At 52.2% G+C, this 68,603-nt stretch overlaps 3 protein-coding genes across 10 annotated transcripts; all 3 read left to right on the top strand.

The window, feature by feature from the left end:
- Nucleotides 1–10,372: 10,372 nt before the first annotated feature.
- On the top strand, nucleotides 10,373–18,173 carry MYADM (myeloid associated differentiation marker). 3 transcript variants are annotated; one of them, XM_060652613.3, is made up of 4 exons: nucleotides 10,373–10,491; nucleotides 11,000–11,118; nucleotides 14,743–14,808; nucleotides 16,204–18,173. In XM_060652613.3, exon 4 carries the CDS (start codon nucleotides 16,206–16,208, stop codon nucleotides 17,172–17,174), a length of 969 nt encoding a protein of 322 aa, XP_060508596.1. In that variant the 5' UTR covers nucleotides 10,373–10,491; nucleotides 11,000–11,118; nucleotides 14,743–14,808; nucleotides 16,204–16,205; the 3' UTR covers nucleotides 17,175–18,173. The 3 variants fall into 3 exon arrangements, with proteins under 3 accessions (XP_060508596.1, XP_060508595.1, XP_078295489.1); XM_060652612.3 differs by lacking the exons at nucleotides 10,373–10,491; nucleotides 11,000–11,118 and adding an exon at nucleotides 12,219–12,446; XM_078439363.2 differs by lacking the exons at nucleotides 10,373–10,491; nucleotides 11,000–11,118 and adding an exon at nucleotides 14,037–14,432.
- A 118-nt stretch (nucleotides 18,174–18,291) lies between these two features.
- PRKCG (protein kinase C gamma) lies at nucleotides 18,292–40,598 on the top strand. Of its 5 annotated transcripts, XM_060652392.3 has the most exons (20): nucleotides 18,292–19,126; nucleotides 19,281–19,701; nucleotides 21,673–21,780; nucleotides 22,359–22,390; nucleotides 23,348–23,430; nucleotides 28,303–28,414; nucleotides 28,583–28,714; nucleotides 29,696–29,852; nucleotides 30,531–30,665; nucleotides 30,960–31,047; nucleotides 31,348–31,377; nucleotides 32,791–32,943; nucleotides 33,265–33,453; nucleotides 34,456–34,547; nucleotides 34,628–34,690; nucleotides 35,147–35,285; nucleotides 36,512–36,592; nucleotides 38,157–38,264; nucleotides 39,226–39,366; nucleotides 39,597–40,598. In XM_060652392.3, the coding sequence occupies exons 2-20, from the start codon at nucleotides 19,607–19,609 to the stop codon at nucleotides 39,783–39,785; spliced, it is 2,127 nt and encodes a 708-aa protein (XP_060508375.1). In that variant the 5' UTR covers nucleotides 18,292–19,126; nucleotides 19,281–19,606; the 3' UTR covers nucleotides 39,786–40,598. The 5 variants fall into 5 exon arrangements, with proteins under 5 accessions (XP_060508375.1, XP_060508374.1, XP_060508378.1 ...); XM_060652391.3 differs by having other exon boundaries at nucleotides 18,292–19,701; XM_060652395.3 differs by lacking the exon at nucleotides 32,791–32,943 and having other exon boundaries at nucleotides 18,292–19,701.
- A 1,037-nt stretch (nucleotides 40,599–41,635) lies between these two features.
- CACNG7 (calcium voltage-gated channel auxiliary subunit gamma 7) lies at nucleotides 41,636–61,796 on the top strand. Of its 2 annotated transcripts, none has more exons than XM_060652657.3 (6): nucleotides 41,636–42,560; nucleotides 45,210–45,434; nucleotides 45,767–45,853; nucleotides 46,244–46,363; nucleotides 60,975–61,120; nucleotides 61,433–61,796. In XM_060652657.3, the coding sequence occupies exons 2-6, from the start codon at nucleotides 45,239–45,241 to the stop codon at nucleotides 61,688–61,690; spliced, it is 807 nt and encodes a 268-aa protein (XP_060508640.1). In that variant the 5' UTR covers nucleotides 41,636–42,560; nucleotides 45,210–45,238; the 3' UTR covers nucleotides 61,691–61,796. The 2 variants fall into 2 exon arrangements, with proteins under 2 accessions (XP_060508640.1, XP_060508639.1); XM_060652656.3 differs by having other exon boundaries at nucleotides 46,244–46,384.
- The last annotated feature ends 6,807 nt before the right edge of the window (nucleotides 61,797–68,603 follow it).

The following is a 68,603-nucleotide window of genomic DNA, read 5'->3' as shown; positions in this document are numbered from 1 at the left end:
GCCTGGGTGGCTCAGTCAGTTGAGCATCCGACTTCAGCTCAGGTCATGATCTCACAGTTTGCAGGTTCAAGCCCCACATCGGGCTTACTGCTGTCAACACAGAGCCCACTCCAGATCCTCTGTCTCCCTCTCTCTCTCTCCTCCAACCCCACTCGTGCTGTCTCTCAAAAAAAGAAAGAACTTCTTTAAAAAAGATGTCCCATGTTCTAGCCACTGAGCCCGACAGGTACCCCTGTATTCCCATCGTCCTACAACATCACCAGATTTCCAGACACATCTCCAGAACCTTTCAGCAGCCCAAACTAAAACTCTGTATCCCTTAAACACTAACTCCCATTTCTCCCTGCCTCTAGCCCCTGGTGTTCTGTCCTTTAAAACACTAAGTTTTGGGGCACCTGGGTGGCTCGGTCAGGTAAGCATCCGACTTCAGCTCAGGTCATGATCTCATAATTCATGGGTTCAAGCCCCATGTCGGGCTCTGTGCTGACAACTCAGAGCCTGGAGCCTGCTTCTGATTCTGATAATGTGTGTGTGTCTTTCTCTCTCTGCCCCTCCCCTGCTCATGCTCTATCTGTCTGTCTGTCTGTCTCTCTCTCTCTCAAAATATGAATAAGCATTAAAAAAAATATTTAGGGGCACCTGAGTGGCTTAGTCAGTTCAGCGTCTGACTTCAGCTCAGGTCACAATCTCACAGTTTGTGAATTCGAGCCCCTCATCAGGCTCACTGTTGTCAGCACAGAACCCCCTTTGGATCCTCTGTCTCCCTCTCTCTCTCTGACCCTCCCCCGCTTGCTCTCAAAATAAATAAAACATAAAAAAAAAACTTATTACAAAATTTTTAATAAATTTTTTTTCTAAATAAGAAAAATCTTTAAACACCAAATTTTGGGGCAATTTATTACCCAGCAGTATGTGACTAATACAGAGATGTATAGAAATAGATGAATTTGGGGCGCCTGGGTGGCTCAGACAGTTAAGTGGCCGAATTCGGCTCAGGTCATGATCTCGCGGTCTGTGAGTTCGAGCCCCGCGTCGGGCTCTGTGCTGACAGCTCAGAGCCTGGAGCCTGCTTCAGATTCTGTGTCTCCTCTCTCTGACCCTCCCCCATTCATGCTCTGTCTCTCTCTGTCTCAAAAATAAATAAACGTTAAAAAAAATAAAAAAAAATAGATGAATTTGAGAGGTAATACAGAAGGCAAAGTGACAGTGATGGGGTTTTGGAGTGTTGCGGGTTCAGAGCCCAGAGCCCAGAAAGAATTCTTGAAGACGTCTTCCGTGCAAAAATGGTGATGTTATTAAAGCACGGAGACAGGACCTGTGGGCAGAAAGAGCCACACCGGGGTTGTGCGGAATGACTGGTTATATACAATGGAGTTGGGGGAGGTAGAGTCAAGAGGAAGTTTCTGGTTTTTTTTTTTTTTTTTTTTTTAGTTTTTTAAGTTTATTTCTTTATTTTGAGACAGACAGCATGAGTGGGGGAGGGGGCAGGGAGAGAAGGAGAGAGAGAATCCCCAGGCTCTACACTGCCAGGGCAGAATCCGATGCTGGGCTTGAACTCAGGAAACCTCGAGATCATCACCTGATCTGAAACCAAGAAGTGGATGCTTAACTGACTGACTGATGCACCCAAGCACCCCACGAGTTTCTTGAAGGGATTTCCATATGCTAAAGAAGATTCACAGATGGTGAGTCTAGCGATTATCAAGGTAAGGTTGTTTTTCCCTCTAGCAAAGCATTAACTTTAAGACAGTAGGTAGTTCCTGGACATGAGGCTATTTGATAAGGTTGCCTTTTTCTTGTAATTCACTAAGGTATTTATAAACTGATGGAGATTCCTGTCCTGAAGGACTGTGATCTCTATCAGTTACCATTTGGTTTTCTTTCCTTTCCTTTGTCCTTGGGCAGTCAGGAGAGCCTGAGGAATATTGTGCAACTCGATGAAGGCTGCTGACATTCACTGCTGGTGTTGCTGGGAAGGACAAAATTTTGGAGGAAAGGTCGTCTGTTCATTTTAGATGTGTTCAGTTTGGAAAAAAAAAAAAAAGGAGGCGCCTGGGTGGCTCAGTTGGTTACGCGTCTGACTTCGGCTCAGGTCATGATCTCATGGTTCGTGAGTTTGAGCCCCGTGTTGGGTTCTGTGCTGGCATCTCAGAGCCTGCTTGGGATTCTCTCTCTCTCTCTCTCTCTCTCTCTCTCTCCCTCCCCCTCCCCCTGCCCCATCTCTCTCTGCCCCTCCCCCATGCTCTCTCCCTGTCTCTCTCTCAAAATAAATAAATACACTGAAAAAATTATTTTAAAAAGATTTATCTGCATATATGTTTCCCCAACTGAAGACTAGGTCCTCCCGGTCTCCCTTACAGCTCTGCATGGCCAGGCACCTAAACTCCGTTCAATGGGATGTGTGCAGTTTCAGAATTATACCTTCAAAGAGAAGGAAGCATGCGAACCTGTCCCCCCTCCCCTCTTCCTGCTAGCTGTAATGCCGATATAATGGTATGGTCTGGATCACGTGTTGGATCCCAGATAGAAGCGCTTGTTGAAGACGACTGACCAACAAGAGAGAATGACTCCTTGAGACCGTGGAGGCATCATGTCAACCTTGGATTGTGAACATCATGTCAGCCTTGGAGAGAAATAAACCATCATCTTGTCTAGGCCTGCGTCGTCTAATATGGTAGCCACGAGCCACATGGGGCTATTGGACAGTGAAAGCGTGGCTGGTGTCACACACTGAAAATTTTGATATATTGGACTGAGTAAAATATGCTGTTAAAAGGAACCCTTCCCTTTGACTTCATTGTAATGTGGCTACTAGAAAATTTAAAATTGCACATGTAGCTCACATTAATTTTTTATTGGTCATCGCTGGTTTAGGCCATTGATATTTTGCCTTTGTGATAGCAGCTGAATATCACTAGTAACGGGTCATGTACTCATTGGTGCCACTTGAAGTCACGTGTAGGGGGTCCCCTAGCAAGAGTAGGTCATGAGAAGAGCAGGGGCTCTGGAAGAGTTTTGAGGGACTCTAGTATTCAAAGGAGTATGAGCTTGCAAAAGAGTCAGAGAAGGAGCCCAGAGAAGCAATAGGAAAACCAGGAGAATGATGTGCCTTACAAGCTTAGAGAGCAGTGTTTCAGGTTGGAAGGAGGTACCAACTGCATCAGTTACTTGAGAGGTCAGAAAGATAAAAACTGGGGGACCTGGGTGGCTCAGTCAGTTGAGTGTCCAACATCAGCTCAGGTCATGATCTCACAGTTTGTGGGTTCGAGCCCCACCTTGGGCTCTGTGCTGACAGCTCAGAGCCTGGAGCCTGCTTTGGATTCTATGTCTCTGTCTCTCTCTGCCCCTCCCCGAGTCACAGTCCCCCCCCCCCTCAAAAATAAATAAACATTAAAAAAAAGTTAAAAACTGAAAAGAACAAAAAGTTGTTCAGAGTGGTAGGGAACTATATTAGTTTGCTAGGCCACCACAAGAAAGTACGGTGGACTGGGTGATCCAGGAATTTATGGAAGTTACAGAAATAAACAGAAATTAATTTTCTCATAGTTGTGCAAGTTAGAAACCCCAGATCAAAGTATCATCAGGGTTGGCTTTTTTCTGAGGTCCCTCCCCTTGGCTTGTAGACTGCCATCTTTTCCCTGTGTCTTCACAGGGTCACGGTGTGAATGCACTTAATTCCACTGAACTGTACAGTTAAAGATGGCTGAAGAGGTAAATGTTATGTTATATGTATTTTTACCACAATTAAAAATAACTATTATTTCTGAAAAAGTCAGTGAAAGAATCTACTCCCGAAACCATTGTTGCACTATAATGCTAACTTGGATGTAAGTTAAAAAATAAATAAATTATTAAAAATTAAAAAAAAATTTTAAGTCAGTGAAAGATTCTTTGAGTGGGAGATGCTGACCACCTAAAAAGAGGAAGAATAGTAATCACAATAGCCAAGGTATGAGAAGGACGTATTTAAAAATCAAAAAGCCGGGGCGCCTGGGTGGCACAGTCGGTTAAGCGTCCGACTTCAGCCAGGTCACGATCTCGCGGTCCGTGAGTTCGAGCCCCGCGTCAGGCTCTGGGCTGATGGCTCGGAGCCTGGAGCCTGTTTCCGATTCTGTGTCTCCCCCTCTCTCTGCCCCTCCCCCATTCATGCTCTGTCTCTCTCTGTCCCAAAAATAAATAAAAAACGTTGAAAAAAAATAATCAAAATCAAAAAGCCATGAAGGCTTGGCATGAGTTGAGAAGAACACCTTTGCAATTGTTAGAGAAAGGTAGTCCCGGAAAGAGAGCCAAGTCTGTGGTTTTAGTAGAGGACATTGAGGGGCTTTCCAGAGGATGGTGAAGAACAACTTTGCAATTGTTAGAGGAAGGTAGTCCTGGAAAGAGAGTCAGGTGTGTGGTTTTAGTGTAGGACATTGAGGGGCTTTCCAGAGGATGGCTTCTATTATCTCTCAAATAAAGGGGGCAGATCATAGGCTGCGAATGCATGGGGCTGGAGACATAAAGGGTGTCAGAGATTGAAGAGGGTAAAAATATTACACTTGTCACCACGGAAATGACAATGAGTTGACCAGGTGATAGCAGTGGGACTGTGGGCAATGCCCAGAGCACGTGGAGTTGGGCCATCACGTATTCATGGTGGAACCACTCTGCCCTGTAACGCGACTTTCTCCAGTAATGCTCACTTGCTTTAGAGACAAGCTCAGGAAAACAAAACAGAACCTGACAGGTGGGCTTTTTCTTCTCCAAGACTGGGGCCTTACAAAGACAGAAGAGTGTGAGACAGCCAACACGGCAAGAGTATTATTGAAATGATGGACCGTGGAGTCGTATCCAAGGGAAAGAGAGGGTGTGCAGATGGGGGTTCCTATCAAGTTGAGAAAAGGTGATGGTGGGGTTGCTGAGAAAGTAAGGTGGCAGGTGGTTGATGTCAGAGGGATGTGGGAAAGTGAGAAGATGGTTGTGGTGGAGGGCACCATCAACGTTGCAGCTCTTACTGTCTCCCAGATGGTTTCTCGTCATGGAGCAAATAGAAACATGACGATATTTTTGCAGCTCACGGAGCTAATTAGATAAGCCTGCCACAAACAGAGGCAGCCAGGCCACTCTGAGAGTCAAGGGAATCAATACCTCTAGCCCATCTATGACCTGTTCGTGGTACATCTGTGACTAGGAGGTCAGTAGATGACAAAAAGGTGATAAGGCCAGAGAACAGCCTGGGGGGTGGGGCGGGGGGGAGGGCGGGTAATTCATTTCAGGGAAGGTGAGAGAAGAAAGAATAGCTAAAGAAGTGACTTTGGGGAGCCTGGCTGGCTCAGTTGGAAGAACATACAACTCTTTTTTTTTTTTTTTTAATGTTTATTTATTTTCGAGAGCGAGAGACAGAGCATGAGCAGGGGAGACGCACAGAAGAAAGGGAGACACATGTCCAAAGTAGGCTCCAGGCTCTAAGCTGTCAGCACAGAGCCCAATGTAGGGCTTGAGCTCACAGACTGTAAGATCATGACCTGAGCTGAAGTCAGGCACTTAACTGACTGAGCCACCCAGGCACCCCTTTTTAACATTTTTTTTTAATGTTTATTTACTTTTGAGAGAGAGAGAGAGACAGAGTGTGAACAGGGGAGAATCAGAGACAGAGAGGAAGACACAGAATCCAAAGCAGGCTCCAGGCTCTGAGCTCTCAGCTCAGAGCCCAACGCGGGACTTGAACGCACAAGCCGTGAGATCATGACCTGAGCCGAAGTCAGATGCTTAACTGATTGAGCCGCCCAGGCACCCCCAAGAGCATGCAACTCTTAATCTCAGGGTTGTGGGTTCAAGCCCCATGTTGGGCATTGTGCCTACTTAAGAGGAAGAGACAAGGAAAGAGAAGGAGAAGGAAACAGAATCCCAAGCAGGTTCAACGCTGTTAGCACAGAGTCAGACGTGGGGCTTGAACTCACGAACCGTGAGCTCAAGACCTGAGCTGAAACCAAGAGTTGGACGCTTAACCAACTGAGCCACCCAGCTGCCCCTAAATCAAGGGTTTCTGAGGACTTGAGCAGGGAGGAGCTGGAGTAGGGTGGTGGTGACTGAGAGAGCCAGTATCTAAGATTCCCTCCTGTAGGGTCCTGGTCATGGGTTTCCATCATCTCAAGAAACCCCACCTCCCTGGGGAAAACTGAGATCTACTGCCTCACGTTTGTCCCCATGTCCACAAGGCTCACTGCTGGAAAGACAGGACACCCAGCAGGGCAACGCCAATTTCAGCTGGTCTCCTTGATGGATGAAATCAACCCAGCCCTTGGCATCTAGAATGACCAATCCATGTATCCAGGTGGGACCTAAAACCAATGGTAAATGTCCTAATATCCTGAGAAGAGAGGGGGGCAGATATTTGAGACAGACCAAAGAGGAGAAGACACACACACACACAGAAGACAAGGGGACATAAAAGCAGGCGGTAGGGGTACCTGGGTGGCTCAGTCAGTTAAGCCGCCAACTCTTGGTTTCTGCTCAGGCTATGACGGTTCATGAGTTCGAGCCCCTCATCGGGCTCTGTGCTGATGGCACAGAGCCTGCTTGGGATTTTTTCTCCCTCCCTCTCTCTCTGCTCCTACCTCTCTGCTCCTTGCTCTCTACATCTCTCTCAAAATAAAGACATAAACATTTAAAAAAAAAACAAACCAGAGGGTAGATATTGGAGTGATGAGGCCACAGGACAAGGAAACCACAGTTCTAACAAGCTGGAAGAGGCAAGGCACTCATTTTCCCTTAGAGCTTTCAGAGTGAGTGAGGCCCGCTGATGACTCAGTTTCAGACCAAGATCATCATTCAATACCCCATGGATTCCACCGTGGCCAACTGCATGTATGACATAATGGTGATAATGTGTAAAAAGTGGGAAGGAGAAGATACATACACTGTACGTCTCATTAAGACACACACATGCCAGAGCATGGGAGATAAACCCCATGAAAACTGGGCAGCCTGTCACCTCAAGGAAGTTGCTGAGAATCCGGTAGTCTGACTGAGGACAGTGGGAATATCCCATTCAGATGAAGTCACTACATCTAGAGAAAAATCCCCATTGGAGGAGGGCATTTGTGCTCACATAGGAGGCACTCATAAATCTTTGTTGATGAATGAGTTTCCAATGGACGCATAGAAATATCTGTGTGATGTTGATATAACAGAGCCCCTTAAAATCTTTGTAATTCCTGAGTGGTAGGAGATGAGAGGAGGATCTTTTTTATTCAATGTAAACCCCTTTCTTTTTAAAAAAAAATTTTTTTTAATGTTTATTTTATTATTTTTGAGACAGAGAGACAGAGCATGAACGGGGGAGGGGCAGAGAGAGAGGGAGACTCAGAATCGGAAGCAGGCTCCAGGCTCTGAGCCATCAGCCCAGAGCCGACGCGGGGCTCGAACTCACGGACCTCGAGATCGCGACCTGAGCCGAAGTCGGACGCTTAACCGACTGAGCCACCCAGGCGCCCCATGTAAACCCCTTTCAACCACACCTGAGTTTATGCTAATGAATGAGTCTTGGTGAGCCCCCAGCTGGGTGGCTCAGGATGGGGGCTGGATGCCTGAGAAACCAATCCTGGGATTGGATGGTTGGAATTTTCAGCGACCATCCTATATTATGGAACTTCCATAAAATTCTTTTTTTTTTTAATTTTTTAATGTTTATTTATTTTTTTGAGAGAGACAGACAGAGTGTGAGTGGGGGAGGGGCAGAGAGAGCCGGAGACACAGAATCCAAAGCAGGCTCCAGGCTCTGAGTTGTCAGCACTTGGGGCTTGAACCCATGAACTATGAGATCATGACGTGAGCTAATGTCAGATGCTTAACTAACTGAGACATCCAGGCACCCCTCCTTTTTTTTTTTAAGAGATGGGATTTTAATTTTTATTTGTTATTTTTTTTAAAATATTTATTTATTTTTGAGACAGAGAGAGACAGAGCATGAACGGGGGAGGGGCAGAGAGAGAGGGAGACACAGAATCCGAAACAGGCTCCAGCCTCTGAGCTGTCAGCACAGAGCCCAACACGGGGCTCGAACTCATGGACTACAAGATCATGACCTGAGCCAAAGTCGGACGCCAACTGACTGAGCCACCCAGGTGCCCCTTTATTTGTTATTTTTTAAGTTTATTTATTTATTTTGAAAGAGAGAGAGAGAGTGAATGTGAGCAGGGGAGGGGCAGAGAGAGAGAGAGAGAGAGAGAGAGAGAGAGAATCCCAAGTAGGCTCTGTGCTGTCAGAGCAGAGCCCAGTGTGGGGCTTTGACTGATGAATGGTGAGATCATGACCTGAGCTGAAATCAAGAGTCAGACACTTAACTGACTAGGCCACCCAGGTGCCCCCCCCCCCCCATAAAATTCCTCAACAACGGGTTTCTTAGCTTCCTGGTTGGTAAACGCAGCAGGGTATGGGAAGTGGCATGCCCGCCATATTTTGCCCTATGTGTCTCCTATTTGGCTGTCCTCGAGTTGTATCCTTTGTTTTTTGTTTTGTTTTGTTTTGTTTTAAAGCTTATTTATTTATTTTAACAAATTAAATTTTTTTTAACGTTTATTTATTTTTGAGACAGAGAGAGACAGAGCATGAACAGGGGAGGGGCAGAGAGAGAGTGAGACACAGAATCTGAAACAGGCTCCAGGCTCTGAGCTGTCAGCACAGAGCCTGACACGGGGCTCGAACTCAGGGACCGTGAGATCATGACCTGAGCCAAAGTCTGACGCTTAACCGACCAAGCCACCCAGGTGCCCCTAAAGCTTATTTATTTATTTTGAGAGAGAGAGGGCCCGTGTGTGCACGCAAGAGCCCATGCACAAGTGGGGGAGGGGCAGAGTGGGGGGTGGAGAGAGAATCCTAAGCAGGCTACTTAATGTCAGCACAGAGCCCGATGCAGGGGCTCGATCCCACCCCAGGAACCTTGAGATTATGACCTGAGTCAAGATCAAGACCCAGACGCTTACCGACTGAGCCACCCAGGCTCCCGAGATCCATCCTTTGTAATAAATCAGTAATACTAAATAAAGAGCTTGCTTGAGTTCTGTGAGCCATTGTAGCAAATTATGGGCCCCCAAAAAGGGGTTGTAGGAACCCTTGATTTATAGTCAGTCGGTCACAAGTATGGCATGCCTGGGACTTGGACTGGAATCGGAAGGGAGGCAGGTATGGGGGGTCTTGTGGGACTGAGCCAGTACCTGTGGGTTCTGCATTACTTCCAGGTCATGAGGTACCTAGAATCAAATGGAATTAATTCCTTGGCCCCACAGGGGCACCTGGCTGGCTCAGTCGGTAAAGGGTACAACTCATGAGTTCGAGTCACGTGCTGGGTGTAGAGATTACTTAAAGATAAAATCTTTAGGGGCGCCTGGGTGGCTCAGTCGGTTAAGCGTCTGACTTTTGCTCAGGTCATGATCTCCTGGTTCGGTTCGAGCCCTGCATGGGGATCTGTGCTGACAGCTCAGAGCCTAAAGCCTGCTTTGCTTGTGTCTCCCTCTCTCTGCACCACCCCCCTCCGCTCACATTCTGTCTCTCTCTCAAAAATAAATCAATATTTTTCTAATTAAAAAAAAAAGATAAAATCTTTAAAACAAATCATTGGACACTTGGTTTCAGAAGGGTTAGAGATTGGCCATCGGTATGAAAAAAAAAACAACATATATTTGGTGTCAGATGCATCAGGAGTGAAAAGCAGCACGTAATCTGTATCCAGGTGAACTCTTCCCAAAAAAACCTCTATTGCAGAGAAGGCTATTAAGCCATCTGGCAGATCAGATGACCTCACAGAGCTCAGCATTAGCCTCCCTGGTCCTGGCACAATGGAGTCATGAACAAAGTGGCCATGGAGGGCTAGGCATGGATTTGCCCCAGCAAAGCTCAGCCAGCTGTGGCACTGGTAACCCTCCCCCACCAACGTTGCACGCTTCCTAGGAAGACCAGCCAAATACCTGGTGGCCTGAGAATTACCTTGGACTCCTTCCATCATGAATGGAGCGATGACTTCCTCCTGCCTGGAATATTTAAATCTGGGTTGCTATTTGGTTGCCTTGCCTTATCCACTCCTGCCAACAGCCGCATCTATGTACCCGCTGAATGGCCCTATTCACCATCATGTTCACTGTCACACAATATTGCTTCTGATCAAGGAGCTCCGTTTATTAGGAAGTCGGTGGGTGGGTCCGTGCACCCCGTCACCCCTACCCAGCTAGCTTCACAGAACAGAGGTACGGCCTGTTTGGGGCTGGAATACAGCGCCAGGTTGGAGACAACATCCTCCAGGTGGAGGGAGGCTGTCCTACAGGATGGGTAAACGCTCTGAACCAGGGGCGCCTCCATGATGCCAGATGACACACACCCAGGAGCCCTAAGGTATCACTTCTCAAGATCACACCCAGTGACTCATTCTTTAAACGTTGGCTTCCTCTTCCTGTCCAGCTGAACTCTGCTGTTTGGGGGAACTCTCTGTTTCCACCAGAGGACAACGTAGTGAATTGTGTGAGTGGAGGCCTCTCCTGAACTATTGGGGGGGACCTCAGGAGCGCCACTGTGGGATCAGGCAAAGATTGGGGCAGGGAGCAGGAAAGAGCTGCCTCTGCACTGGGGGCCAAGGAGATGTGTGAGTGGAGCCTGGGGACCACCCTGGAGGACCTCCAACTGGCACCGTGTCCTGACGCCTTAGGCAGGGCCTGATGCCATGCTCACGGAGACCCCTTCCCCTATGCAGAGCGCAGAAGGACAGAGAGGGTCTGTGCCTACCCCCTCCGCAGGGGCATAAAAGCGGGCATGCAAGCTCCACATCCCTCCCCCACCATCCCATGCGCCCCCCCCCCCCCACTTCTGCCGCGCTCACGGCGTCCAGCGCGCCCCCCCCCCCCCAGTCCCTCCCACCTCCGTAGGGCACGCAGCCTGCTAGAGAGGGCTCCCGGACCCCTCCCGACCACCCCACCCGGTCGCGACTCGCGCGGGCTGGGTCTCAAAGCCTCCTTGGTTGTCCGCCTGGAAGGCACCCAGCGGCAGCAGGGCCCCGTTAGCTCGGAGTCGCGCACCAACCGCAGCCGCCACCCAGGCCCCGCCCAGGAGCAGCCGCGAGCAAGGCCGCGCCAGGGACGACTGCGGAGCGCGGTGAGTGAGCCGGGCCAGTAGGGAGGGTCCCAGGCGTCCCGGGCCCCGCCCCGCCCCTACCCCGGGCGGGCACCCCGACCTTCAGCTCCTGCTTGCTTCTGGACTCTGGGGCTCAGTTTCAGGGCCCCAGAGCCTCCCTGAGAAAGGACCCTGGGCCCCCTCCTTGCGCCGGGCCTCGGGCACACCAGCTCCTCGGACCCCTCCCTTCTTGCGGGAATCATGAATCGGACGCCCCCAGCAGCATCCCTCTCCCTCCCCCCACCCCCCACCCCCCAGCCCCCGGCCCGGTCCTCCTCGAGCTTCCCTGCCCCTCCCTCTCTCCGGGAGCCAGGAATGCAGGCCAAAAATATCTCTCAGCTCCAGACCTGGGAGGCTCGGCTTGCGAGCACATCTGAGCGGATGAAAACCCAGGAGTGTGAGCTTTGATTGCTTTTTGCGTCAGGAATCTGGGCCTCCAGCCTAGGCGTCATTTGGAACCTGGGAGTCCCGTGCTCCGACTCCCACCGCCCGAGATCCAGACATTTTGCTGTCAACATCCCTCCCCCCGCCCCCATCGACTGTGAGCTGGGACCCAGGAGTCCCGTCCACCAATGGGCGAGTCCCAGCTCAAATGAGGATTTGGGGACCCAGGAGTCGGGGACCTCAGCCCAGCTCTTAAAGCCTAGGGATCGGCTCTTTCAGGGACCCTGGCCCACAGACCCCATCAAACTGACAGGCCCGGTGCCCCCACCCACCGCGACCCAGATGTCCAAGATTGCATCCGGCCTGGAAGAGCCAGACTGCGGCAGGCGACGAGGGGAGGGGGCCGGAAGGGAGAGGGAGAATTGAGGGAGGTGATACCGGGGTGGGGACCTGGGCTGGGGGCTCCGTCCAAAACAGACGCCAAACAGACGGGTTGCCATGGCAACGGCCTTCCCGGGCCTCCCCTGGAGACTGCGCTAGGGCCGAGTCGGGGAGGGCAGCCCCCAGGAGCCCCCACACGGCCAGCTGTTGTATCTTCCTGTTTTGTCACCACGGCAACAGTGACCTCAGCCCTCCACCCCGCCCCCCGCGCCCCCCCCCCCCCCCGCACTGGCGGGGCCGGAGAGCCCAGGTCCATTTTTCCCGGGGAGGGGCGTGGTCTTTCCTCGGCTCCGCCTCAGGGGCGGGCCTGGGATACCCCTGGCTCAGGGAGTCCCTTTCTCAGCCCTGGCCCCGCGCTCGCGCCGGGTCCCCGGCCCCGCCCCCGCCCCGGCCCCGCCCCCGCCCACCAACCCCACCCAGTTAGCAAACGCTTCCAGTCTGCAGCTGTCGCCTCTGTCTCAGCAGCAGCCGCCACAGCCCGAGAGGTGAGGCTGCGGGGACCCCCCCGGCGCGGACGCTGCGGTCAAGATTCCTGGGTGCAGAGGGAGGGAAGGGCTGGGGTTCCGAGTGTCTGAGTGTCTAGAAAGACTGGGTCATGGATCAGGACTCGGATTCTGGAGAGGACAGGGCTTCAGACCTGCACTCACATGTCATCTATCTGAGGGAGGAGGGGCTGGGGGCAGGACTCCTGGTCTGAGGGAGGAGGGGGCTGGGCGCCTGGACTCCCGGGTCTGAGGGATGAAGGGCTGGGGGCCTAGACTCCTGGGTCTGAGAGAGGAGGGGGCTGGGGGTCTGGACTTCTGGGTCTGAGGGAGGAGGAGCTGGGGGTCAGGACTCCTGGGTCTGAGAGCGGAGGGGGCTGGGGTTCAGGACTTCAGGGTCTGAGGGAGGAGGGGGCTGGGGGTCTGGACGCCTGGGTCTGAGGGAGGAGGGGCCTGGGGCCTGGACTCCTGGGTCTGAGCGGGGAGGGGCTGGGGTCTGAAATCCTGGGTCTGAGGGAGGAGGGGCCCGGGGTCTGGACTCCTGGGTCTGAGGGAGGAGTGGCCGGGGGTCTGGATTTCTGGGTCTGAGGGAGGAGGGGCCGGGGGTCTGGACTCCTGGGTCTGAGGGAGGCAGGGCTGGGGTTCTGGACTCCTGGGTCTGAGGGAGGAGGGGCTGGGGGCAGGACTCCTGGGTCTGAGGGAAGAGGAGCTGGGTGGGTCTGAGGGAGGAGGGGCTGGGGGTCTGGACTCCTGGGTCTGAGGAGGAGGGATGGGGACTCCTAAGTGCCCTGGTTGAAGGGGGCTAAAATCTAGCAAGAGGAGGTCCTCACGAGAGGAGGCGCTTGCAGCTGGGAGCTTGGGTTTGAGAAAGAGAGGGGTCTTCTCTGCTCCCCACCCCTCCATTCCGAAGACAGAATTCGAACTTCGGGCCAGACAGGCGGTGGGCCGAGGTCCAGCACCGTGCTCGCAAAGGCGAAGAGGAAGCTGGGAAGCTGGTGTCCTAGGCTGGGAGAAGCCAAGGCTGAGGCCAGAGGCCTTGGGTTGCTCAGAGTGGAGGCTGGGGTTCAGGGACGCGATTCTGTGCGGGTGATGGGGTGTGGTGTTTGGCGTGGAGGTGGAGAAAGCGTGGGGCGTGGCCGGGGGAGTCCTAAACTGCGCCCAGAAGGCCAAGGGGTGTTTCCTCTCCCTCCGCCTGTCTTCGGAGATGCATTCCTGAGTTCTGACCTCAGGCGGCGGCTGGAGGCGCGGAGGGTGGAGAAGGACCCCCCCCTCCCCTCCGGGTGGTCCCTGCACCACCCCCCTCCTTCCTTGGGGCACTTCTGGATTTGTGGCCCACCCTGTTTCTCCTTCCCCGCTCTGGACCCGGCAGTACCCGCTTTCCAGGGCGCCCCAGCGCAGGCCAGCCCTGACTTCCTCCTAACGGGTTCCCGGAGGGCGTGGCGGGGAGCTGGAGGCGGCCGCCTCCCGCCCAGCACCTCCCAGGTGGCCCCGGAGGCCCAGCCCCCGCAGGGAGACCTGACTTCCGAGGGCCGGTGGGAGGTGTGGCTAGTAATCTCTGGACTGGATTCCAACAGTGCGGTTTCCAGCTTCGAGGTTGGGGTGGGGTGGGGGGGCGGGGTTCCCCTAGGCAAACCCGGGGGTCTCTTCTTGGGGTCCAGGCTCCCAGTCCATGCTCTAGGGACCCAGGACTCACATTTTGGAGGCCCCAGAAATTCAGGCTTCGGGCCTCCCTTCCTGGGACCCGGAGTCTGGACTCGCGCCCCACCCCCCTCCCCGGAATCCACAAGTGGGGCGGCGATCCCGGAGGCCGGCGCGGGGCGGAGGTCCCAGCACCGCCCCCTGGTCCCCGGCACATTCCAGATGGCTGGGCCGACTTGAAGCCCTTATAAGGCACGGAGACGCTGCGCCCGGCCAGGCCGCCCGCCCCCGCAGCCACCGCCCAGGGCCCTCCCGCCGGCTGGGCCCGCGACTTTCTTGGGCTGGGGCGAGGTTAAGATCACTCACACCCACGCCGGCCCGCGCGCGGGGCGTGCACTTTCACCGGGTTCCTTCCACTTCGCTTCTGCAGTTTGGGGCCTTGGGGACGGGGCAGGGGCGGGGCTTCCCTGGGGTCACCGCCGGGACCTCTCCCGGCCCGAGGCCAAATCCCCGCCCTGGCTGGGAGGGCGCCGGGGCTGCGGAGGCTGGCGGCGCGTTCTGGGCGGGCTGGTCCCCTGGGTCCCGGGAGGGGCGGAGCGGGGGCTGGGTTGGGCGCGGACTCTCCCTCCCTCCCTCCAGTGCTCTGACTGGCCTTTTCCAGGTGTCTGACCTAATCCACCTCCAGAGCCGGATCTTTCTGCGTCTGGGTCCTCCGCAAAGACTGCTGGTGAGTGGGAGCCGGGACCCCCCGTGTCTGAGGGAGGAGGGGCTGGGGGCCCAGCCTCCTTGGGTCTGAGGGCAGAGGGGGCTTCCCGCCCAGACTTTTGTGTCAGAGGGAGGAGCATCTGGGGGCCTGGACTCCTGGGTCCGAGAGAAGGACCTGGGAGCTTGGTTTCCAAGGAACGAGACCCAGACACCTGTGTACCCGAGGGAGAAGTGTGCCCAGGAGCTGGGCTCCTGCGCCCTCGGGGCCTCTCCTAGGGACAGTTAGGTAAGGTTAAAGCCTGTTCTACTGCCTGACCCTGGAAGGAGGAAGTTTTATTTCCCTGTGGCTGAGAGAGGCCTTCTGAACTTTGTAGGGTGGAAGCTGAGAGACTAGAGGTTTTAGGACCTGGGGGAGGATTTGGACACCTGGTCCCCAGTAGGCTGGACCCTCTCTATTCCTGAGGGTCTGTAGGACAAGGAGACAGAAGGTTCTGGAGGGACAGAAGAAAGAAGTGGATTTCCCAAACCACAGGTGTCTGGTGTGCCCAAGGCTGAGGGCCCAGAGTCCTGGGGTCTGAAGCTGTGTAACAGGACGTGAGAGGTTTCCGTGGAAGGGGCTGGGTCGCGGCGAGCCAAGCTTCTTGGGCGCTCTGGGGAATTTGGAGGTTGGACTCCACGTGCGGGAGGGGCAGAGGGAGGCGGGAGGGGCAGAGGCAGGCGGGAGGGGCAGAGGCAGGCGGAAGCTCGGCGTCCCTGGGTGAAGTACTCCACACCCAAATCCCAGGTGGGATTCAGACTGAGGGCCCAGAGTCTTGATCTCCGAGGTGAGAGGGCATGTGTGCTGTGGAGATCTCAGGTCCAGTCCCAGAGACAGGTAGGGAGGGCAGAGGCTCTGATCACCTGTGATCACCTGTGAGTCCCAGAGAACGTTCTCACCCAGGGAGGCTGGAAATGCCTGCAGGGTGATAGAAGGAAGGTGGGCACTTCTTAGAAGATAGAAGGAGCCGGGGGAGTGGAGCCCTGGGTACCCAGAGGGAGGAGGTGGAGCCCAACTGAAGAGGTCAGAACCTCTTGTTCTGACGTGTGGTCGGGGAGGTTTTTGAGTGGCTGGGAGGCTGAGTCCCTGGGGGAAGGAGGGCAGTTTTGAGAGTCTGGGGTGGTTTCACGGTAGTTGGGTTGCAGAGAGAGGGAAGCAGAGACAGCGGCCCAGACTCCTGGGTTCTGCCACAGGATGTGGGAAACCCCAGTCAGGTCAGAGGAGGGGGCTGGCACTTGGGTGACCAACTCAGCCCCTTAGGCCTGCCGCGTCTCCCCCCTCCGCCAGCTTGAGTCCTTTGTCCCCAGGGGAGGAAGGGCTGAGGGCCTGGGTTCCCACATCTGGAACCTTCTTAGGACTCTTCCTTTCCCCTCTTCCCAGCCATGCCGGTGACCGTGACCCGCACGACCGTCACCACCACCATGTCGTCCTCCTCGGGCCTGGGCTCCCCAACCATTGTGGGGTCCCCTAGGGCGCTGACCCAGCCCCTGGGCCTCCTCCGCCTGCTGCAGCTGGTGTCCACCTGCGTGGCCTTCTCACTGGTGGCCAGTGTGGGTGCTTGGACGGGGTCCATGGGTAACTGGTCCATGTTCACGTGGTGCTTCTGCTTCTCCGTGACCCTCATCATCCTCATAGTCGAGTTGGGCGGGCTCCAGGCCCGCTTCCCCCTGTCCTGGCGAAACTTCCCCATCACCTACGCCTGCTACGCCGCCCTCTTCTGCCTGTCGGCCTCCATCATCTACCCCACCACCTACGTCCAGTTCTTGTCTCATGGCCGCTCCCGGGACCACGCCATCGCCGCCACCGCCTTCTCCTGCATCGCCTGCGTGGCTTATGCCACCGAAGTGGCCTGGACCCGGGCCCGGCCCGGGGAGATCACCGGATACATGGCCACCGTGCCAGGCCTGCTCAAGGTGCTGGAGACCTTCGTGGCCTGTGTCATCTTTGCCTTCATCAGCAGCCCGTACCTGTACCAGCACCAGCCGGCGCTGGAGTGGTGCGTGGCCGTGTACTCGATCTGCTTCATCCTGGCGGCCGTGGCCATCCTGCTGAACCTGGGTGACTGCACCAACGTGCTGCCCATCTCCTTCCCCAGCTTCCTGTCCGGGCTGGCCCTGCTGTCCGTCCTCCTGTATGCCACAGCCCTGGTTCTCTGGCCGCTCTACCAGTTCGATGAGAAGTACGGCGGCCAACCGCGGCGCTCAAGGGATGTGAACTGCGGCAACAGGCACACCTCCTACGTGTGCACCTGGGACCGCCGGCTGGCCGTGGCCATCCTGACGGCCATCAACCTGCTGGCTTACGTGGCTGACCTCGTGTACTCGGCCCGCCTGGTTTTTGTTCGGGTGTGAGGCTCCGGCCGGGGGCTCTTGACTCCCCCCTTGTGCCCAGGTTCTCATTTCCTCTTCCGGGCTCCCTCTTTTCCACCTTTCTCCTGTCCTTCCCAATTCCCCTTGCTCTTTTCCGTTTCTTTCGCTTCTGGGCTCCTCTCTCCTTCCCTTCCTGTTTTGTTTGGTTGCCCGTATCTTGTTTGGCCCATTTGCCCTTCTGTTTTCATGGTCTTCTTTTCTGACCTGTTCTGCCTCTCCCGGCTCTTTTCTGGTCCTCTCATTTTCTCATCTGCCTGTGTCTTAGCCACCCCTTCCCGTTTTCTTTCTTCCAATTTCCTTGGGAGCTCCAAGACTCCTTTCTTCTCTACCCCCACCTCCAAAGGTGCTGAGCTCCACCTGTCCCACACCTCTCTCTGCAGCTGTTAATACCCCTGGCCTCCCCGAGGGGCCTCATTGCCAAAGCATGCCTGCCCGCCCTGGCTGTGCCTTGTTGGTGTGTACGTGTGTGTTTGGGGGAGAGGGGGGGAGGGTAGCTAGGGATTGGGCTCCCTTTCTCCCAGGGGAGGGGGGTGTACCGTACAGGTCCCCTTTAAGTTAAAAAAAAAAATCTCTGGAGGCCAAAGATTTTCCAGTGGGTATGACACTTAACCCACAGACAGACCCCGGGTCCCTGGGTCCTGCTCGGCACCCAGCCTCGCCTGAGACTGGCTCCAGAATTTTTGCCAGGCTTACTAAGAATCCACTGCCTAGAGGCCATCTTAAAGGAAATCAAGGGTGAACGTTTTCCAGCCCGACTGCTCTCTGCGTTATCGAAAACCCGTCCGAAGTATTTGTGAGGGGCAGCGATGTGGCCCTCCAGCCTTAGTGTTAAAAATAGCCCGTCCTGCCTTTGCTGGGAGAAAAAAAAATGGCCACTGCCTGCCTTAACGGCAATGCTAGCCTGGGTTTGTTTTTTTTCTTTTCCTCTTCCTGGTTACGAGGGCAAAACTTACATTGAGTGGCCCTATTCTAAAAGGGGAAGTTGCTTTTCAATTTCTTTTTCTTGGGGGGGGGGGGGCGGGGTTGCTGTTGCCTTAGAGGGATTGCATTACTTGGAGTGTGGTGCACACACACATACACACACACACACAGGTGTGTTTCTGTGTGTTAGTCGCTTCCTATAGCTGCTTCCTTGCTTCTCTGGGACTCACATGCATAACGTCATATATATAAATGTATAAATATATATTTTATTTTTTTTTTAATTCCCTGGAGCTTCTGGTCCCCATGGGTCCCTTCTGTCGACCACAGAGGGAAGACTTGTCCGTCGCCCTATTCCCACATCCATAATTTTTTTTTTTACATCAATATAAAGATAAAAGAAAAAAATTGTGCTTGCTTTATTACTGGGGAGGGCTCCAGGAGAGAGGGCAAGGACTAGATTCTTAGGACTGGTGGGAAAAGGGGACAACTTTAATGTTTATTCTTTTTGTTTTGTTTTGTTTTGAGAGGGAGTGAGAGAAGGGGGGAGCAGGAGAAAGGCAGAAAGAGAGGAAGGCACGGAGTCCGAAGCAGGCTCCGGGCTTCGAGCTGTCAGCACAGAGCCTGACACGGGCCTCAAACCCACAAGCCGTGAGACATCATGACCTGAGCTGAAGTCGGACGCTTAACCAACTGAGCCACCCAGGTGCCCCAGAAGGGGACAACTCTATCTTCTGAATCTCCCAATTTACTCTCTCCAACCAGAACTAGTTAGGATCGAAACGGACAAGATTTATCCCTCCTCAGAGTCCAGGAGCACCTCAGAAATAGTGTCTCCATCTGAGTGCAATATTTCTTCCAAAATCAACTCTTCAGGTTTCCAATCTCAGGAACAGGCTCCTACAGCTGAGAACCCAGGCACTGGCTCTTCCCCGACTTCTGTCAGTGGCTCACCAGCCACTGTCTGTCCTTCCTTCAACTGTCCCCTTCTCCAGGCTCCTGACCTAGCTCAGGTATTTTGTTTCTCCTGAACTAGCATCTCAGCCTCCCCCTTGACTAGCCCACCCCTAGCCCACCTTGGCCCCAGAGGGATGCTTGTAGCATCCAGGTCTGATACTGCCCTCCCCTGCTCAAATCCTTCCACATCCTACTACCCACTGCCTACAGGTAATACCAAAGCTCCAGTCTGGGCCTTCAGGATCTGACCCTGCCTGCGTTGCCATCATCAGCTCCTTCTTTCCTTTAGTTCTAAGCTCCCTGACAACCCTTCCACAGAAGACCTTGATAAAGAGCAAACGAATTACTCCGAGGGAGGGAGGGGGTCCCCCCCCCCCCCCCCTCCGGAAAGGCGGGAAAGGCTAATTGGAACAGACGCACCGATTTCCAGCCAGGAGAAGTCTCCTTTTGATCTGTGCAGCGTGCACTCCAGAATTCCGACCTACACCGATGCCTGCCTCCTGCAAGGGCGTCTCGCCCCCTCCCCACCCCATCCCATGCTTGAACCCACTCTGGAAGGCACCAGAGAGAGCAGCTCCAGACCCCGGGGGTGGTGTGCTGGTGATGGAGGAAAGCAGCCAAGCAGACCAAGGTGGGATTCTCAGGTCAGCTTCCAGGACCACTCCCGCCCCTACACTTGCCCTTGGGCAGGGCGCACGCCTGGAGGTGGCTGGCAAGGCCAGAACGCCCCCATATCTGGGGGGGGGGGGGGTTAGGAGGAGAGTCGGATTCCCTCACCTCCTCTTCGGCTTCGGGAAGCCCGACCCGAACCCCCAAAATTCCCAGAGAAGGTGTGGTGGGCTCCCCGGGTCCCCGCCCGTGGCGCCCCGCCCCCTATCGCGGGGCACGCCGGGAAACGAAGTTCTCGGCCGCGTCGCCGCAACAGGCGGTCCGCAGGCTCAGACTACAGGTCCCAGGATGCACTGCACTCCGCAGCCCGAGGAGGGCCGTGGTTGCCCTTGGCAACAGAGTGGGTCTCCGGGAGCCGGGACCCGGACGCGCACGGGAGTTGGGGGTAGGGGTGGGGGTGGCGGGGCCGGAGCGCGACCTGAGAGAGGCAAAGACGCGGGCAGAGCGACGGACGGGAGACAGGAGGAGACCGACAGAGCGGCACAGGGTTTTCCAGAGCCAGAGAGGGGGAGAGACGTGGAGGGAGGGGGAGACCCCCAGAGACGAAGAGAGAGGTTCATAGCCAGGGAGGGTGAGAAAGGTGGGGGGCGTTTGGGGGGGGGGAGGGGGAGAAGGAGAGAGACCAATGAACTCATTCAGAGAGAGACCCCCAGCGACAGAGGGTGGGACTGAGCCCAAGAGTGGGTCAGCGAGGTTTGCAGAGACAGAGACAAAAGTACTTACAGAGACAGGGACACAGTGGGAGAGCGGGAGAGACAGCAAGGACTGAAGGGGTGGGGGAGACAGAGATTGCCTCTCAAAAGAGAAAGACGCAGAGGGAGGGAGACACAGAGGCCCACAGAATCACAGACTGGGTCCCCGATTGAGAGAGAGAAAGAGAGTCACAGGGCCAGAAAGACGTACAGAGTCAGGAAGAGGGAGAGCTTCTGGGAGAGAGAGAGAAGCAGGAATTTAGGAGACCTGCAGGGAGAGGCCGAGGGACACTGATTCACAGTGAGACGGACACCTTTGAGAAAGAGAGAGACCCCGAGACCCAGCGAGGGTCACAGGACGAGCGACAGGCATAAAGGAGACACGCAGCAGAGACAGAGAGACCAAGAACAAGAGATCGTCCCAGAGGGAGACATAGACCCAGGCCGGGAGACAGAAATCAAGGCCTGAGCAGCAGACGAGAGAGTGAGACACCAGGCCTCCCCGTTCAGCACTGGGTCCCCAGCACTGACGGCAAAGTTCGTGTCATGAGGCCGAGTGACACAGTCAGAAACCCCGAGATCCGGGTGGCGTCTCATAGGGCTAACCGGGCCCACCGAGGCCCCCCGGTGGGGAGGAGGACCCGGCCAGGCAACAGGAGGAGGGGGTGGGGGGCGGGGAGGGCGCCTCTCAGAGGATGCCCCCCTCCCTCCAGCCAGCCCCCGGAGCGGGTGTGCGCACGTGTGTTGGGAGCGGGGAGGGCATTTGTCCCGAGCCTCCGGGAGTGGGGTGGGGTGGGGGGGGGGGGGCGGAGGGACGCCTTTAAGCTGAAACCCCGCCCCTCGGTCGTCATGGCAACTCCTCCCCCCAGCCGGGGCTCCCACATTTCAGCAGGTGCTTGAGCTTGGAGCTCCCGCCGCCGCCGCCGCCCTTGCCTCGGGCTCCTCGGCGCCCCTGCCCTCGGCTCTCCGCCCTGCCCGCCCGCTCCCCCTGGCGGAGCGGGCGCGCCCCGGGGTGCCGCTCCCTGCCCTGCGCTCCGCGCCTGGAGGTGCCTCGCCCCTCTCCTTCCCTCCTCGCAGTCTCCCCGTGGCTCAGTGCTCTCCCGAGTCTCCGGCTCCTCGCCCTTCTACCTGTTTGCCCCTGCAAGGCGGGATCCTGGTCCCTGCTACGTTCCTGGGGCCATGGCAGGCCTGGGCCCCGGCGGAGGCGATTCAGAGGGGGGACCCCGGCCCCTGTTTTGCAGAAAGGGGGCTCTGAGGCAGAAGGTGGTCCACGAAGTCAAGAGCCACAAGTTCACCGCCCGCTTCTTCAAGCAGCCAACCTTCTGCAGCCACTGCACAGACTTCATCTGGTGAGGGAAGGGGCTGGGGGCCTGAGGCAGGAGGCAACGAGGGATAGAGACTCCTGTCACCCCAGACCCGGAGTGCTCGGGAAGGAGAGGGCTGCAACCCTGGCTCCTGGTCCTAGGGGAGAAGGGAGCTGGTGACCCGGACCCCTGGGTCTGAGGGAGGAGGGGCTGGGGACCCGGACCCCTGGGTCTGAGGGAGGAGGGGCTGGGGACCCGGACCCCAGGGTCTGAGGGAGGAGGGGCTGGGGACCCCGACCCCTGGGTCTGAGGGAGGAGGGGCTGGGGACCCGGACCCCAGGGTCTGACGGAGGAGGGGCTGGGGCCCCGGATTCCTGGTTCTGAGGGAGGAGGAGCTGGAGGCCTGGGCTCCTGGGTCTGAGAGAAGAAGGACTGGGGGCCTGGGTTCCTGGGTCTGAGAGAAGAAAGGCTGGAGGTCAGAATTTCTGGGTTCCAGTAAACGAGGCAGCTGGGGCTCGACTCCGGGGTCTTGCTACAGGAGGGAGTCAGACGCAGTGTGGCCGGCAGAGGTGGGAGGCCCAGGTACCCTTATCTGCACTGACCTCTGATCCTTGATCTTGCAGGGGCATTGGGAAACAAGGCCTGCAATGTCAAGGTAAGAGCTGGGGATCTGGACTCCTGGGACCTTCAGGAGGGTGGAGGCTGGGGACCCACGGCCCAGGAGGCTTGACACACGTGTTCTTTGGTCCCCAGAGAGGCGCGGGGGAGCCCGGGGCGGGGGGGTGTGGCAAAGACACAGCCTGCGGTGGGGAGGGAGCTCTGACGGCGGGGCCACCGCGGAGGTGGTGCTGGGGGCCCCTCCCTCGGCCGGCTCCAGGTGGGGACAGATATTTGGAGAATCTGTTGCCATGGGAACAGAGAGATTTGGAAAAGGGGAGCTGAAAGGGGGGGCTGGAGATGCGAAGTCAGAGCCCCCCCCCTTCAAGCTGCTGTCGCCATGACAACAGCAACAGTCCTAGGCAGGGGCAGGCCCGGGCGGGGTCACCAATGGGCGGGTGGGGGCCGGGCGGGGCTGGCAGTTCTGGGGGGCGGGAGAGGGGGGCGAGTCCTAAAGCACCAGCTGCCACTGCTGAGAACAGAGTGAGTCAGGGAGGGGGAGGCTGCAATGGCGCCCCCAGACTCACTTCTGCCCAAGTTGCTGCTCTCTCCGTTCTATCAGAGGACATCTCTCTGTTTCTCCCTCCTCCTTGGCCTGCTCTTTTCTTGCTTTCTTGTCTCTGTCGACGGGATCCTATTTTCTCTGTGTCCCTGTCTCTCTGTCGTCCTCACTCCGTCTCTGCGTCTCTGTGTCTCCCTTTGGCTGTGTGTAGGCACTGGGTTCTCTCTGCTCTGTGATTCTCTCTTGCCTGTTTTGGGGTCCATCTCTTGAATTTCTGTCTCCTGGTTTTTCTCCCCCATTCCATGTTGGGGTCTCTCCTTTGATTTGCTCTCTATTGAACTCTATTTTGGGGCCCCCCCTCTGGTTTTCTTTCTGTTGGAGTCTCCTTCTCTCTGATTTTCTGTCCATTAGGCTCACTCTCTGTCTCTGTGTCTCTATGATTCTCACCTTCAGTTTGCAGCTTTGTGGTTCATCGACGATGCCACGAATTTGTGACCTTCGAGTGTCCAGGCGCTGGGAAGGGCCCCCAGACGGATGTGAGTGCCCGGACACCTGATTCTTCCTCCTTGGGCCGCACCCCCGCCCTCACCCCCTCGGCGTCCGTCCCAATTTCTCCTGCTATTTTTAAGGCTGGGAGGGGAGGGGGGCTGGAGAGATAGGGGGAGCTAGTCTGGCCCAGATTCCCTGCCCTTGGCCTGGAAAGGGGAAATGAGAGGGGCTGAGACAGGCTGGGGACATAGGTGGGGGACAGAGAGGAGGCAGGTGTGAGGGGACCAAAGACCAACATTGGAGAGGATGGGCTGTCATCCAGGGGTCAAGAGATTTAAAAAAACAGAGCGTTGAGGGACAGACAACTATTGATGCAGATACAGATAAGACAGAATCACAGAAATGCAGAAAAAGATAATGATAGAGACCCAGACAGAGAGACTGAGACAGCAACGCAGGCGGAAGGAAAAGGCGAGCCACAGGGACTGAGAGAGACAGACAGAGACAAGAAACTCAGAGAGACAGGGCTGCAGATACCCAGAGAGAGAAGCTAGAATAGAAAATGGTAGATATGGAGAATCGCTTAGAAGTTGCCCAGAGGGAGGCAGGCCCAGAGAGACCCTGCAATGCACATTCACACACATGTGCAAGTACAGATCTCTCATGCACACACACGCACACATGTGCATATGCGTATGTGTGTGTGTGTGTGTGTGTGTGTGTATATATATATATATATATATATATATATATATATATATCTCCCCCATGAGCACACACATGTGCATTATAGGTCCCCCATGAACACACACAGATACACACACCTCTGTCTCCCTCCCTCCCCTTCACCCTTCACATCAGGGGGATGTTGGATCCACTTACAAGAACAGTGGATCCTATGTGCCCCTTCACTTTCTGTCTGGCTTGGGGGCTTTTCTCTTTGAGCCTCAATTTCCCCTCTATAAAATGGGGCTGAAGGTCTAGTGTTGACCAATAGAGCTTTGTGCAATGATGGAAATGTTCTCTATCTATGCCGTCCAATATGGCAGCCATCAGCCCCGCATAGCTGGCTAGAGGAGCGCTTGAGAGGGGTCACTGTGACTGAGGAATGGAAATCTAAAATTCCATTTAATTTGAATTGATTTAAATTTATTTTTTAAATTTTTTTCATGTTTATTTATTTTGAAAGAGAGAACACATGCACATATGAGGAAAGGAGGGGAAGAGAGAGAGGGGGAGAGAGAATCCCAAGCAGGCCTGCACTCTTAGTGCAGAGCCCGACATGAGGCCCTGAACCCATGAACTGAGACCATAACCTGAGCTGAAATCAAGAGTCAGACCTTACTTAACCTAACCAACTGAGCCATCCTGGCGCCCCGGATTGATTTAAATTTATTTTATTTTTAAAAAAATTTTTTTTCAACATTTATTTATTTTTGAGACAGAGAGAGACAGAGCATGAACAGGGGAGAGGCAGAGACAGAGGGAGACACAGAATCTGAAACAGGCTGCAGGCTCTGAGCGGTCACCACAGAGCCCGACGCGGGGCTCGAACTCACGGGCCGTGAGATCATGACCTGAGCCGAAGTCCCAAAGTCGGATTCTTAACCGACCAAGCCACCCAGGCACCCCAGGATTGATTTAAATTTAAATAGCCACTTGTGGTTAGTGGCTATTGGGTGCGACAGCATTAATCTAGACATACCCAAGCTTGTGTTTTTTGGTTTTTAGTTTTTTTGTTTTTAATGTTCATTTATTTTTGAGAGAGAGAGAGAAAATGAGTGGGGGAGGGACAGAGAGAGGGAGAGAGAGAATCCAAAGCAGGCTCCAGATTCTGAGCTGTCAGCACAGAGCCCAACATGGGGCTCAAACCCACAAACCTGGAGATCATGACCAAGATCATGACCTGAACAGAAGTCAGGTACTCAACTGACTGAGCCACCCAGGCACCGCCCCCCACCGCCCCCAGACTTGTTTTGATAGTTCAATGAAGCCGAGTGACTTCAGAGTCTAGCCCAGCTTTTGACAGAGGGGTGGAGATAGTTTTATGATTAGCAGATGGAGAAAGAGAATGAAAAATGGCGACAGAGAGAGACAGAAAGGGAGAGAGAAATCTACGGAAGTCCATGGGACATTTTGCCAGCTGGTTAGGCGAAGAAAATTGAAGTTTGCATAGAGAATGTGATTTCACAGAACATATATTGAGCACCCCTTCAGTTCCTCATCTATAGAAGGGGCTGATGATCATGCCTGCCTTACAGGATTGCTTTGAGGACTAAATGAGTCGAGTATTTGGGACGGTACCTGATATATGACAAGAGACAATATATCCGTTATCATCCTTGTAGAATTATGACTATATCCCATGAAGAAACAGAGGCAAAAACTGAGGAGGGGTCTTCCTCTATATCACTCCAGCTTTTTTTTCCTTCTTCTTCTTCTTAATGCTTTTGATCTTGTTGTAAGTAACGTGGATCAAGGGCTAAGGAAATGGTGAAGGCTTGGCAAGCATGATTTCCTTTAGACCCCTTTCAGGGAGGCCTCATGGACCCATCTTAAATTTTTTTTTTTTTTCAACGTTTATTTATTTTTGGGACAGAGAAAGACAGAGCATGAACGGGGGAGGGACAGAGAGAGAGGGAGACACAGAATCGGAAACAGGCTCCAGGCTCTGGGCCATCAGCCCAGAGCCTGATGCGGGGCTCGAACTCACGGATCGTGGGATCGTGAGATCGTGACCTGGCTGAAGTCGGACGCTTAACCAACTGCGCCACCCAGGCGCCCCACATGGACCCATCTTATAGGGAGGATGGCTGGGTCTCTGCAAAGCGGTGGTGGGGTGGGGGAGCCACAGAGCTAGATGGTGGGCAGAGTCAAAATGTGGACGCTAATCTATCTAATTGGAGCTGTGGTCCTGTCTCCTTTTTAGTAGTGATTTCACCTTGAGAATAATAAGGGCTTCTCTCTGTGGAGTGGTGGAGCCTGTGTGTCTGTGTCCGGTGTCCTGCTGAGGGCTGTTATGTAGACCATCACTTAGTGCAGCTGAGTTAGGGTCAGCTGAAGATCTTTAGAGGCCGGGAGCATCGAAAGAGATCACCGCACCTGAGTGTCATTCAAATTAGAGTCCCCACTAAGCTGCAAAGTAGGGGCCGCCTGAGTGGCTCAGTCAGTTAAGCATCTGACTCCTGATCTCGGCTCAGGTCATGATCTCACAGTTTGCGAGTTCAAGCCCCACATTAGCCTCTGTACTGACAGTGTGGTGCCTGCTTGGGATTCTCTCTCCCCCCTCTCCTCTGCCCCTCCCCTGCTCACACACTCTCTCTTAAATAAACTTAAAAAAAAACTGTAAAATAAATAAAAGCCCAAGAATATCCTGAATTTTCACCTCGGATAACTCTTCTTTTTTTATGTTTATTTTTAAGAGAGAGAGAGAGAGGTGAGCAGGGGAGGGGCAGAGAGAGAGGGAGACACAGAATCTGAAGCAGGCTCCAGGCTCTGAGCTGTCAGCACAGAGCCCGACGCGGGGCTCAAACCCATGAGCCAAAATCAGATGCTTAACTGACCTAGCCACTGAGGTGCCTCATCACCTATCATAACTTTTGCAATGCATTCCTAGAAAGAGACAAATACCAACTTATTTAACACTCAGACATGGCCAGGGGTGGGGAAGGAATGTCTTACTGGTGTCCTAAATTCATGCTTAATTGCACTCTGGACATTTAGCATTGCTTCAAGATTTAGATTATTTCCACTGGGTAGAGGAGGACACTGAGGCTCAAAATTGGGCACTAACTTGCCCCAAATCACACAGCTGGTAAATGGCCTCGCCCTTATTTAAACCCAGGTCTATGTGAGGACCACAATAAAATCACTAATAGTAACCACAGCACTAAGAATAACCGTACTTAACACATTTAACATGCCAGGCCCTGCTATGCAGTTTACATTTAATCTTTCTTCTTTTTAAATCATTATTATTATTATTTTAATTTTTAAAGTTCTATTTATCGAAGAGGGAGAGAGAATGAGTAGGGGAGGAGCAGAGGAGAGAGGGAGACAGAGGATCCCAAAAGGGTCCCATGCTAACAGCAGAGAGCCTAACGAGGTGCTTGAACGCACAAACTGTGAGATCACAACCTGAGACAAGGTCAGATGCTTCACTGACTGAGCCACCCAGGAGCCCCCAAATTTATTATTTTTTAAAGTAATCTCTGCACCCAATGTGGGACCCAGACTCACAACCCCCGAGATCAAGAGTCACATGTCTACCGACCCAGCCAGGCAGGCCCCCCGACACTTGGTCTTTCATTAACTGAGGGGTCCTTTTAATGGAGAGGTTCTATTCCCTATTTCACAAGGGGCTCAGAGAAGGCAGATTAAGAGTGGGCAGACATTGACAGAGGCTGACAGTGAGGGATCTGGCGTTCATTGTGGCCCACAAGTGCTCGAAAATAGCTTTGGGGAGGGGGGTGGAGCATAGGGACTATGGGACGATGGGAGCCGCCACCACCTTCAGGTTCTGTTCAAATCCCACCTTGTTAGCGAAGCCCACCCTGATCACTCTATGCATATTTAAACGCCCCCACCCCTGGCTGACACTTGCCTGCTTCGTTTTTCTCCAGAGCACCTGTTACCATGCATCATACTCTTTCATTTATTCAGTGTTTATTTTCTGTCTCCCTTCCCTAGAAAGTAAACTCCATGTGGACAGCAGTTTTTGTTTCTTTGTTCACGGCTGGTCCTGGCACCAAGAACAGTGCCTGGCACACAGCAGGCACTCAATAAATACTGTAGCGTGAATGAGTGAGGAGGAGCAGGACTGGGAGAGCAAGGCGGAAGGAGGAAGCGTTCAAAGGGCTTCTCTCTCTCTCTCTCTCTCTCTGTCCTTACCCCCTCTGATGTCTCCCCTCGGCCCCCAGGACCCCCGGAACAAGCACAAGTTCCGTCTGCACAGCTACAGCAGCCCCACCTTCTGCGACCACTGTGGCTCCCTTCTTTATGGGCTGGTGCACCAGGGCATGAAATGCTCCTGTGAGTAGTCCACGCTTGCTGCTCCTGGCCGAACCTGGCGCTCCGGGGGGGGGGGGGGGGGTCAAAGCACAGTGTCTGGGTTCCGGGTAGGGCCGGGGGACGGAGTCTGGAGTTGGGGGGCGGCCAGAAGTGCCACCTCCCGTTTTGTCCCCCCCTCCCCTCCCCCAGGCTGCGAAATGAACGTGCACCGCCGCTGTGTGCGCAGCGTGCCCTCTCTGTGCGGGGTGGACCACACGGAGCGCCGAGGGCGCCTGCAGCTGGAGATCCGAGCACCGACCGCGGATGAGATCCACGTCACAGGTGAGGCCCCGCCCCTCTGTCCGGTCCCTCCCCTTCCACCCCCGCCGGAAGGGCAGGGTGCACCTGAGCGGCCCACCCAGCCGAACCGGAAGGTCCCGCCCACAATCCTGACCCCCGTCTGCAAAGGCTGAGCGCCACCCAGCCACGCCCCTTCCAACCTGTAGCCTGGACTCTAGCCTTGACTTGTGACTTTCAGGGCCTTTTTTAAAAATTAATTAATTAATTTTATTTTTTTTTTAATTTTTTTAATGTTTATTTATTTTTGAGAGAGAGAGACAGAGCATGAGCGGAGGGGGAGGGGAAGAGAGAGAGGGAGACACAGAATCCAAAGCAGGCTCCAGGCTCTGAGCTGTCAGCACAGGGCCCTACACAGGGCTCAAATTCACCAACTGTGAGATCATGACCTGACCCAAAGTCGGATGTCCAACGGACTGAGCCACCCAGGTGCCCCTTTTTAAAAAAATTTTTAAATGTTTATTTTTGAGAGACAGAGAGAAAGGGCAAGCAGGGGAGAGACAGAGAGAGGGAGACACAGAATCCGAAGCAGGCTCCAGGCTCTGAGCTGTCAGCACAGAGCCCGATGTGAGGCTCGAACCCACAAACCCCATGATCATGACCTGAGCGGAAGTTGGATGCTTAACCAACTGAGCCACCCAGGTGCCCCTTTCAGGGCCTCTTAATGGCCATTTTAGATCAAGGTCCTTGGGAGTGGGGGATGAGAGAAAACCTGGTTCCGAGGGAGGCTTGGGATTACTATGGGTGACGTGGCCAGGGTCCTCACTCTGGGGTCCTAAGGGAGGAGGGGGCTTTGGGTCCGATTTCTGGGTCCCTGGCTGGGGAAAGGGCTTTATGCCTCATCTTCTGGATGCCTGGGTCAGGAGAAAGGCTGGGCGCTTGGATTTGGGATTGCCGCTGGGGAAAACTCCGGGGCCTCTTCCTGGATCTCTAACCCAGCCTACACCCCTTCACTTCCTCTCTCAGTTGGCGAGGCCCGTAACCTTATCCCAATGGACCCCAATGGTCTGTCTGACCCCTACGTGAAGCTGAAGCTCATCCCAGACCCTCGGAACTTGACAAAGCAAAAGACCCGGACCGTGAAAGCCACGCTCAACCCCGTGTGGAACGAGACCTTTGTGTTGTGAGCTTCGGGTGCAGGGGATGCTGTGATGACTGACAGAGAATGATCGGAGGGTCCTGGTGGCCCACAGACCCCAGAGAGCAAAGTGTGGGAGGTGTTAGGATAGGGGGATCCCAAAAAAAGGCGGTGGGAGAGGGAAGAGAGTGGCTGAGGGAGAGGGCTGGAGTTAGAGAAGCAGAGAGACAGACATCTGTGCATTTAATCTCCATCAAAGCCCACTACTTTAGAGTGAAACAGAGATCGGGGGGGGGGGGGGGATTCTCAGAAGAAGGCACAAACCCAAAGAGACAGAATGGGGAGTGGGTGTGAGCAGGGGAGGGTGGCAGGAATAGAAAGAGAAGCCAATCAACAGAAAGACAGAAGGACAGAGACCTAGAGGAAGGAGGGGGGCACAGAGACTCAGGAGAGAGATCTGGAGAGAAAAGACAGGACACAGGGATGGGAAGGAGCCAAGAATGTGGGAGGACCGGAGAGAGACTGAGAGCTGTCTACATGTACTCAAGGTCCTGATATTGGGGGAGACCCCCTTCGTGGAGGATCAGAGACGACAGGACACTTTAGAGAGCAGGAACAGACCCCAGCTCGCCCCAGAAGGGCTTGCCTGCTCCATCAGCACCAGGGATGGGGAGCAGAGGCAGCGGGGAGCTGGACCCTCACTCCGCCGCCCCCTTCCCGCAGCAACCTGAAGCCAGGAGACGTGGAGCGCAGGCTTAGCGTGGAGGTGTGGGACTGGGACCGGACTTCCCGCAACGATTTCATGGGCGCCATGTCCTTCGGGGTCTCGGAGCTGCTCAAGGCACCGGTGGACGGCTGGTGAGGGCTGGGCGGGGGCGGAGGCTGTGCCTTGGCCTGTCCATCTCTGTGTGCAGTCTCCTCGGGCCACCCTCATTCTGCCTCCCTGCACTTCTCCCTCCCTTGTCCCCATCCCTCTCCCCTCCTCCTCCCTTCCTGTGTCCCCCACTCCGTGTCTCTCTCGTCTATCCCACTCTCTCCACTCCGTGTCTTTCTCTCTGTGTCTTTTTCCCCCCTCTGATACCTTTGCCTCTCCCGCGGGTGCCCCCCTTCTGCCCAACTCCTGCCCGACTCTGGTCTCCTTCTGTATGTCAGGTACAAGTTACTGAACCAGGAGGAGGGCGAATATTACAATGTGCCAGTGGCTGATGCTGACAACTGCAGCCTCCTCCAGAAGTTTGAGGTACTCAGGCCCCACTTCTCCCAGGGGGAGCCCAGCCCTGCCACCCACAGTTCAGAGCTGCCCCCTCCCTGCACCCACTGGTTGCCCACTGGTCCTGGGACTACAATTCCCAGAAGACCCTGGCGCTCCCTTCCCCCTGCTTTTCTAGGGGACTCCTGCCCCAGGGTATGATGGGAATTAGAGTTCCTATCCATCCCCTTGGCTTGGGGGGTTGGAGTCCCCACCCCCTGCTCTAGGGCATCCTCCTACCTCTCTCGGGGCTCTGACTCTGGCTTTCTCCTCCACCCCCTCTCCCCGCAGGCCTGTAACTACCCCCTGGAACTGTACGAGGTGCGTGAAGCTCAGGCCTGGAATGGAGACATTTTCATCCCTTGTGGTCTATGTCTGTCTCCCCATGTCTTCTCCCTCCCCTGGTATCAGTTTTCACACCCACACACGCGGGATGAGCACAGGTTTGGAGGTGGTCTTGTGCTTGTTGAGTAAACCTAGCATTCCAGAGGTGAATCTGACCCTTAACCAAGTCCCCAAGGTGGAGACACAGTCACAGATACTTAAATTCCAGGATGATGTAGTGCATTAGAGGTAGAGCACCCCCTCCCCCCCCCCAGGAGCCTGGAGGAGACACTCATCCAGCCTGGGGGGAAGGTGCTGGGGGAGGGTGAATCCTTGAGGAGGTGACTGCTGAACTGAACTTTTGAGTTTTTCTATTTGTCACTGTGGCCTTTCTCTCCTCCATTCATTTTCTCACTCTCTCAACACCTATTTCCTGTTAGCCAAACCCTGTTCTGGGCATAGAATCAGTCCATTCCCTGGGGAGCTCCGATTTCAAAGTAGGAGAAAGTGACAGATGGAGACATTCTCCTGGAAGGAAGATGTTTGGTAATAGAGGTAGTAGCCTCAGGCACTAGGGAGAATTGGAAGCACCTGGCTCAGCCTGGGAGCGCCAGAGAAAGCTTCCTAGGGAGGGGAGCCCCAGAGGAAGTGCAAGGAGAGGGAGACCATATTTCCAGGCTGAAGGCTAGAAATCCTTCCAGGCAGCAGGAAGAGCAGGCCTGTGGTGGGAGCGGGTGAGGCGTGTCTGTAGCACCAGGAAGACAGTGGGGCTGAAGGGGGGAGAGAGTGAGAAGAAGTAGGACATTAAGCCAGAGAGGGAAGGAGCGTGCCTTGTCCTTCACTGGAAGGATTTTATCTTAAACCGGTGGGCCGTGGGAGCATCGAAGGCGGCCTAGGATGGTTTAGGTCGGAACAAGACAAATGCTGTTTGTAGAGAATAGATGGTGGAGGCAAAGGGGGAAAGAGGGAGGAGGCTCTGTGGAGACTCAGGTGGGAGGAGTGGTAAAGGTGTTCAGGTGCTGGGTGATGTTGAAGATGCAAAAAGGGGGGAGACACAGTCTCTGGCTTTAATGGATTTTGATTTCTGGCTCTGCTGCTTATTTGCTGTGTGACTTTGGGCAAGTTATTTAGTGTCTCTGTGCCAACTTTCTCTTCTCTAAAATGGGGCATGGTGGTGATAACAGGGTTATCTAACAGCATAGAGTGATCTGAGTGTTAAATGATAAACCCTCCAGGTTATGGAAAATCAGCACAAGTTCTAAAGCCAAGGACGGGGGGGGCAGAGACAGTTTTCCTTTTTCTCTCCCTCTCTTCTCATCCCTTTCGTTCTTGGCTGCTGTCTCTCTTAGAGACATCTCCTTGTCCCCATCTGGGGTCTGACTACCTTCGGATCTCTCTCCTTTCTCACAGCGGGTGCGGATGGGTCCCTCTTCCTCTCCCATCCCCTCCCCATCCCCTAGTCCCACGGACTCCAAACGCTGTTTCTTTGGGACAAGCCCTGGACGTCTGCACATCTCTGACTTCAGCTTCCTCATGGTTCTAGGAAAAGGCAGCTTTGGGAAGGTTGGATTCCTGGGGCTCTGGGGGAAGGGGAAGATGTCTGGGGAAAGATCAGATTTCTGGTCCTTAGGAAGGAGGTACACGGGGAGGGACACTAGACTACTGAGCCCCCCAGAGGGGGGTCAGTGGGACACCTGAGTGCCTCTGAGAGGACAGGCATAAAGATTCTGATGCTTTCCCTGAGGGAGTGGTCAGCAAAACCAGGGTGCCCAGTCCCTGAGAGAGAGGGGGAGGACCTGGGATTTCATTTCTTTGTGTCTCTGAAGGGGGAGGGCATGGGGGAGGCCCATGATGGACTGGGCCTTTTGGGGCCTCTGTCGCTAGGTGATGCTGGCTGAGCGCAGGGGCTCTGATGAGCTCTACGCCATCAAGATCCTGAAGAAAGACGTGATCGTCCAGGATGATGATGTGGACTGCACCCTGGTGGAGAAGCGCGTGCTGGCCCTGGGGGGCCGAGGCCCGGGAGGCCGGCCCCACTTTCTCACCCAGCTGCACTCCACCTTCCAGACCCCGGTGAGGAAGGAGGGGGCGGAGTCCGGCTCAGGTCGAGCGTCTGCTCTGGGATTCTGAGTTTACAGGCAAAAAGAACCTTCCCCGCCCCCGCACTCTGACTGGGCGTGGCCAGATGGGTGGGATCCTGACTAGGCGGGACCTGAGCCAGCTTGGTCTTGAGTGGGTGGGGTTTTTTTTTTTTTTTGAGTGAAGGATTTTTGAGTAAAGGAGTACGTGAGTGGTGTGCCAATAGCTGCGCGCTAAGTAATGTGGTCGTCACTCTTGGATTCTGAGTAAATGTCTCATCAGAAATGGTGCGTGTCCCAAAGATTGAGGGATGGGACGACAAGTCAGAACCTTCAGAGGTTTTTGTTTGTTTTTAATTTTTTTTATGCTTATTTATTTCTGAGACAGAGACAGACAGAGCATGAGTGGGAGAGGGGCAGAGAGAGAGGGAGACAGAATCCAAAGCAAGCTCCAGGCTCTGAGCTGTCAGCACAGAGCCCAATGCGGGGCTCGAACTCACAAACCGTGAAATCATGACCTGAGCCAAAGTCAGACACTCAACCGACTGAGTCACCCAGGTGCCCCAGAAACCTTCAGAGGTTTGAGAAGGCATGAGTGCTTCAAAAAAGCTCTGTATGGGCACAGTTAGATTCCTGGATTAAAAAAAGAAAGAAAGAAAGAAATTAGTATCCATTGCAAATGAGGCCTGAAAAAAAATCTTTGGTTCCTAGCAGGTGGTCAGGATTGCTTTTGTGTGTGAGTAGCTATGGAAAGAGGTTTTGGTATCCTTAGGATTTCCAGGGAATGGTGGGCCTCAGCCTTCAATTCTAAGAGGGCAGGACCAGTTCGGAGTAATAGGGGATATGTCAGGTTGAGATTCTGAGCTGGCTGGGTTAGAATCATTGGGGCCTCCCAGTTCTGATTGGGTGGATCTGGAGCCTTCCAAGTTTGTCTCGAGTGGGCAGGAATGGACGTGTCCTACCCCCTCTAAGCACCAGCACCCCACCTCTCTGGCAGGACCGTCTGTATTTTGTGATGGAGTATGTCACCGGGGGCGACCTGATGTACCACATCCAGCAATTGGGCAAGTTTAAGGAGCCCCATGCAGCGTGAGTCTCAGCTGAGAGAGGAGGGGTGGGGCCAGGGGGACCCCAGCCTTTGAGCTTCTAACTCCCACCTCCTTCTCTAGGTTCTACGCAGCAGAAATCGCCATCGGCCTCTTCTTCCTTCACAATCAGGGCATCATCTACCGGTGAGCAGTCTGGGCCTTTCAGTGGAGGCAGTCAGGCCCCTAGAGGGAAAGGGATCAAACTTACAGCTCTAGGGGCTCCTGGCTGGCTCAGTGCATAGAGCATGCGACTCTTGATCTCGGCATCCTGAGTTCAAGTCCCACGTTGGGCCTAGAGCTTACTTGAAAAACAAAACAAAGGGGTGCCTGGGTGGCTCACTTGGTTGAACATCTGACTCTTGATTTTGACTCAGGTCATGATCCCAGGGTTGTGGGATTGAGCCCTGAATTGGGCTCTGCGTTGATTGTGGAGCCTGCTTGGGATTCTTTCTTTCTCTCTGCCTCTCTTCTCTGCTCACACATGTGCGTGCTCTCTCTCTAAAATAAACAAAAACAAAACAAAGATCAAAACCTTGTAACTCCAGCCCATTGAACGCTACCCTTCCTTCAATGCCTATCCATCCAACCCCCTACCCCCAGGGACCTGAAATTAGACAACGTGATGCTGGATGCTGAAGGACACATCAAAATCACTGACTTTGGCATGTGTAAGGAGAACGTCTTCCCTGGGACCACCACCCGCACCTTCTGTGGGACCCCAGACTACATAGCTCCTGAGGTAACCCTCCCTTGGCTGTCCTTGGTGCTACACAAGTTCGCCGAGTGGGTATGGCCAGTTGTCTAACATTCAGAATGTCGGGGGGCTGACCCTGGGGTCTTTTTTTTTTTAATGTTTATTTTTGAGAGACAGAGAGAGAAGAGAGAGAGGGCGAGTGGGGGAGGGGCAGAGAAAGAGGGAGACACAGAATCGTAAGTAGGCTCTGAACTCTCAGCATAGAGCCTGACTCAGGGCTCTAACTTACAAACCATGAGATCATGACCTGAGCCGAAATCAGCTGCTTAACCAACTGAGCCACCCAGGTGCCCCCTAACCCTGGGGTCTTTGCATGAGTCATGGGTGATCTAACAGCAAACAGAGCAGAAAGGCCTGCGTGTTAGCATTCCAAGTGGGCAGAGCTGGGTGTCTAAACAGGCTAAGTGGGCAGAGAGTTGGGTAAGTGTTCTAAAAGAGTGGAACCCTCTCTAATGGTAACAATTCTCAGACAATAGCACCTGTTACAGGACTATTCTAAGAAGGTGTACTCTTGAGTGGGTGGGGCCTGTGTCTCTCCACCCCCCCCCCCCCCAGCCCTAAGCATTTCCTGAATATTTCAGGTGGGTGGAATATACTCTAACTTTTTGTTAAAGGGGTGGAGCTAATGATCTGACTGTATGTAAGTAGATAGAGTGTCCTGAGTTTTCTCAGTGGAAGGAGGAAGTGTCATCCTTAATCTTTCTGGGTGATTCAATGCTAATGCCCAAATAATGTCAATGGTTTCAAAACATGGCTGGGAATCAGAATCACCCGTGGACATTTTGAAATATACACACATATTACTGACTCTCACTCTGGTCTATTGAGGCTGGAATTCTTTAGGGCTAGGGAACAGCCCCCTAGGTGAATCTTAAATGTATCCAGATTTAAGAATCTCTGGTGTCTGAAAATTAGCCCTCATGCACCTGTTATTGTAAGGAGAGGGTCTAGTTACCAGAATATTTTGGCTGGGTGGAACTTTTGACTTGGTCCTTAGATAATCTTCATATTTGGGACCAAAGGAACATTCTAAGTAGGAAAATTTTGTTTCTGAATTTTCCAAAAAGATGGAACTGAAGTGTTCTGAGTGGGAAGAGTTTGTGTTGACAACACTTAGTGTGGGTAGGGTTCTCTGGGGGTGAGGCTAGAGGGGGTCTTAGGCTTCTTTAAGCACAAACCATGATACCTTGCCTTCCATCCTCTCTCACCAGATCATTGCCTACCAACCCTATGGAAAGTCTGTTGATTGGTGGTCCTTTGGGGTTCTGTTGTATGAGATGTTGGCAGGACAGGTAAGGGAAGCTGGGGACAGGCTGGCCTGCCTAAAGGCAACACAGCGGGGGATGCCACCTGTTACAAGGCCTTTATCTTAAAGGAGCAGGGTAGGAAGTGATGTCTGTCATCTAAGGAGGGGTGCTAAGCAGTTGGGAATATCACGCCTGGATAGCGCTGTCCTTGGTCCTGAAGCATTATTTTCCCATAGGCCTGGGGTTCTTTAAATTCGTTGTTTGTTTTTTAAATCTTTATTTTTGAGGGAGAGAGAGACAGAGTGCAAGCAGGGGAGGAACAGAGAGAAAGACACAGAATCCAAAGCAGGCTCCAGGCTCTGAGCTGTCAGCACAGAGCCCAACAGGGGGCTCGAACCCACGAACTGTGAGATTATGACCTAAGCCAAAGTCGGATGCTTAACCGACTAAGCCACCCAGGCACCCCAGGCCTGGGGTTCTTTAAACGTTTTTTGTTTTTTGTATTTTTTTTGGTGACAAGGACCCCATCTCAGAACAACGTGTTTAATTTTTTTTTAATGTTTGTTTATTTTTGAGAGAGAGAAACAGAGCACGAGTGGGGGAGGGGCAGAGAGCAAGGGAGACACAAAATCTGAAGCAGGGGCTTTGAACTCACGAACTGCGAGATTATGACCTGAGCCAAAGTTGGATGCTCAATTGACTGAGCCACCCAGACACCCCAGAATAATGTGTTTAAATCTATGAAATAAAATAATAGGATTACAAAGGAAATCAGTCATATTGAAATATGGTTATCAAAACTTTAAAATTTTGATTTAACTTAGTTCAGCCAACTAAATACATTTAATTTAAATGTATACAGTTGCCTAAATATTACACATAGGGATGTGGATGTATATGTGATTTCCTATTCATGAATTAAATAGTGATATCTCATGGTGATGGGAAGTAAATAGGCAAGTCTACCAGTAATCTTGAAGTTGAGATGACTAATATTTTGAGATATCTGCAACTCTAATGTGATAAGAAATTATCTGTGATTCCTGTTGGTGATGAAGTTATAAGTACTTCATAACTGTTTGTGGTTTTTGCCCACCATTCATAACTGAAGGGAATGAGAAATTGCAGTTAGTGATTTTTAAACATAAAGATATGCTTTTTTTCCTATTCAAGCTCACAGGCCCCTTCAGTTGCACAAACAGACTTCCTAGAGCCCACATTAAGAATCCTTGCCTTGCTTTTGTGTCTCCTAATTCCAGAAGACTGGAGGCCACTCATCCAACCAGGAGAATGTTTTTACAGTTTTCCTGCACTTTTTCCTGTCTTCTATTTAAATGACATATTGTCTAATTAACACCCTGCTGATTTTTCACAGCAGAGAAAGACAGAACAGCAAAGAGGTGCAGAGAGCTGAGATAGGAAACAAGGTCCATTTGAGATAGGAAACAAGAGTCTGAGAGGAAGGGAGAGAATGCTTTGGTGGTTTGGTCAAAATTTTCCTCAGGATGTTGGAGGGGGGTGTTCATGTTCACGGTGGGTGCTGAGGGTTTGCAAGGTGGGGAAAGGCAGTCTGTCAAGTCCTGACACGTTCTCCTCTCTCTTCCCTCAGCCCCCTTTCGATGGGGAGGATGAGGAAGAGCTGTTTCAGGCTATCATGGAACAAACCGTCACTTACCCCAAGTCACTTTCCCGGGAAGCTGTGGCCATCTGCAAGGGGGTAAGAACCCTCTGACCCCCAGATTCTCCACACAACCCATTTGCCCCACCGCCGCCATCCAGGGTTGCCTGGGCAGTGTCCCTGTGCACATTAGAAAAGTGTAATACAGAGCTTTTGTTAGAACATTAATTACTGACTGCCGTGCTGTCACATCCTGTCCCATGATGGCCTCTGTCTCCTTCTCTGCTGCACCCACCCCTCAGCTCACTGCAGGGAGTGCTGGAAGGCCAGGGCCTGCCTCTGCAAGGGGGTGGATCAGGTCAACCTAACTCCTGCCACTTTCCCTCCGGGGATCTTGGGCAAGCCACTGACACTCTGGGAGCCTGTCTCCTCTCTTGGGGTTATGGAGCTAATGCAGGATAAGGAGCCTAGCCTATGGCAGCTTTTCCAAGAGCATTAGCACACTTGTGTTTCTGGCTCCTGTCTCCATTCTCTCTGACTCTCACTCTCTGGGTTCTGTCTCTTATCTCTGCCTCCATCTACGTTTGATGGGGCCTCCTGTGTCACTACCATTTCTCTGTGTCCCTTGGGCTCTCTGTCAACCCCTTGTATCTGTGTCCCCCTCTCTCTGGGCATCTGTTACCCACTTACCCCGACTGCCATACACACACACACACACACACACACACACACACACACACACACACACACACTGGGTCCTTCTCTCTCTGGAACTCTCCTCCTCTCTGAGTCTCTGCCTTCATATTGTGTCTTTATCCTCTCTGGGGTTTTGTCTCGTGGATCTCCACCCTTCTCTCTTTCCGCATCTCTGCCCCCCCCCCCCCCATCTGCTTTATCTCCCACCTTCTCTGGGTCTCTGCACTCGCCCTGGGTCTCTATCTCTCCCCCCTCTCTCTATGCTGTGTCTCTGTTCTGCTGTTTTTGCTTTTCTGCCTTTCTCGTTCTCTGTGCCTCCCTGTCCGGGACCCTGTCTGTCTGTCTGTCTCTGTGTTTTCCACAGTTCCTAACTAAGCACCCAGCGAAACGCCTGGGCTCAGGGCCGGACGGGGAGCCCGCCATCCGTGCTCATGGCTTTTTCCGCTGGATGGACTGGGAGCGGCTGGAACGACTGGAGATCGCGCCTCCGTTCAGACCCCGTCCGGTTAGCCACCTTGCGGGAACCCTGGTCCCTGGGGATGGGGGACCCAGGAGCTCCCATTCCCATATGTAGAGGTGGGGTGGGGCTCCCTCTGCGGAGACGCCCCAACGGGAGATGCAGAGCCCACAGAGGATGCGCTGATTCCAGAGGAGACAGGACATGGTCACAGGGGACACAGAGGGACACCAAGGAGCAGACGGAATTTCATCTTTCCCTCCCCGTGCTCCCCACAGTGTGGACGCAGCGGCGAGAACTTCGACAAGTTCTTTACGCGGGCGGCGCCAGCGTTGACCCCCCCAGACCGCCTTGTTCTGGCCAGCATCGACCAGGCCGACTTCCAAGGCTTCACCTACGTGAACCCGGATTTCGTGCACCCCGACGCCCGCAGCCCCGTCAGCCCGCCGCCGGTGCCAGTCATGTAATCTCACCTGCCACCACTAGGTGTCCCCATTGCTCCCTCCCCGCACCAGTCTTACACCTTCCCCCCAACCCCCACCTCCACCCCCTTTCCGATTTAGATCTTGCTCCCCAGCATTCTGGCCTCTGCCCCGTGGGTGCTAGATGCCCCTCCCAAGCGTTCCTGGCATTCTAAGCTCCATACAGTCTCTGGAGCCTCACTGTGTTCTAGACTCTGCTGTGCTGAGCCCGGGATTCTCACCCACCTTGGTGTTCTGGACTCTGTGCTACCAGAACCTTCACCACGGTCCCAACTCCGTGGGGTTCTAGACTCCGTGTTGGTAGAATCTCTGTCTCCCCCCCCCCTTTTTTTTTTTTTTCTTCTCCTTTCTTTCTGGGAAATAGTCTCATGGGGTGGGCTGTTCTAGACTTGGATTCTAGAACAACCCTTCACCTCTGACCTGCCCCCCACTCCCCCCACCAACGACGTCCACCCCATTCTGGAGTGAGTGGGAGGCTGTGCCCCCACGCTCCCGTGCGCCTCGTCCACACTCTAGGGATTCCTGGGATGGATGAAGGATCCCTACCCCAGCTCTTCTCAATCAGCTTTTGTTCTAGACGCCCCTACCCCGAACCCGTCACTGCTCGCCTGCCAGGTGCATGGCTCCAGTCCTGCTCGGAACCTCCTCCACCTCCCCTCCCTCTTCCCCTTCCCCCCCTTCCCGTGCCTGCCACTCTGGGGGGGGGGGGGGGCTCTGTCCCCCTCCCCCTGCCCACTGCCCTCTTCTTTGGCTCTCTCGCCCGGCCACAGCTGCTGGAGAATAAATTTGGGATGCTGATGCTGGGTGTTGGGATGTTTTCTTCTAAAGCTTGAAGAAGGAAGGGGGGCGGGGTGTGGAGGTGGGACAACGTACACGGAAACGCGCGCGCGCGCGCGCGCTCACACACACATACAGGCTGGGGGTGGGGCGGCAGAGAGACAGAGGGAAAGCAGAGAGATCCATAAAGTGGGCAGAACAGAGCCACAGCGGGAGAGGGAAAGAGCAGAGACCGGGGGTGGGGGTTGGGGGGCGCGAGGGCCCAAAGTGGGCACATGCACAAGGAGGTAGGAATGGACACGCGGACCACTGGGGATGCCCGGTGGAGCCCGCCCCCCGCCCCAGCACAGACACAAACATTCACATACTCACCCAGAGCAACACATACGCTCACAGACACACTGAAACCCAGAGTCTGGCGCGGGGCGGGGGACGGGGGTGGGGGTGGGGGGAAGCAGTCCTGAGCGGGGAGATGACAGGCCAGCCTCCCATTGAGGGGTCTGGAGACTTGATCGCTGGGAGACCCCACGACAGAGCAGGCAGACACCCAGAACCTGTGAGGTTAAGACTCAGCCACGGAGGCCGAAGACCGGCGGACGCGCCCTCCGGGTCTCTTTGCCTTGACCCACTTGCGGCGAAGGGGGGTGGGGGTGGGGGGCGGTGGAAAGAAGTCCCAGCCGACTACAGTTCCCAGCAGACACCGCGGCGGCCCCTTCCCCCAAGTGCGGCCCCTCTCCGCCGGGGCTGATGGAAAATGTAGTCCCAGACCCGGGGCAGGCCGGTTGAATGGTGTGCCTGTGTCTGTGTGTTTGGAGGGGACTGAGCCCCAGAGCTTCGCAGGCTCCCTCGGGGAGCCCAGGCGTCTCCTCGTCTCTGCAGACTCTTGGGTTCCGGGAACTCGGTTCAGTTGGATGCTGGGGACCCCCTTGGCTCCCCCAGCACCGTGGGGGTACCCCCATGCTCTGCCCGCGGCCCCCAGCCCCGCTCCGACCCTCGGCGGGCGGCCTGCCCCTTTAAGAGTGGCCCCGCTGACATCACGGCGGGGGGGGGGGGGGGTGGGCTGGCCCGGCTCCCGGCTCCGCGGCGGCTGCAGGACCCGGCTCCGCTCTGCGCCCGCCTGCTGCTCTGGGGACCCCGGCCCGGGACGCCCCCTCCCGCCTCCTGCAGCCGCCCAGACCCCAGGCTCCGCCCCAGGCCTGGCCAGAGCCCCAGTCCTCCTCAGGGGAGCCCCAGGATTGCCCCCGCGCTCTCTCCTTCTCAGGGTCTCTCTCTCTCTCCCCCCTGTCTCTCTGTCTCTCTCTCTCTGCCTCTTTCCCTAGCTCAAGGTCTCTGGGTCTCACCATCACTCAGCCCAGGGCCTCTGAGCATCTTCCTGTCTCTTTCTGTCTCTGTCTCTCTGGCCTCTCCACTTCCAGAGCCCCGGAATCTCTGAGCCTGAGGGCAGAGGGGGTCTTAGAGCTGATCCTGTCTCTCCTTTCCTCTCTCTCTCTCTGTCTCTTCTAGGCCGTCTCTGTGTCTCCCCTGGTCCCCAGACCTGCGAGTCTCAGCATCTCTCAGCCTCGAGGTCTCCGTGTGTCCCGGACCCTCGGCCCCGTCTCTCTGCCTCTCTGTGCGCCCCTGCCCCTCTCGGGCTCTCTGCCTCTGTTTCTATTCTCTCTCCCTCCCTGCCTCCCCCATTCTCAAGGCCCAGCTCCCTCCCTCCCTGCAGCCTCCCCCTCCCTTCCCGCCCCTCCCCTCCTCCGCAGTAGCCAATGAGCGGCCGCCGGTCCCAGCTCCCGGCGCCGTCCGCCGAGTGAGGCCGCGGGCGCGGGGGGTGGGGGGTGGGAGGCCGGGAGGGGGCCGGGACGCCGGGCTCCGGGGCGGGGGCGGGGGGCGCGGGCACCGGCGACCCCGGTGGCGGCGGCGGCGGCCGGGGGAAGCCGCGGGGCCGGTCATGCGGCTGCGGGACCCGCGGCCCGGAGCGTCCGCCCAGCCCTGAGCGAGGTGAGCGCGAGGGGAGGGTCCTGGAAGGAGTGGGGGGTCCCCTTGAGGTGGCTGGGAGCTAGGGGTTGGGACTAAAAGGGCCCTGAAGGGACCTGGGGTGTGGGATTCTGGCGGTCCGGACGCCCGAGTTCGGGAGGCAATGAGGGGTGGGGGGACATCGGGCCTAGGGAATCCGGGAGGACAGGGTCCGAGGGTCCTGGAGTGGGGCAACTGTACTCTTAATGTCCGAGTCTTAGAGACCGTGGGCCCTGAGGAGGGTGCAGGCCAGGTCCTTGAGGGAGGCCGTCCTGGATGAGGGGGGAGGGCCCGGGCCCGGTGAGAGCAGGATGTGAGTCTGAGAAGGGGTCCCCACGAACGGGGAATACGTTCCTCAAGAGATTGGAGGGAGACGGAGTTTGGACTTGGGGCTTGGAGAATGGGACCCCTGGGATCCGAGGGATCCTGAATCCAGAAGAGGCTGCGATACAGAAGGATAAGAAGGTGGCTCCAGGCCTGGGGGAGGGTCCCAAAGGAAAAAGGGCTAGAGGAGAATGAGATCTGGGCAGGCCACTTGGAGTCAGGAGGAATCAGAGCACAGCAGGAGGGGGTTTCTGAGGGGAAGTGAGAAGGGTGTCAGTGGGCAAGGTCCCAGCTGAGAGTCCAAGGAGTCATGGCGGGTGGGGGGAGCTGAGGTCAGCTACCTGGGACTCAGGCAGTCAGGGTGACGGGTTTTGATGCTTGTTTCTGAGCTGAGTGGACTGGAAGGGGAGCAAGTAGCTAGCGGTTAAGCCCCGGAGCGTCGGGATGGGGGATGGGAGGAAAAGCTGGACAGAGCTCTGCCAGACTTGCATCCCTGACTCCTCCAGGAGGCTGGGGGTGGGTGAGGGCTCTGGGTGCTGAGATGGGGGGTGGGCGGTGATGAAAGTTGTCTGATTCCAAGATCCTTATTGGCATGGGGCAGAGTTTCAAGGCTCCAAGAATTCTGATTAAAGAAAGCGGGGTCTCAAGTCTTGGCTGCATTGAAGGGGGGGGGGGGGGCAGAGAGAGAGGGAGACACAAAATCCGAAGCAGGCTCCAGGCTCTGAGCCATCAGCCCAGAGCCCGACGCGGGGCTCGAACTCATGGACCGCAAGATCGTGACCTGAGTTGAAGTAGGACGCTTGACTGAGCCACCCAGGCGCCCCTTCACCTTCCTCGTTTAAAAAGATGGTGGGGATCCCGGGTATTCAGGGACGCAGAGATCCCTGGATGAAATAGGATGGGAATCCCAAGTTGAGTCCCCCCAAATCATGGGATTGTGTGGTGCAGGGGAAAGTTCTTGGCTGGGGGATGGGGGGACAAGAGTGGAAAGTATGGGATTATGAGCTCCCTAGCTCGAAACTCCAGCTCCCCAACTGGAATTTGGAAGGCCACAGCTATGAACTGGAGATCTCTCGTGTTTTGAGGCTCCAGCGTTAGAGGGATCAGAATTTCAGGTTGGATGTGTAATTGGAAGTCCTAACATTGGAAGTTAGAATCTGGAATCTCTGGTAGGGAATTTGGGGACCTTGTGATGGCACATGAAGGGGGAATCATGGACTTCCTGATTTGGGGGTTTAGGGTTCAGAGCACTGATCCCTAGTTTGAAAGATGGTCTAGGGTACTCTGGCTAGGGTGCTGAATTGAGGGGGTGGGCGGGTCCCAGCTCATGGTTTTGACATTCTGGAATCTCTAGCCAAAATCCAGGCTCCAGGTCTCTGAGTCCCAGTGTTCTGGGATCCAGCAGCTTGAGATGGAGCCCCAGCATCCCAGGTGAACCTGCCTGGATCTGGGATGGGGGGGATTAGGGTTCTGGAATCTTACCTCTGAGTCATGGGCCACGATCTCAGATTGAGGTATCAGATTGAGTTATCAAATTGAGGTCAAGGCACAGGAACAGAGTCAGAAGGTCATGGGGTCAAGGTCCTGGTGTCAGAATTGGGTATTAAATGTCAAGAGAAGAGTCCAAGTGTTTTAACTTGGGCAGGAGCCTCTGCTCAAGGTCTTGGTTAGTGGGTCCTTGGTTAGTGGGACCCTTACTTAGGGTTCTTCTTGTTAGTGACCCACTTGGGGGGTTTCTGGTAACTATTCAGAAACAGACTCCAAGAGAAAAGGGTTAAGGTACCACGAGTCAGGATTGGGGAGATATGCCTGGTTCTTATGTTGGAATGCCTGGTCAGTGTAAGTTTGAGTCATGGGACCAGGCTCAAGGTTAAGGATTCTGGTGGGGGGCTCAGGAAAGGGCCTAAGGTTAGGGTTGGAGGGCCTGGTTCTGGCATTGAGAATATGGGAGTTGAGCTTCTAGTCAGAGTCATGATATTTGGGACCCGGGTCCAGACACATGGTTGGAGCTAAGGTCCAATCTCTGGATCTGGGCTGAAGGGTTACAGTTGAAAATCTTATTCTGGGGCTGGCGATCTGGTGTGGGGCCTCTCATCAGGATCCAGAACACAAGTGTCACGTGTGGGAAGGCCAGGCCTGGGGTTGAAGGTCAACAGTTGATGTCACTGGTTCCCATCCAGAAACGGGGTCATGGATTAGGGCACAGAGGTCAGAGCCTGGGTCCAGTGTCCAGGTGTTTGCTTGGGGTTGGGGAATCTAGTTAGCCCCACCAGGGCTCTCCAGGACACCAGCTTTCTGTCTCTCACTCAGGCCCCGCAGGGCGCCCCCCGCCGCTGACGATGAGTCATTGCAGCAGCCGCGCCCTGACCCTGCTGAGCAGCGTGTTCGGTGCGTGTGGCCTGCTGCTCGTGGGCATCGCGGTCAGCACTGATTACTGGCTGTACATGGAAGAGGGAACGGTGCTGCCACAAAACCAGACCACGGAGGTCAAGATGGCCCTGCACGCAGGCCTCTGGCGGGTCTGCTTCTTTGCAGGTACGGACCTCACCTGCCTTCCATTCAACTGCCCCTGCCTTGCCTGGGACCCGAGAGCCCTTACCTGTACTTCTATCCTTTGGGTTCCAGAAGTCCAGAAACTGGTCCTGTTTTTCTCCTGGAGACCCGACCTCTAGCCCTTTATGTCCTGGATCTGAGAGCCCCATGCTCACACAATTCCAGGGTCCCTAATCCCTGGAGAGTCCATCAGTCCTTGTCTCCTGGACAGTTCCAGTGTTGAATGGGCAGAATAAAAACCCTGCCTCTCCGGAACTCAGGAGCCTCTCATCCAGCTTTACCTTCTTGTCTTCCCCCCCCCCCCCCCCCCCCAGGCCGGGAGAAGGGTCGCTGTGTGGCCTCGGAGTATTTCCTTGAACCGGAGATCAACTTGGTGACGGAAAACACGGAGAATATTCTGAGTGAGGGGAAGCGGGGGCGGGGGGCAGGCAAAGGGGGGCAGGATCACAGGGAGAGTCCTGGGAGAAAGGGCAGCACCAGGGAAGGGGTGGGGTGGAAGGGAAGGAGTGGAAGCTTGAAAGAAGGCAGAGGCTGGATGAAGAGAACCGTCCAGGTTGATGGGGCGGGGCCTGAGCAGTGGGTGGAGTCAACAGGAATGGGGTGGGGCCAAACCAAAAGGGGTGGGGCCTGGGCTAAGGAATGGGGCCAGCAGTGGAGGTATGGGAAAGGGGAGGAGCCACAAAGGGGGTGGGGATGGTGGGAGTGGAGAGTTAGGGGGAACGGGAAGGTGTCACCCCCCCCCCCCCAGAGTCTCCCCTCACCCCCTGTCTCTCCCTTTACCCCTCTCTCAGAGACGGTGCGCACAGCCACCCCCTTCCCCATGGTCAGTCTCTTCCTAGTGTTCACGGCCTTCGTCATCAGTAACATCGGCCACATCCGCCCACAGAGGACCATTCTGGCCTTCGTTTCTGGTATCTTCTTCATCCTCTCGGGTGAGCCCAAGGAAAGGACTTAGGGGCTGGGGGACTGTTGCTGGTTCCAGGAACCTGTGGTCTCTCTTCCACTAAGAAAGCCGCTTCCTTGCTGTGTGATCTGGAGGGGTTGCAGAACCTCTCTGAGCCCCCACTTTCCTTCTCTGTGAAATGGAAATCACAGCACCCATTTCACAGCTTGTTGGGAGGACCAAATCATAGCGAATGTTTATGGGGTGCTAATTAGGTATGGGGCTCTGTTCTGATGCTCTCCACAACCCTGTGAGGTAAATGCTATCAACAGCCCCATTTTACAGATGCAGAAACAAATGATCAGAGAGATGAAGTAATTTGCTCAGGCCCATACAACCAGTGACACAGAGCTGGGACTCAGCCTCACACCTTTCGCCTCCAGAGGCTGTGTTTTTTAACCACTCCTGGTATTTTAGCAGTTAACATATCATAAGGGTCTTTATTTTCTGTGCAACATTGTATTCGAAAATTTTTCAAATAGAAAAGTGGAAAGGATTTTGGAATGAACACCCGTGGACGGACCCACCACTTAGAGTCAACTGTTACCCTATTACTAGACTTGCTTTGCCCCGTATCTGTCCATCTATCTATATTTCTATCCATCCATGAATCCACCTTTATTTCTTTATGCAGTTCAAAGAAAAGTGTCCATAAATCTCACCCAAAGTATTTCACCATGCACATCATTAGCTACATTTCAATATTTGTTTGTTTCTTCTTTTGAGACATGAGGATCTTTTGCACAAGTGATCTCACACCTTTTCCATCACATCTTTGCCAGGGAGTGTTATTATTAGCACTCACTTGATAAAATGGGGGCACTGAGGCCCACAGTTGTGCAGGGAGTTGCCCAAGATGCATAAACTGGTGCTGGGGGACCGAGTGTCCTGAGCTCCCCTGCAGAGTTCTGTCTTAGGTGTTACCCTCCTCCAGTGTCAGCACTGCATGGTCCATTTCAGTCCATCTCAGCTCAGTTCAGCCCAGGTCAACTCAGCCCTAACACATTTAACTCATCAATCTGGTCCAACTAACCCCAGTGTATTTTGACTCAGTTCTTCAACTTGGCTCAGATTCATTCAACATAATTTAGTTACACTCCATTCGGGTCCTTCTAATTCAGTTGATATTTTATGAACAAAGCCCGCATACGTCTCATTTCCATTCTGTCCCCTGGGTCCTGCACTTGGATCCCTCTGTAGTGTTGGCTCCACAGATAGTTGAAGATGGATGTTTGGGTACCCCCAATCTCCTCCCTGCTCCTCAGCCAGCTTTCTCCAGGCCAAACCTCCCCCCTGCCTCCAACCTAACCTGAAGAGACGTTTTCCAAAGAAACCAGGGTGCAACCTGCCTGTAAACTTGAATCGCAGCATGTGGAGCCAGACACTGAGCTAAAATAAGGCACATAGAATATCACCATCCCAGAGCGTCAGAGCTGAAAGGGCTCATCGTTTTTTGTATGGAAAAATAGTGTCCTAGGAGAGAGAGGAAGTGGGGCGAGGGTAGTCGCTTTTATTCAATCTACCCAAAACACTAGAAGGAAAATCCCATTGTTTGCTGTTCACAGAAGGGGTAGTGTAGCCCAGTGACAGAGTAGTCGGTTAGCATAGAGGGTGTTCTCCTCCCAAAACCCAGGCTCATGCTCCTGTGGTGCCCCAGGACCTGACTTCCCAAGATCAGGCTGAGGATCGATGGTGCTGTCATGGCTGGAGGTCAGGCCTCTGATGTACCAACAGAGCAATTTGGGGAGATTGAAGCCTGCTTCCTAAAGCCCTTTCTTGAGTTCATTTCACAAAATACGGCCTATGGTCATGTGCTTTCAAGGTTTTGGGGTGTAGTTACTGACAGTTCATACTGCTGTGAACCTAGAAAACCCTGCATTCAAATTCTTCCCCTTAACTTCATGGGCTACAGTATGGAATTGCTGAGAGGAAATATCTTTTTTTTTTAATGTTTTTATTTTTATTTTTGAAGGAGAAAGAGACAGAGTGTGAGCAGGGGAGAGGCAGAGAGAGTGGGAGACAAAGAATCCAAAGCAGGCTCCAGGTTCTGAGCTGTCAGCACAGAGCCTGACATGGGGCTGGAACCCACAAGCTGTGAGATCATGACCTGAGCTGAAGTCAGACACTTAACTGACTGAGCCACCCAGGCACCCCTTTAAAAAAATGTGTTTTTTTTTTTTATTTTTTTTTTAACGTTTATTTATTTTTGAGACAGAGAGAGACAGAGCATGAACGGGGGAGGGGCAGAGAGAGAGGGAGACACAGAATCGGAAGCAGGCTCCAGGCTCTGGGCCATCAGCCCAGAGCCCGCCGCAGGGCTCGAACTCACGGACCGCGAGATCGTGACCTGAGCTGAAGTCGGACGCTTAACCGACTGAGCCACCCAGGCGCCCCTAAAAAAATGTTTTTAAGTTGATTTATTTTGAGAGAGAGAGAGAGAGACAGAGAGAGAGAGAGAGAGAGAGAGAGAGAGAGAGAACGCAAGTGGGGGAAGGGCAGAGAGAAAGAATCCCAAGCAGGCTCCACACTGTCAGCCCATGGGGCTCGAACTCATGAAACCATGAGATCATGACCTGAGCTAAAACCAAGAGTCAGACGCTTAACCGACTGAGCCACCCAGGTGTCTGGAGAAGACAAATCTTAGGGAATACCAAACCCATGTAGGGCCAAATGGTACCTATTTCAGGCTTTGTGAGTCATAGGGTTGTGGTGTCAAAACAACCAGAGGTGTAGCGGTGGGCATGGCTGTGTCCCAGCGATACTATTTATAGATCTTGACATTTGAGTTCCATGTAATTTTCACGAGCCATGAAATATTCTTCTTGTTTTGTTTTGTTTTTCTCACCATTTAACAATGGAGAAACCATGCTTAGCTCACAAACCATACAAAAACAAGTGTTGGAGCAAACGGTAGTTTGCTGACCCCTGGTCCAGATCATAGATGTGAAGGGCAACCATACATATATACATACATGGTACTAATCACAGCAACAGCCAAAATAATAAGCACTTCATGGAGTGCCATGGTTTGGGGAAGTCTTAAGTGCTTTATGCAGGTTTTTTCGTTTTCTTTACCTCGTAAGGCAGATGCCACTGTGATTCTCATTCTCCAAGTGAGGAAACAGAAGCACTCACCCGTGACCTTGCTCCATAGTGGAAGCAGGATCCCCCACCCAAGCTTTCACTATGGCACTGTATTGCCCCACCAAAATGAAAAATCACACACAAAAAATGGGGCACCTGGTTGGCTCAGTCAGTAGAGCATGGGACCCTTGATCTTGGGGTGAGTTTGAGCCCCATGTTGGGTGTAGAGATTACTCAAAAAAATAAGAAAATAAAAAATAAAAAGCTTTTTAAAAAATCATAAAAATTAAAGAGATTTAAAAGTAGAGGAAAGGATGGAAACAGTACCAGCTTCTTAGATCCTAGAACAGAATAATCTAGTCTATCTGCCTCATGTTCCCAGTGAGGAAACCAAGACTTGGAGAGAGAGACAGGAGTTAGTTGCCCAAGGGCTGGTAAATGGTGGGTTTGGCATTCAATTCTGGATAAAGTGGTGGGAGATTTGGGGCAGGGGAGGGATTGGGTCACACCTGGGTGCTAAGCATCTTTCAGGGAGCATGTTGGGAATGGACTAGTAGGGGGGAAAGAAAAGAAATTGGCAAACCAAGGAGGAAGCTTATGCAGTGGTTTGGGCAAGAGCAGCTGGGGCCTGAGCTGGGCTAGGGATGGAAAGCTAAAGGCAACAGGATGACTTTGACAGAGAAGTAGATCGACAGAAGAATCAATGGAACCAGATGACTGACTCGATATGGTTGGTGAGAGAAGCAGGGAGGAGGATGGAATGTCATTGATTTTCTTTTTCCAGGTCATAAGAAGCATGCTTCCCATGCAAAGCCCATATTAACCCCTGACCCGCAACATGCATCTACTCATTCATTTGCTCATCAAACATTTACCCAGACATCCTACATGCCAGGTCCTGAACAGAGCACTGAAGATGTGGCTGAATCCTAAGTGAGAGCTCACATGCAGTCAGTTACAAAACAGCCCCAATTACCCAGCAAATCAAAACTACACACTTGCTTAAATCCCTTCAATGCTCAGTGGATTCCCATCGCACTTAGAATACATCCAAACTCCCCATGCTAGCCTACAAGGTTTTCCATGATTTGGCTACTGCTCAGATCTCTGACCTCATTTCCTAACCCACTAACACTCTCTTCATTGCTTACAACCTCAGCCACACTGGCCTCCTTCTATTCCTTGAAAATGCTCATCTCAGTCCCATGTGAGGACTTTGCACTCATTATCCCTTCATGCTTGGAAGTCTCTTCCTCCTGGTACTCAAAGGGCTTGAACTTTCTCCCTTCAGAGTTTGTCTCCCTGACAACAGTATGTAATATTGCCTCACCCCCACTATACTATGTACCACATTGCAAACTTTATATTTGTTTCATCACACTTATTGCTATTGTCATCTTATTTGCTTCCTGCCTCCTACCAGAATGTACCCTCCAAAATACATGGACACTTACAAACATTCTCTCATTTGTGTCTGCAAAGCCTAGATGAGTTTCTGGTACAAACTACACATTGAAATATTTGTATGAAGGATGAATGATAAGGACAGCTTAAGGCATTCTGGGAAAGGGGAAGATGTATTAACTTGGTACAGTAGGGTGGTGGAGGGTGGTGGTGGAGTGACCTGGGAGGGCTTCCAAGAGGAGGTGACATCTGAGTAGATGAAGCTGAAAGGGCGAGGGGGAATTTTTCAAATGAAGAAAGAATAGTGCCTTGTACGGTGGTGGAATTTACAGCAGGTGTTAATGCCCTAGAAAGCATCTAAGGCAGAGGTAGACTCATGTGCAGCTCTCCATGGTCCTGAAACCGTATTGTTCTAAGGCCGGGTTGTTTCTATTCAGCTTGGAATGTAGGTGATTCTTGCCTAGGGTGATATTCTGAACCAGATGTGGGGCGAGGTGGGGGGGGGGGATGTAGTGGGAGTTGGATCACAGAGAAAGGAACTGGGGAGGGAAGGAGGGAGAAAGAGGAGAAAGGAGAAAAAAAGGGGAAAGATTATTTTTGGAGAACCAGAGCCACTACAAAATATCCAGGAAGTAGAAAGAATGATGAGAATAACTTTTGCTATTGTTTTTACATGATTTTTAATTACTAAAAACAAAAAAAAAAGCAAAAAAAAAGCCACAAAAAATTCTCTCTCTTTGGAAATATTTGTTTATTTGTTTCCTTATCAACCTTTGTTCCTGACTTGCCTTATGCAGAATGTCTGTTGTTTAGAACTGTCATCTAAAACGGAATCAAGGTGGTTAGCAGGAGTCAGATCACAGAATCTGGGATGTCAGGCTGAGGAATGAAAAACTGTGCACAACAGGGAGCCAAGGAAGAATTTTGACAAGAGAAGGCTAGAGTTTGTATGGGTTTTAGAAAGAACCAGTACCTAAAGCAGGGAGATAGGGATTTAAGGGCAATGGTATAAGCATTGACAATAAACCTTAACTGGGCCAGAGGATTTGTGGTTACAAGAAGTTTTTTTTTTGTTTGTTTGTTGTTTTGAGAGAGAGAGAGAGAGAGAGAGAGCAGGGGAAAGGGGCAGAGGGAGAGAGAGAGAATCTCAAGCAGGTTCCACACTAAGCGCACAGCCCAACACAGGGCTCTATCCCATGACCCCGGGGCCATGACCTGAGCTGAAATCAAGAATATGGGGCCCCTGGGGGCCCCTGGGTGGTTCAGTCGGTTAAGCAGCTGACTTCGACTCAGGTCATGATCTCGCTGTCCGTGAGTTCAAGCCCCGCGTCAGGCTCTATGCTGACAGCTCGGAGCCTGGAGCCTGTTTTGGATTCTGTTTCTCCCTCTCTCTGACCCTCCTCCATTCATGCTCTGTCTCCCTCTGTCTCAAAAATAAATAAACGTTAAAAAAAAAAAAAGAATATGGGGCACCTGGGTGGCTCAGTCGGTCAAGCATCCGACTTCAGCTCAGGCCATGATCTCACGTTTGTGAGTCCGGACCCCACATTGGGCTCTGTGCTGACAGCTCAGAGCCTGGAGCCAGCTTTGGATTCTGTGTCTCCCTCTCTCTCTGCCCCTCCACTGCTCTCTCTCTCTCTCTCTTTTAAAAATAAATAAATGTAAAAAAAAAAAAAAAAGAATTGGATGCTCAACCAACTGAGACACCCAGTTACCCCACAAGAAGGGGTTTTGATTTATGAGAGATTCAGGAAGTAAAATGGACATGACTTGATGACTGAGAGTCTTTGGTGGATGAGAAAGAGAGAGAGAGAGAGTAAAATCAGGATGACTCCCCTGGTACCTGACTAGGGTACTAGGGACATGGGTACTTGAGTGAGTGTGGATTGTAGGATTCCTTTGCTATTTCTTTTCTTTAAGCCTGGTCATCTTTCTGGATCTATCTCGGATGCTTTTCCACCACACTTTGTGGGCCCACTCTTCTTGAATACCAAAATTATGGAATTCTAGAAATTGAAAGTGCTATGGATGTTCAGAGCAAGGAAAAGTTAATTCCTAGAGGAAATGGAGAAATGGGGGGATTTAGCATGCATTCAAAAAAAGAAAGCAACTAATGAGCTTTGCTAGAAGCTCGAGTTGCTTGGCAAGTATACTCATCCATTCAACTGGTATTTATTATTGTGCTACATGATAGCGATGCAAACAGGAACAAGGTAGTCTAGTTCCAAGCATCCCAGTGGGGGAGATGTATGGTGGAAACAATTACAGATACAAATTACATGTTAGGTAGTAATCAGAGTGACAAAAAAATAGGACAGGGGAAGGAGAGTAATGGGGGGCATTATCTCAATCACTCCAATCTTTTTTAGATGTTATTTTTTGAGAGAAAGAGAGAGAGAGAGAGCGTGCATGAGCGGGGGAGGTGCAGACAGAGAGGGAGACATAGAATCTGAAGCAGGCTCCAGGCTCTGAGCTATCAGAATGGAGCCCAATGAGGGGCTTGAACCCACCAGCCATGAGATCATGACCTGAGCTGAAGTTGGACGCTTAACCAACTGAGCCACCTAGGCGCCTCACTCCAATTTTTTTTAGTTTATGCATTTATTTTGAGAGGGCAGGGGCAGAGAGAGAAGGAGAGGGAGAATCCCAAGCAGGCTCCCCACTGTCAGCCCAGAGCCTGATGTGGGGCTCAATCCCACAACCGTCAGATCATGACCTAAGCCAAAATTAAGAGTCCAATGCTTAACTTACTGAGCCACCCAGTTGCCCCAATCCGTCCAATTTTTTAATGAAAACTTTGAAATCAATAGAAGAGTGCAATGAGCATTGTATACTTTCCTCCACCTGAATCCTGCACTTTTCTGATGTTTTGCCATATTCTTTCTCTTTTTTTCCACCCTCCTCTTTTTCTCCCCTCTCCCCATGCTTTTCTGGGACGTTACCATTTATTTATTTTTTTTTAACGTTTATTTATTTTTGAGACAGAAAGAGACAGAGCATGAATGGGGGAGGGGCAGAGAGAGGGAGACACAGAATCGGAAGCAGCCTCCAGGCTCCGAGCCATCAGCCCAGAGCCCGACGTGGGGCTCGAACTCACGGACCTCGAGATTGTGACCTGAGCTGAAGTCGGACGCTTAACCGACTGAGCCACCCAGGCGCCCCGACATTACCATTTAAAATTAAGTTATGGACATCACAATAGTTCATCTCTAAACACTGTAGGATGCATCTCTTAAGAGGAAGGGCATTCTACTACACCACCATTATCATACCAAGAAATCTTCCAGTAATGCCATAATATAATTTATTCCATTCGCAGACTGTCCCATTGTTTCAAGAATGCCTTTTATAGCTCCCCTCCCCAAACCAGGATTCAAGCTTGGTTCACACACAGCATTTAGTTCACGTCTCTTTTACTCTAGACTAGTTCCCCCACTATTTTTTTTTTACAACACTGACTTCTAAAATGTACTTCATTATAAAAATACAGAAAGAATAGTATAAATAAGTGAAATCCCGTGTATCCTTCCCTCAGCTTCAAAAAGTTACCAACATATGGCGAATCTTTTTTTAGTCCCACGGCCGTATCTCCCTTCTGCACTTCGCTACGTTATTTTAAGGCCAGCCTCTGCCATTAAATCGTTTTTACCCACAAATATTTCAGTATATCTCGGAGAAGTAAGTACTTTGTTATTTAACATAGCCATCATGCCCAAACAATTAAGAATAGCTGCTTAATATCATTTAATATCTACTCAGGGTTCTCCTTCCCCACATATCTCATAAATAACTGCCTTTTTACAGTTAGTTTGTCGCAAATCAGGATTCAAATTCCACCTGTGCATTTAGCTGATAGATCTCTGAAGCGTCTTTTAATCTATAATAGTCTCTCTCCTATTTTTTCCTTGCCACTTATTTGTTGCTGAAATCTGGTCATGTGTCTTGTAGAATTCCCACCTCCAGGATTTTTCCCGTTGCCCTCTCATGTTGTGTAATATGCTCATTCATCCCTGTGTTTACCTATAAAACTGTTGATCCAATCCAGGTTTATGGGTTTCCGGTGTGTGTGTGTGTGTGTGTGTGTGTGTGTGTGTTTGGCAAAAAAATACTTCAAAGATAGGTGGTGCTGTTTATATCCTACCGCACTGCATCCAGAGACACAATGCCTGGTTGTCTGTCTTTGGGGGGTGTTAAGAATGATCACTGGATGCAGTGTTACTGGCTTGACCCATATCACTGTCCTTTGGAAGCCTGCTGACCAAGGTGTCAGTTACTATAGAAGGTCCCCGTCTTAGATCTGTTTGATTGTTTTTCCATGGCGTCGTTTGATTTGTTCCTTGTTGCTTGCTTTCTCTGTAAACTGGGAGTCATGTCTACACTAGAGGCTTTATTAGATCCAGGTTAAAAATGTTTGGCAAGCAGATACAGAGGAGTGCTGCGTTCGTATGTCCCATCACTTCGGGTGGTGAATAATGTCAGGTCGTTCCCCGTGACGGGAACAAAGTTTGAAACTTTGGTAAAGGTAATGGTCATCAGGGCTGTTCATTGAAAAGGGAGTTTCCTCTTTCTAATGAATAAGTGATTTCCCGGGTGATACTTTGGTACCTTGGGGAGGAAAAATCCTGTTTTGGAATACCTAGTTTGTTGAATTTCTTTTTGTTGTTCTGGAAAAAAATTTCAACCTACGGAAAAATTAGCCAAAAATAATGCAGTAAACTCACATATACCCTTCCGGTGGACCAAATTTTAATGTTTTGCCATGTTCTCTCTCTCTTTCTATCCATATTGTATCTGAGATATATATATATATATAAACCTAAATATATGTATACACTTGAACATAAGTAGCAAACACCTCACCCCTAAATACTTCAGCAAGTATCTCCTAAAAACAAGTGTATCCATTCCCTTTTCTTTCATTTTTAATGTTTTTATTTATTTTTGAAAGAGAGAGAGAGAGAGAGACAGATCATGAGCAGTGGAGGGGCAGAGGGAGAGGGAGACACAGAATCCAAAGCAGGTTCTAGGCTCTGAGCTGTCAGCTCAGACCCTGATGCAGGGCTTGAACCCACAAACCGTGAGATCATGACCTGAGCTGAATTGGACGCTTAACCGACTGAGCCACCCAGGCGCCCCTCCATTCCCTTTTCTAACCACAGTACAATAATCAAATTCAGGAAGTTTAACATTTATACAATATTATAGCTAAAACACCATCCATATTCAAATTTCACCAATGGTCCCAATGCTGTCTTTTGTAGTCATTTCTGCCCCCTCTCATCCCAATTCAGTTTGCAATCTAGGAGCATACGTTGTATATCCCCATCCTGTCTCTTTCGTTGCCTTTCATCTTTTATATAGTTCCTGTGCCTTTTTAAAGAAGAAATATCTTTCATGTTGACTTTTTTTGAAGAGCTCAGCCAGTTGTCTAGTGGAATGGCCACAGTTTCCTTAGGAGTGGATTCAGGTTACACATTTCCAGCAGGAAGGCCATGTAAATGGAGTTGTGGCACGCTCACATCAGGAGGTAATGGTGTCAGTCAACTCCACTATTGGTGATGTTCGTTTTGGTCACTTGCTTGAGATGGTATGTTAAGTTCCTTAATGATAAAAGAAGCTTTTATTTTTTTTATTTATTTATTTTTGAGAGAGAGAGAGAGAGAGAGAGAGAGAGAGAGAGATGAGTGAGTGGGAGAGGAAGAAGAGAGAAGAGAAGGAGACACAGAATCCAAAGCAGGCTCCAGGCTCTGAGCTGTCCAATGCGGGACACGAATCCATGAACCTTGAGATCATGACCTGAGCCAATCTCACAATCCCTCAGTCATGAGATCATGGTCCATGAGTTCAAGCCCTGCGTGGGGCTCCGTGGTGACAGCTCAGAGCCTGGAGCTTGCTTTGGATTCTGTGTCTCCCTCTCTCTCTGACCCTCCCCCCCCCCAAAAAAAATAAACATTAACTTTTTAATGTTAATTTATTTTTGAGAGAGAGACAGAGTGCTAGCAGGGGAGGGGCAGAGACAGAGGGAGACACAGAATCCAAAGCAGCTGTCAACACAGAGCCTGACACAGGGCTCAAACCCATAAACTGTGAGATCGTGTCCTGAGCCGAAGTCAAATGCTCAACTGACTGAGCCACCCAGATGCCCCAAGAACCCTCTTCATTTTTAAAAATATTTATTTATTCTAGAGAGAGAGAGAGCACTAATGGGAGAGAAGCAAAGAGAGGAGGAACAGAGGATCCAAAGTGAGCTTGGCACTGACAGCAAAGAGCCCAATGTGGGGCTCGAACTTACAAACCATGAGATCATGACCTGAGCCAAAGTCAGACATGTAACCACCCAGGTGCCCCAGGAACTCTCTTCAGACTAGTCCCTGCATCCTTTTCTGATATGTTCCCATTTTTTTTTTTTTTTTTTTTTTTGCATATTTCTTTGCTTTATGGCACAATTACACTTTTATTGCCTCTCCCCCAGGCTTCAAATTAGCTACTTCTTCTGGAAGCCCTAGCTTATTATTTAGTGAGGGATGATATTAGAGACCAAACTCTGGGTGCTTGCTGTGCTCATTGCTGCTGGGGTGTCACTGCTGCTAGGATGCTTCAGGGCACAAAGTGGGGAATCATGTGCTTGTAAAACAGGAGTTTTATACTGACGCCCCAGGGGTTCTTCCTTACCTCACCCCATTCTTATCTGTGTCTTCCTTTCTTCCAAATGAAAAATTCCAGCTCCCTAAATATCAGTATATTTGAACATTTGCTCAACCCTACACTGCTTAAGAACTGCTACCTCTAGACCACTGCCCCCCAAATCCACTAAGGTTCAAGATTTCTCTGCAGATCTTTTGTCTTTAGAGTGAAAAATATAATCAAAGTACCGTATTCAAAAGTCACTTGGAATAATACTTTTACTCCTTCCTGTGGTTGTGCTACTCGTTTGATACAAACTTAGCTTCATTTATTTTTGTTTGTATCCAATTTTAGGTTTTTCTCCATCCTTGTTGGTTTCATCTTTTGAACATATAAAACATTACCATTGTTCCAAGGGTCCAGATCATGCAAAAATCAGCAACGCCACTTTTCTCTCATCCCTTCCTTCCTCTTCTCCCTTATCTCCTGCAGGCGATCAGCCTCGTTTTTTGTTTTCCTTACCATGTCTCTTTTTGCAAAAATAAACAGATGCACATATGCATTTTATGTACTTTTTTTTTTCCTTAAAAGCTAGCATTCTGTATACTCGTAGATTCTTCTGCGCATTACTCTTTCTTGTTGTTGTTGTTGTTAAGCTGAGTGACAGTGTCTGGAACTCTCACTGAATGGCACACCAGTTCATAGAGACCATCCTCATTCTCATTTCACAGTGGCACAGTCGTCTGCTCTGGGATGTGTTACAATGTATCCCACTCATCCTCTCTGTAAGTTCATCTAGGTCATTTCCATTGTTTTGCAGTTATGAGTAATGTGGTGAATTAACATGTGCATATGTGCTTTCGTGTGGTTGGACAGATAGCTTCAGGGTAAATTCTTATGCGTGAGATGGCTGAGTTAAAGGACAGATACATGTGTGGTTTTGTTAGATTTGGCCAGATTCCCCTCCACAGGGCCTGGGCCATTTTACACTCCCACTAGCAACACATAAGAGCTGCCGTTTCCCTAGCTTCACCAAAAGAACATGTTGTGAAGGTTATTAACTTTTGGTGACCTGATGGTTGAGAAACAGTATCTCTTCACGGTTCCCATTTCTTCTATTCTGAGTAAAGGAGCATTTTTAAAAATGTTTATTTATTTTGAGAGAGAGAGAGACAGAGAGAGAGAGCAGGGGAGGGGCAGAGAGAGAGGGAGAAAGAGAATCCCAAGTAGGCTCTGCACGGTCAGCACAGAGCCCGATGCAGGGTTCCATCTCATGAACCCATGAGATCATGACCTGAGCCAAAACCAAGAGTTGGATGCTTAACCGAATGAGCCACCCAGGCACCCCAAGAGCATTTTTTTTAATTTATTTTTAATTTATTTTTTAATTTTTTTTTCAACGTTTTTTATTTATTTTTGGGACAGAGAGAGACAGAGCATGAATGGGGGAGGGGCAGAGAGAGAGGGAGACACAGAATCGGAAACAGGCTCCAGGCTCCGAGCCATCAGCCCAGAGCCTGACGCGGGGCTCGAACTCACGGACCGCGAGATCGTGACCTGGCTGAAGTCGGATGCTCAACCGACTGCGCCACCCAGGCGCCCCAAGAGCATTTTTTTTTTAAACAAGGAGCTCAAAGAAGGGACAAAGGAAGAGAGATGTAAATGAAGTGAAAGAGAGACTTGGAGAAGCCTGGAGGAAGAGTCTTGCAGTTGGAGGGAACAGCAAGAGCAAAGGCCCTGAGACAGAAATAAGCTGGACAAGTTTAAGGCAGGGTGAGACAGTCATGTGATCTAAGTAGAGGGAGCTCAGAGAAACTGACCAGGGATGAGGCTGGTGACACTCAGATCGTGTATGCGTTGCAATTCAGGGGTCAGGAAAGTTTTCCTGTAAAAAGCCAGATATGAATATCCTCAGCTATACAGGCTGTGCTTGCCACTGTGAGTGCAGGCCACACAGGAGCAAAGGGGCGTGGCTGTGCACCAATAAAATTTTATTTATAGACCCTGACATTAGAAATTCATATACTTTTTTCTTAAGTTCACTTATTTATTTTGAGAGAGAGAGAGAGCACAAGCTGGGGAGGGGCAGAGAGAGAGAGAGAGAGAGAGAGAGAATCCCAAGTGGCCTCCACGCTGTCAGCACAGAGCCCAACGCGGGGCTTAAACTCAAGAACCGCGACATCATTACCTGAACTGACACTGAGAGTCAGACGCTTAACCGACTGAGCCCCCCAGGCCGCCCCTGAAATGCATATACTTTTTGAACTGAGGTATTCTAATTCAGAAAACATAAAGTTGTATGATTCAGTGGTTTTCGTATATTTGCAAGGTGGTATAATTATCCCTATCACCCGATCTCACAACATTTCATTACTCCAGAAAGAAACCTCTTACCCTTTAACAACAGTCGGAATCTCCCCTCCACCCCATTCCTTGGCAGCCGCTAATCTACTCTCTGTGTCTACGGATTTGCCTATTTTCAACATCACATATAAATGGAACCCTACAGCACGCATCTGTCTTCCTTCTCTTGAGCTTATTTTCTAAGTTCATCCACGTGGCCATATATATCAGTATGCCGTTCCTTTTTTTGGCTGAATAATATTCCTTTATACGGCTATACCACATTTTGTTTATCCACTTAGTTGATAGACATTTGGGTTGTTTCCGCTTTTCGGCTATTAAGAATGCTGCTACAAACATTCATGCAAAGTTTTTGTGTGAACATATGTTTCCTATTCTCTTGGGTGGAGATCCCCAGTGGAGGAATCGCTGGGTCATGTGGTAATTCTATCTTTAACACTTTTAGGAACTGCCAACTGAAATTCGCATACTTTTTACATGCCACAAAATATCATTCTTCTTTTGATTTTTTTCCCAACAATTTAATTCTATGAAAGCCATGCTTAGCTAGAAGGGCCATACAAAAACAGGATGTGGGTGGGATTTAGCCCATGGCGCATAGTTGCTTGTTGTTGTTATTATTATTCATACAGTCTCAACCCAGGCCTCATCCTTTAGGACTCAGACAAAGACCATTCTTCCAGGAAGCTTTCCTTGGCTTCCCCTGCCCCTGCCTCTGTCCCTGCCCCTCACCTATGTGGGCTGGTGCCTCTTCTGGACCTAGAGAACTCTGTGCTACTACTTCCCTTACTGTGCATATCACCGTGTATGCCACGACTGACCAATGCCCACATCTCCCTTCCCCAATTGCTCTGTGAGCTCCTGGACAGCAGATTAGGGGAGGAGTGAGGAGAGGAAGTTCATTCATCTCTGCGATCCCTGCACCCAGCCAAGGCCCAGCACAAGGGGCTTCAGGAAAAAAAAAAAAAAAGGAATTTAGTTCAGGACCCAGCAGGGAAGAGAGGGGAGGGGGCAGGAAGGGGCGGCAGTGATATGGGGGAGGGGCTGGGGCTGGAGCAAGGGATTCACTGCTAACGGCCCAAGGGCCCCCTCTGCTCCCCCAGGCCTCTCCTTGGTGGTGGGCTTGGTCCTTTACATTTCCAGCATCAATGACGAGGTCATGAACCGGCCCAGCAGCTCTGAGCAGTATTTCCACTATCGCTACGGGTGGTCTTTTGCCTTCGCCGCTTCCTCCTTCCTACTGAAAGAGGTGATGTCTGCGGGCCCCAGACTTGAATGGAGAGGGCTCTGGGGGGCCCTCATTCCTGGGTCCAGGAGGAAGAGGAAGCTGGGGGTGTAGACTTTGGATTTAAGAGGGAGGTGGCAGCTGAGGGCCTAACCTCTGGGTCCTGGAGGAGGGGTCTGGGAGCTCCCAACTTCTGGGGTCCTGGGGGAGGAGGGGCTGGGAGGCTGGACTCCTGGGTCTGAGCGAGATGGGGGTGGGGGGTCTGGAGTCTTGGGGTCATCGGGAGCTTGGGGTGGGGGGGCCAGCCTCTGGGACTCTGATCATGCGTTGCCACAGGGGGCTGGCGTGATGTCCGTGTACTTGTTCACCAAGCGCTACGCGGAGGAGGAGATGTACCGTCCGCACCCGGCCTTCTACCGCCCGCGACTCAGCGACTGCTCGGACTACTCCGGCCAGTTTCTGCAGCCCGAGGCGTGGCGCCGCGGCCGCAGCCCCTCCGACATCTCCAGCGACGTCTCCATCCAGATGACTCAGAACTACCCTCCAGCCATCAAGTACCCGGACCACCTGCACATCTCCACCTCGCCGTGCTGAGGCCTGCCCCTCGGAGCCCCCCTCTCCTCCTCTCCCTCCTCCTCCTCTTCCTCCTTCTCAGGGGTCTCCAGCCCCACAGCTCCGCACCCTCCCTCCGGGCTTCGGGATGCGTCCCGGAGGACTGCGTGCACGCTACAGCCGCGTCCGCTTCCCGGTGGCCCCGCCCCGCCGCCCTAGCCCCTCCCACTTGCCAAGGGCTCCTCCCCCTATCGGTCCCGTCCACTTGCAGACGGCCCCGCCTCCTCTCCCTGGGGCCCGCCCCTTTCCTCGGGCCCCGCCCCGCCCTCCAGTCTCCTCCCCACCGCTTTCCCTCCTGTGCGCACCCAGCGCGCACCCAGCGCGCAGGGCCCGCGGTGCCCAGCGCCCACCCACCCTGAGCCCCGCAACCCGCCGCCGCCTCGCCGCAGGGGCGCTGGGCTGGAGAGTAGGTTCGGCAGCCGCCTGGAATGCCAACCATTCTCTTCTCCCCTGGGCCCCCGACTTCTCTCTTCGCCCGCCCACTCTCATCTCCCGACCTTCCGGGTCCTTGGATGCGGTGGGCGGCCTTCCTGCTGTGCCCGCGGCTGCGGGGTTGAGCGGGGCGCTGGACGCCGGGGCGCGGTTAACCTGGCGTTCCCTCCCACCCCGCCCCCCCACAGTTCTCCGCTCCCCTGGGAGGCCCCGTTCTTCCTCACCGGCTGGGCTCTTCTGGACCTCTTGAAGGTCGCCTGCCTTTTAGGGGGCGCCGTCTAACGGATCTCCTTGCTTTCTCAGCTGCCCTGGGCTTCTTTTTCTTCCTGCTCTTCTTCCTCTTCCTCCACTCTGTCTCCCTCCTTTCTGCCCGCGCATCCAAAGCCCCTAGGTGCATCTAGCCCCGCACACCACAGGACAGGGATGGAGACCCTAGGGTTCGAGGGAATTCCTCTGTGCCACTTCCACACCTGTGCCCGCCTCTTCCCCCTCAAGGCCCCGTTGGGGGAGGGAGAGGCAGTAGCGGGGGTCGAAACCCCCCAAACCTCGAAGTCTTCCATTTTCTGGCACTCCCCCCCTCATTGAAGTCCCCCTTCCCATCTCAGAACCCCCCCCCCCCAACTCTGGCCTCTTTCAAGGGTCCGTCCGCCCCCTTGGACAGATTTGGGGGGAAGGTCACCAGAAACTCGCCCTCCACCCTTATTGGGGGGGAGAGGGCGAGGTAGCACAGTGTTGTACAACGAACCAGAAAGGCCCCCGGGGTGGGGGGAGGGGGGCAGGGGGAGGGACGGGGGCTTTTAGTTTGCATCTTAAGTGGGAGGGGGGAGGGGGGACTGCAGCAGTTAACCTGTCTTTACGCAGCGATTTTTAACGAGGCTGGGGGGAGGGGGGCTTTGGGGTGGGGGAAGGGGTGGGGTGGGGGGCCTGGCTCTGTTATTTGCCGTGTATCATATGTAAATACCAAGAGAAACTTCAATAAACTTTATTTCAAACACGTCTCCGCCTGCCCAGGGGGAGGGCATTGGATACAGGGTCTGGGTCCAGGTCTCTATAACCCCCAGGGGTCGGGGCCTCGAGTCCTGCAGAATAAGGTTAGATTGGTTTCTGTTTAAGTTGCTTCATCATCGTTATTAACAGCAACTCTTTATAATTCGGTGCGTGTAAAGCATGTAGGACAGCAAATGACACCCACCAGGACCAATAAAAAGTAACTCTTGGTGTTAACCGTGACCACTTAGAGTACTGTTACTATTACTTGCCTCCCTTCTACATTCATTGCTTCATTTAGTTTTCTCCCCAAGCCTTCACGTTGAGTTTGCTGAAGTCATTTTGCAGGTAGGGCCACGGAGGTGAAATGACTCACCCGGGGTCACAGGTGGAAACCCGGCAGAGGCAAAGCTGAAAGGAGATTCATCTGGTTCCAAAGCTTGAGCTTCCTTCCCCCTGCACTGGGAAACAGTGGGTCTTCTTAAGGCTTGATTCTGTGACTGTGCTGAGAAATCAATGCCACCACGTAGGGCGCCTCTACTGTGAGCTGCACACTCCCCTCCTGTACTGGATCTCACCAGATGCTCCCAACAGCCCTGTATCAGAGGCTGCAAAGCGAGTCCTGAGATCTGTGATCTCGCCTGCTCCACTGAGGGACTGAAAACAGCCTGGATGCTTAACGAGCTGCTTCTTGAAGTGTCTTCCAGAGGAGACACAGTGCTAGCCCTTTGGCTCTTTGCCTTGTCCGGGCTTAGCCTCTTGGGTACAAACAGGACAGCTCTGGCCATCACCAACACACTTACCAAGCTACCATTAGGTGCCAGACACTGCTGCACGCTTTCCATGGGTTCTCCCAAACCTCCTGGGAACGAGGCTTTGCAGACGGCCCCACTTTGCAGATGAACCGGCACTGGGCACTCCCCTCGGGGAACTGAGATCACCCAGCCGGTAAGGAGCAAAGACTTTCCACCCAGGCCTGTCCGATCCCAGAACCTACTCTCTCTCTCTCTCTCAGCCACTATGTTTCACTACCACGACTTTGATGCAAACTCATTCTGTGACCTTGAGAAGTCTTTTAAACTCTGGGGCTTCAGTTACTTTTTTTCTGTAAAAAGGAAGGGGGATGGGCTAGAAGGACTCCAAATCCCTCTGGAACAGGGAGAGTGGCAGGGGCAGGTTAGCAGGAAAGTAAGATTCAGCAGGATCAGACTCCCTGAGGGAAATACTCTGAGTCATTTCCAATGATTTCAGGAATTTCTGGAGGTCATGCTTGAGAGCTGGGGTGGAAAGATGTTTCAGCTTCTTTGTCAAGACGAATCGATTCCTAGTGGCAGGCTGGAGCTCCGTGTTGAGAAAGGTTCTGCATATCTTCTCAGTGGGAAAGGATCTCCCATTGATTGGTGCTGTCTTGCCCACAGGAAGGGTAGTTTCAGCGCAAGTGCTGGGTATTTGCAAATTTTGTCCAGAATTTGACAACCTAGCTTCCTAAACGTATACCTCCCTTTTTTATTTTTATTTTTTAAAGAACCAAGCTAGCTTTTCATTTTCTTTTGTTTTGTGTTTTTTACATTTTGAAAATGGAATGGGATCTTAAAGATTAAAGATTTGCTTATCTTTAAAAAAAAATGTTGTGAGGGGCACCTGGGTGGCTCAGTCGGTTAAGCGTCAGGCTTCGGCTCAGGTCATGATCTCATGGTTCGTGAGTTCAAGCCCCGCGTCAGGCTCTGTGCTGACAGCTCAGAGCCTGGAGCCTGTTTCAGATTCTGTGTCTCCCTCTCTCTCTCTGACCCTCCCCCGTTCATGCTCTGTCTCTCTCTGTCTCAAAAATAAAAATAAACATTAAAAAAAAATTATAAAAAAAAATGTTGTGAGAGGCGCTTGGGTGGCTCAGTCAGCTGAGGGTCTGACTTGGATTCAGGTCGTGATCTCTCGGTTTGTGAGTTCAAGCCCCTTGTCAGGCTCTGTGCTGACAGCTCAGAGCCTGGAGCCTGCTTCAGAGTGTCTCCCTCTCTCTCTCTGCCTGCCCCCTGCTCACGCGCTCTCTCTCTCTCTTTCAAAAATAGCTAAACATTATAAATAAATAAATAAATAAATAAATACATGCTGTGAAAAGTCAGTCCTACTTCTGACTTCTTGAACTCCAGAAGTCCCCCTTGCCCTGAATTATCTTCTTACCATGTATAATTTCAACATTACTATATGCATAGGGAGGTATTTACACATGTGTTTCAATCCGCCCAGGTATGGAGCCCATATATATTTATTTGACACAGCATTTATCATTTTATACACATAGTTCTGCACCTTCCAATTGCACATGGCAAAGTATTGTGGAGAATCAGTAAGAGTTATGTAACTCTACCTTATTGTTTTTCAAGGATGCTTAATAAGGATAGTTTGCATAAATTAATTGCATAATTTATTGAGTGTTTTCTACATGCCAACCACTTTGCATTCAATAACCCAAGGAAGTTGCTGCCTTTTATTTTCATCCCCATTTTATAAATGAGATCCTGGAGGCACCGAGAGATAAATTAACCTGCTCCTGGTCACACAGCTGGTAAGTGATCGAGCTAAGGTTTGAATCCTGGGAGTGTCTTAGCTTAACCACTAAGCTGTATAGCTGAGTATGCTGGAGCCACATAATTCCATCTATTTGCTTATCTTTTTTGTTTGTTCGTTTTTAAATGTTTCTTTTTTTAATTTATTTTTGAGACAGAGACAGAAAGAGCACAAGCAGGGGAGGGGCAGAGGGAGAGGGAGAGAGAGAATCCCAAGTAGACTCCATGCTGTCAGTGCAGAGCCTGACGTGGGGCTCAAACTCACGAACCCCGAAATCATGACCTGAGCCGAAGTCGGACGCTTAACCAACTGAGCCACCCAGGTGCACCAGATTTTCAAAAATATAAGCCAGGTGCCCGGGTGGTTCAGTCAGCGAAGGCTCCAACTTTGGCTTAGCTCATGATCTCTCGGTCTGTGAGTGGGAGCCCCGCATCAGGCTCTCTGCTGTCAGCACAGACCCTGCTTCAGATCCTCTGTTCCCTTCTCTTCTGCCCCTCCCCCATTCTCTCGCTGTCTCAAAAATAAATTAAAACATTTATATACATTTATAAATATGTATTTATATAAGCCAACACCATTATATATTTTTTGCTTGGGAAAATACAGTTATTTTCGCTAAAATAAGTTGTCTATGTAAGCATGCAATGAGTTTACTATTATTTTGCTGAAAACAATACAGATTTTTTACATCTCCTCTGTTTGAATTTTGAATACATAATGTATCAATAGACATAACACACATAACCAAACACTTCTGGGGTGCCTGCAATTTTTAAAAAAAGTATATGTATTTATTTTGAGAGAGAGAGAGAGCAGGGGAGGGGCAGAGAGAGAGAGGGAGACAGAGAGAATCCCAAGCAGGCTCTGTGCTGTGAAACTCACAAACCATGAGATCATGACTTGAGTCAAAAAGTCCAGAGTCAGATGCTTAACCGACTGAGCCACCCAGGAGCCCCAGGTCCCCTGCAATTAAAAAAAAAAAAAGTGTTTTTTAAAAATATGTATTTATTTTTGAGAGAGAGAGAGAGTGGGAGAGGGGCAGACAGAGAGGAAGACATAGAATACGAAGCAGGCTCCAGGCTTTGAGCTGCAGCACGGAACCTGATTCTGGGTTCAAACTCACGAATCCTGAAATCATGAGTCAGAAATCCTGAATCCAGAAATCCTGAAATCCAGAGTTAACTGACTGAGCCCCCCCCCCCCCCAATTTTTAAGCATATAGAGGGGTACTGAGACCAAACACGTTAAGCATTGTGGCTGTATGTCACGGAGGCAAACAGCTTGTCAGATGTAGAGATTCACGTCATTTTTTCAGTGGCTGTGTGTGTCCCTTGAATGGAGATAACTCATTTTAGCAATAAACTCATTTTTATTATAAATGTAATACCTAGTCATGAATTTCAAATTTAAGCAGCAGAGAAGGATAGAAAGAAAAAAAGTACCTTTCATCTTTTTACTGATCTCGACCCCAGCTTCACTTCCCAGAGGGAGTGATTGTTATCAGTTTCCTTTTGTCCAGTAGGCAGCCCTCCGCCTGGGTGATGATGCCCCCGGGGGGTAGGGGGGGACATCAGGCAATGTCTTCGGGCATTTTTGGATGTCATCCTTGGGAGGGGGTGCTGTTGGCCTCCCATGGGGTGGGTGGAGGCCAGGGATGTGGCTGGACACCCTCTAGTGCACAGAATGACGGCTAGCACAAAGAATGATCTGTCCAAGGTGGGACTAGTCCAAGCACAAAGAATGATAGGTCCAAGATGGGACTAGTGCTCAGGTCGAGGAAACTGGCTTTAGACAATATCCATGCATATACTCTGCCTTGCTTTCTCACAATTGTTATTGACACAAGTGAGATTTTGCTAAATCTGTCAATAGGCAGTGACTCTTGTAGGGGACTCAAGGTCCCTTTGGGAACGGGAGAAAAGCTGTGGGCCCCCAGAAAAGAGCACCCACATTCACACAATTTCATCAGCAATTTCCAGAGCTTCACAGACACCCTAAAAACCCTGCCAGAATTCCCAGGATGTGTGATTTTGAATCATGGTCCCAGGACCTCCCATCTGCAGTGAGATCACTTCCCTCACCCCCTCCCCACCTTTACAGACAAGCAGATAAAGTGCCCAGAGCACAGTATTTGATTCTGGGTCCCTCAGGGAGGCAAGGAAAAGCAAGGATTGGAACTCAGGCCACCTGATTTCCTCAGCACTGGAATATTTCCACTTCACCCTGAATGAGGACGTTTGAGAAACGCTGATCTTCTCTTCCTGGTACAGCGGGAAAACATGCCACCACCACTCTGTTCCTCTTGAGAAAACACAAAGGCCCCAGCTGTTGTTGACCAGATATGCTCAAGCACCTGGGAGAACGCTCACTCAGGATATGAGGCGGGGAGAGGGGTCGGACAGGGATGGGAGGTTGTAATTGGCTGCCAGAGGACTCTAGAATATGTATCCACTTGTTCCCGGAGTCTTTTGCTCCTTCCTCCATCCATCTGTCTGTCCATCCATTCAGCACCTGCAGACTGAGACTTCCGGTCTACCAAAACCAAACTGGGCACTGGGGATATGGAAGTGAACCAGCCCCGTGCCTGTCTTGAACAGTCCCTGGCTCTACTGGAGGGTGGGGGACAGACCGACAAGCCAATCACAATGCAGAGTGACTGTGCTTTAATGGGGGGCACTCCAGGGCGAGGTACAGCTGTCTCCTCTGATGCAGCCTTGGGAAGTCAGGGAAGGCTTCCTGGAGGAAGAAGCATTTCAGTTGAACCTTCATGTTGGAGATGGAAGGAGATTCCGGGCCGGGGGGCCACACTCAGGAACCTCAAAAGTGCTAAGGAGCTGGGCAGAGTAGGGGAATCCACTCTGTTTGTGGGAGGCAGTTGTGAGGATGGCATAAGACAAGGCTGGAATCCAGGGAG

The sequence above is a fragment of the Panthera onca genome, chromosome E2 (assembly GCF_046562875.1).
Source record: "Panthera onca isolate mPanOnc1 chromosome E2, mPanOnc1 haplotype 2, whole genome shotgun sequence".
NCBI lineage: Eukaryota > Metazoa > Chordata > Mammalia > Carnivora > Felidae > Panthera > Panthera onca.
This window is presented reverse-complemented; position numbering and strand designations above follow the sequence as displayed.

Bases quoted from the DNA above. Each gene is read 5' to 3' on its own strand.
- MYADM (XM_060652613.3), top strand. From the start codon at position 16,206: ATGCCGGTGACCGTGACCCGCACGACCGTCACCACCACCATGTCGTCC.
- PRKCG (XM_060652392.3), top strand. From the start codon at position 19,607: ATGCTTGAACCCACTCTGGAAGGCACCAGAGAGAGCAGCTCCAGACCC. The intron at 29,853-30,530 runs GTGAGCTTCGGG...CCCTTCCCGCAG, and splicing joins TGGAACGAGACCTTTGTGTT to CAACCTGAAGCCAGGAGACG. The intron at 33,454-34,455 runs GTGAGGAAGGAG...CCTCTCTGGCAG, and splicing joins ACTCCACCTTCCAGACCCCG to GACCGTCTGTATTTTGTGAT.
- CACNG7 (XM_060652656.3), top strand. From the start codon at position 45,239: ATGAGTCATTGCAGCAGCCGCGCCCTGACCCTGCTGAGCAGCGTGTTC. The intron at 46,385-60,974 runs GTGAGCCCAAGG...CTGCTCCCCCAG, and splicing joins TATCTTCTTCATCCTCTCGG to GCCTCTCCTTGGTGGTGGGC. The intron at 61,121-61,432 runs GTGATGTCTGCG...GCGTTGCCACAG, and splicing joins CCTCCTTCCTACTGAAAGAG to GGGGCTGGCGTGATGTCCGT.